The 72,089-nt window shown below is 41.0% G+C and overlaps 1 long non-coding RNA gene across 2 annotated transcripts; it reads right to left on the reverse strand.

Annotated features, from left to right (window-relative positions):
* Nucleotides 1-16,619: 16,619 nt before the first annotated feature.
* Nucleotides 16,620-45,420, reverse strand: LOC138853741 (uncharacterized). Of its 2 annotated transcripts, XR_011392900.1 has the most exons (4): nucleotides 45,382-45,420; nucleotides 44,994-45,273; nucleotides 31,555-31,693; nucleotides 16,620-17,334 (listed from the first exon to the last, which is right to left on the reverse strand). It is a non-coding gene; the product is annotated as an uncharacterized lncRNA (long non-coding RNA). The 2 variants fall into 2 exon arrangements; XR_011392899.1 differs by lacking the exon at nucleotides 45,382-45,420 and having other exon boundaries at nucleotides 44,994-45,343.
* Nucleotides 45,421-72,089: the final 26,669 nt, after the last annotated feature.

The following is a 72,089-nucleotide window of genomic DNA, read 5'->3' on the forward strand; positions in this document are numbered from 1 at the left end:
CCCTTCACTAAATATTACCCTGCTCACACTCCAACAGATCGTCAGGTCCCAAGTATCATTCGTCTCCATTCACTCCTATCTAACACGCTCACGCACGCTTGCTGGAAGTCCAAGCCCCTTACCCACAAAACCTCCTTTACCCCCTCTCTCCAACCCTTTCGAGGACGACCCCTACCCCGCCTTCCTTCCCCTATAGATTTATATGCTTTCCATGTCATTCTACTTTGATCCATTCTCTCTAAATGACCAAACCACCTCAACAACCCCTCTTCTGCCCTCTGACTAATACTTTTATTAACTCCACACCTTCTCCTAATTTCCACACTCCGAATTTTCTGCATAATATTTACACCACACATTGCCCTTAAACAGGACATCTCCACTGCCTCCAACCGTCTCCTCGCTGCTGCATTTACCACCCAAGCTTCACACCCATATAAGAGTGTTGGTACTACTATACTTTCATACATTCCCTTCTTTGCCTCCATAGATAACATTTTTTGACTCCACATATACCTCAACGCACCACTCACCTTTTTTCCCTCATCAATTCTATGATTAACCTCATCCTTCATAAATCCATCCGCCGACACGTCAACTCCCAAGTATCTGAAAACATTCACTTCTTCCATACTCCTCCTCCCCAATTTGATATCCAATTTTTCTTTATCTAAATCATTTGACACTCTCATCACCTTACTCTTTTCTATGTTCACTTTCAACTTTCTACCTTTACACACATTCCCAAACTCATCCACTAACCTTTGCAATTTTTCTTTAGAATCTCCCATAAGCACAGTATCATCAGCAAAAAGTAACTGTGTCAATTCCCATTTTGAATTTGATTCCCCATAATTTAATCCCACCCCTCTCCCAAACACCCTAGCATTTACTTCCTTAACAACCCCATCTATAAATATATTAAACAACCATGGTGACATTACACATCCCTGTCTAAGACCTACTTTTACCGGGAAGTATTCTCCCTCTCTTCTACACACCCTAACCTGAGCCTCACTATCCTCATAAAAACTCTTTACAGCATTTAATAACTTACCACCTATTCCATATACTTGCAACATCTGCCACATTGCTCCTCTATCCACTCTATCATATGCCTTTTCTAAATCCATAAATGCAATAAAAACTTCCCTATCTTTATCTAAATACTGTTCACATATATGCTTCAATGTAAACACCTGATCTACACATCCCCTACCCACTCTAAAACCTCCTTGCTCGTCCGCAATCCTACATTCTGTCTTACCTCTAATTCTTTCAATTATAACCCTACCGTACACTTTTCCTGGTATACTCAGTAAGCTTATTCCTCTATAATTTTTACAGTCTCTTTTGTCCCCTTTCCCTTTATATAAAGGGACTATACATGCTCTCTGCCAATCCCTAGGTACCTTCCCCTCTTTCATACATTTATTAAACAAAAGTACCAACCACTCCAACACTATATCCCCCCCTGCTTTTAACATTTCTGTCATGATCCCATCAGTTCCAGCTGCTTTACCCCCTTTCATTTTACGTAATGCCTCACGTACCTCCCCCACACTTACATTCTGCTCTTCTTCATTCCTAAAAGATGGTATACCTCCCTGACCAGTGCATGAAATTACTGCGTCTGTTTCTTCCTTAACATTTAAAAGTTCCTCAAAATATTCTCGCCATCTACCCAATACCCCCATCTCCCCATCTACTAACTCCCCTACTCTGTTTTTAACTGACAAATCCATATTTTCCCTAGGCTTTCTTAACTTGTTTAACTCACTCCAAAATTTTTTCTTATTTTCATTAAAATTTCTTGACAGTGCCTCTCCCACTCTATCATCTGCTCTCCTTTTGCACTCTCTCACCACTCTCTTTACCTTTCTTTTACTCTCCATATACTCTGCTCTTCTTATAACACTTCTGCTTTGTAAAAACCTCTCATAAGCTACCTTTTTCTCTTTTATCACACCCTTTACTTCATCATTCCACCAATCACTCCTCTTTCCTCCTGCCCCCACCCTCCTATAACCACAAACTTCTGCCCCACATTCTAATACTGCATTTTTAAAACTATTCCAACCCTCTTCAACCCCCCCACTACTCATCTTTGCACTAGCCCACCTTTCTGCCAATAGTCGCTTATATCTCACCCGAACTTCCTCCTCCCTTAGTTTATACACTTTCACCTCCCTCTTACTTGTTGTTTCCACCTTCCTCTTTTCCCATCTACCTCTTACTCTAACTGTAGCTACAACTAAATAATGATCCGATATATCAGTTGCCCCTCTATAAACATGTACATCCTGGAGCCTACCCATCAACCTTTTATCCACCAATACATAATCTAATAAACTACTTTCATTACGTGCTACATCATACCTTGTATATTTATTTATCCTCTTTTTCATAAAATATGTATTACTTATTACCAAATTTCTTTCTACACATAGCTCAATTAAAGGCTCCCCATTTACATTTACCCCTGGCACCCCAAATTTACCTACTACTCCTTCCATAACATTTTTACCCACTTTAGCATTGAAATCCCCAACCACCAATACTCTCACACTTGATTCAAAACTCCCCACGCATTCACTCAACATTTCCCAAAATCTCTCTCTCTCCTCTACACTTCTCTCTTCTCCAGGTGCATACACGCTTATTATAACCCACTTTTCACATCCAATCTTTATTTTACTCCACATAATCCTTGAATTAATACATTTATAGTCCCTCTTTTCCTGCCATAGCTTATCCTTCAACATTATTGCTACTCCTTCTTTAGCTCTAACTCTATTTGAAACCCCTGACCTAATCCCATTTATTCCTCTCCACTGAAACTCTCCCACCCCCTTCAGCTTTGTTTCACTTAAAGCCAGGACATCCAGCTTCTTCTCATTCATAACATCCACAATCATCTCTTTCTTATCATCTGCACAACATCCACGCACATTCAGACTTCCCACTTTGACAATTTTCTTCTTCTTATTCTTTTTAGTAATCTTTACAGGAAAAGGGGTTACTAGCCCATTGTTCCCGGCATTTTAGTTGACTTTTACAACACGCATGGCTTACGGAGGAAAGATTCTTATTCCACTTCCCCATGGATATAAAAGGAAAATTAATAAGACCAAGAACTATTAAGATAAAATCAAAGAAAACTCAGATGAGTGTGTATAAATAAATGTGTACATGTATGTGTAGTGTGACCTAAGTGTAAGTAGAAGTAGCAAGACATGCCTGTAATCCTGCATATTTATGAGACAGACAAAAGACATCAGCAATCCTACCATCATGTAAAACAATCACAGGCTTTCGTTTTACACTCACTTGGCAGGACGGTAGTACCTCCCTGGGTGGTTGCTGTCTACCAACCTACTACCTACAAATAAATATATAAATAAATAAATATATAAATATATAAATATATAAATAAATATATAAATAAATATATATATAAATATATATATATATATATATATATATATATATATATATATATATATATATATATATATATATATATATATATATATATATATATATATATATATATAAATAAATATAGATATAAATATAGATATAAATATAGATATATATATATATATATATATATATATCTATATATATATATATGCAATAAGATCACAGTAAACAGGTGATTTCAGAATATGCAAAACAACCACTCTGAAAGAATAGAGAAATTCCAAGCGCTTTCATGACTACTCACATTATCAAGGAACTATGAAAGTAAAGCATCCAAGGAAGCTATATAAGGGGTCTGGCCAGCACCTCACTATCAGATCCCACAACGGTTAAACACCTGACGCACGCCGACCCAACTTGGATAGGTCCTTTGCACAACTCACCCACAAACTATTCTACCCAAGAAAATTTAAAAATTATTATTTGTCCAGTGTATTAAATTCTTCCCAAATTCTATTAATTATAAATGGATCTAATTTATATAAACCAAAGGAAATATTCATATTATTGTCAAAACTGCTTTTTATGAAACAAGATTCAATTATATTCCTGTCGACCATGGACTTGCTTGATGCTACTTTCTCAACTTTTTGAAAATCAATTGGATGGTTAAAATCTCTTACATGAATAAATAGAGCATTGGAATCTTGTCCAGTTCTAATGCTATATTTATGTTGTTTAATCTTAGTTCGAGATTTTTACCAGTTTGACCGTAATAAACTTTATCGCAAATTTTACAAGGAATCTTATAGACACATCCATCAGCATTTTGGGGGGAATTCTTTATCAAAAGTTTTTTTTACTGTATCAAGATTTTTGAATACAACTTTAATATTAAAAGTCTTAAGAAGAGAAGGCATATCAACCAAGTTTTCATGGTAAGGGAGAACCAACATATTTTTATTTGAATAAAGCTGGTTGTCCCTTTTTGGATTGTAAAAAGTATTTCTAGCAATTTTAAAAGATTTATCAATTACATTTCTTGGGTATTTTAAATCATTACCTATTTCATAAATTTTGGATATTTCCTCATCTATGAACTCAGGACTACAAATTCGTAAAGCTCTCAAAAACATTGATGAGAAAACAGACAGTTTGACTCTATCTTGATGCGAGGAATAATAGTGGACATAGGAACAGTTATTTGTAGGTTTTCTGTAAATTTTAAATTTGAATTCATTATTACTCTTAATAATTAAAACATCTAGAAAAGGCAATGAGTTATTTTCTTCAAACTCAACAGTAAAGTTTATAGAATGGGCTAAGCTATTTAATTTGCCAAGGAAATGGTGTATATCTACATTCTTGGGCATAAGACATTTCCTAGGAAAATTAAATAGCATAGCCCATTCTATAAACTTTACTGTTGAGTTTGAAGAAAATAACTCATTGCCTTTTCTAGATGTTTTAATTATTAAGAGTAATAATGAATTCAAATTTAAAATTTACAGAAAACCTACAAATAACTGTTCCTATGTCCACTATTATTCCTCGCATCAAGATAGAGTCAAACTGTCTGTTTTCTCATCAATGTTTTTGAGAGCTTTACGAATTTGCAGTCCTGAGTTCATAGATGAGTAAATATCCAAAATTTATGAAATAGGTAATGATTTAAAATACCCAAGAAATGTAATTGATAAATCTTTTAAAATTGCTAGAAATACTTTTTACAATCCAAAAAGGGACAACCAGCCTTATTCAACTAAAAATATGTTGGTTCTCCCTTACCATGAAAACTTGGTTGATATGCCTTCTCTTCTTAAGACTTTTAATATTAAAGTTGTATTCAAAAATCTTGATACAGTAAAAAAACTTTTGATAAAGAATTCCCCCCAAAATGCTGATGGATGTGTCTATAAGATTCCTTGTAAAATTTGCGATAAAGTTTATTACGGTCAAACTGGTAAAATCTCGAACTAAGATTAAAACAACATAAATATAGCATTAGAACTGGACAAGATTCCAATGCTCTATTTATTCATGTAAGAGATTTTAACCATCCAATTGATTTTCAAAAAGTTGAGAAAGTAGTATCAAGCAAGTCCATGGTCGACAGGAATATAATTGAATTTTGTTTCATAAAAAGCAGTTTTGACAATAATATGAATATTTCCTTTGGTTTATATAAATTAGATCCATTTATAATTAATAGAATTTGGGAAGAATTTAATACACTGGACAAATAATAATTTTTAAATTTTCTTGGGTAGAATAGTTTGTGGGTGAGTTGTGCAAAGGACCTATCCAAGTTGGGTCGGCGTGCGTCAGGTGTTTAACCATTGTGGGATCTGATAGTGAGGTGCTGGCCAGACCCCTTATACAGTGGACCCCCGGTTAACGATTTTAATCCGTGCAAGAGGGATAATTGTTATGCGAAATAATCGTTATGCGAATGAATTTTCCCCATAAGAAATAATGGAAATAAAATTAATCCGTGCAAGACGCCCAAAAGTATGAAAAAAAATTTTTTTTACCACATGAAATGTTAATTTTAATACACACAAACTGAAAAAGGCATGCACAATTAAATGACACTTACTTTTATTGAAGATCTGGTGATGATTGATGGGATGGGAGGAGGGGAGAGCATTATCTTCTTACTGTTTAGAAGGGGAATCCCCTTCCATTAGGACTTGAGGTAGTAAGTCCTTTTCTGGGGTTACTTCCCTTCTTTTTTTAATGCCACTAGGGCCAGCTTCAGAGTCACTGGACTTCTTTCGCACAAGATATCTGTCCATAGTGGCCTGTACCTCTCGTTCCTTTATGACTTGCCTAAAGTGTTTCACAACATTGTCAGTGTAATAATCACCAGCACGGCTTGCAATAGCTGTGTGAGGGTGATTTTCATCCATGAAGGTTTGCACTTCAAGCCACTTAGCACAGATTTCCTTTATCTTTGTAGTAGGCAACTTCTTCAATTTCTCTCTCCCCTCCTCTGAACCAGTTTCCCCAGGTCTGGCCTCTTGCTCTTGAAGTTGATCTATCAGCTCATCAGTGGTTAGTTCTTCATTGTCCTCCTCCACCAACTCTTCCACATCCTCCCCACTAACCTCCAACCCCAAGGACTTTCCCAATGCCACAATGGATTCCTCAACTGGCACAGGATTCTCAGGGTTAGCCTCAAACCCTTCAAAATCCCTTTTGTCTACACATTCTGGCCACAGTTTCTTCCAAGCAGAGTTCAAGGTCCTCTTAGTCACTTCCTCCCAAGCCTTACCTATAAGGTTTACACAATTGAGGATATTAAAGTGATCTCTCCAAAACTCTCTTAGAGTCAGTTGAGTTTCTGAGGTCATTACAAAGCACCTTTCAAACAGAGCTTTTGTGTACAGTTTCTTGAAGTTGGAAATAACCTGCTGGTCCATGGGCTGCAGGAGAGGAGTGGTATTAGGAGGCAAAAACTTCACCTTAATGAAGCTCATGTCCCCATAAAGTCGCTCTGCCACGTCTGTAGGATGACCAGGGGCATTGTCTAACACCAGGAGGCACTTAAGTTCTAATTTCTTTTCAGTTAGGTAATTTTTCACATTGGGGGCAAATGCATGGTGTAACCAGTTATAGAAAAATTCCCTAGTGACCCATGCCTTACTGTTTGCCCTCCACAGCACACACAAATTATCCTTGAGGACATTCTTTTGCCTGAACGCTCTGGGAGTTTCAGAGTGATACACTAATAAAGGCTTCACTTTGCAATCACCAGTAGCATTGGCACACATCAACAAAGTAAGCCTGTCTTTCATAGGCTTATGTCCTGGGAGTGCCTTTTCCTCCTGAGTAATGTAGGTCCTGCTTGGCATTTTCTTCCAGAACAGGCCTGTTTCATCACAATTAAACACTTGTTCAGGTTTCAGTCCTTCAGTTTCTATGTACTCCTTGAATTCCTGCACATATTTTTCAGCCGCTTTGTGGTCCGAACTGGCAGCCTCACCATGCCTTATCACACTATGGATGCCACTACGCTTCTTAAATCTCTCAAACCAACCTTTGCTGGCCTTAAATTCACTCACATCATCACTAGTTGCAGGCATTTTTTTAATTAAATCCTCATGCAACTTCCTAGCCTTTTCACATATGATCGCTTGAGAGATGCTATCTCCTGCTAGCTGTTTTTCATTTATCCACACCAATAAGAGTCTCTCAACATCTTCCATCACTTGCGATCTTTGTTTCGAAAACACAGTTGAACCTTTGGCAAGAACAGCTTCCTTGATTGTCTTTCTGGTGCCCACAATAGTAGCGATGGTTGATTGGGGTTTCTTGTACAGCTTGACTAGGTCGGCTATACGCACTCCACTTTCATACTTATCAATTATCTCTTTCTTCATTTCTATAGTAATTCTTACCCTTTGAGGTGTAGGGTTGGCACTAGAAGCTTTCTTGGGGCCCATGGTCACTTATTTTCCAGAAACAGCACCGAAAATACTGTAATAATACGAAATATTCCGAGTGTATGCTTGGATGTTACCGTGGAGGCTGGCTGGTAAACAATGGGACGGCCGGCACATGTGAGGCTGGCTGAGGGCACATTGGACGCGTCTCGGACGAAAATCGGTAAGCGGGTTTTTAATCGGTATGCGCGGCAAAAATTTTGCGATAAAAGTAATCGTTATGCGGAAAAATCGCTATGTGATGCCATCGTTATGCGGGGGTCCACTGTATAGCTTCCTTGGATGCTTTACTTTCATAGTTCCTTGATAATGTGAGTAGTCACGAAAGCGCTTGGAATTTCTCTATTCTTTCAGAGTGGTTGTTTTGCATATATATATATATATATATATATATATATATATATATATATATATATATATATATATATATATATATATATATATATATATATGTGCGTGTGTGTGTGTGTATGTACTCACCTAATTGTGGTTGCAGGGGTAGAGACTCAGCTCCTGGCCCCGCCTCTTCATTGACCGCTACTACGTCCTCTCTCTCTCTGCTTCCTGAGCTTTATCATACCTCTTCTTAAAACTATGTATGGTTCCTGCCTCCACTACTTCACGTGCTGTGTGTGTGTGTGTGTGTGTGTGTGCTCACCTATTTGTACTCACCTATTTGTGGTTGCAGGGGTCGAGTCATAGCTCCTGTGTGTGTGTGTGTGTGTGTGTGTGTGTGTGTGTGTATATATATAGGTGAAACATCAAGAGACCTCCATGGACTAATTTCTGCACACAAGTATATCAGCAGAATGGACTACTTGAATACCACCTGTTTCACACAGAAAACTACAACCACCACTTGTAATGATGTTGGTAAAATTACCGACAATATGTTAGGTAAAAGAACACAAGTGAAACTAATGTGATATTTTATTGTGGCAATGAACATTAGTTGCACTTGTGTCCTTTTACCTAACAACCACTTGATCAGCTACTCTGGCACACTATTCACTGTCAAAGAGAAGACACAGACACCTAGGGCAGTGGTTCCCAAACTGGGGGTAAATTACCCCCTGGGGGTAATTTAACCATTTTTGGGGGGTAATGGAGGGGTGACAGAAAAAAGTTATGAATTCTGAAAATCAAGAAAACAATGCGGTACCCGGTATGAGGATTATTGTTAACTTTGTCTTAGTATATAAAGTTGTAAAGTAAACCTATTATAAGTAAGTAATAAAGTTAAACCAAATAACAATAAACATCAAAAACTAATATACAGTATTAGAAAAGAAGAAATATATAGCTAAGTGTGTGGAAACCCAAAAGTATTTTGACAAGTATGCTTCAGGACAAAAGTCACTCAGTAGCCCAGATCGAGCTGTCCAGTATGCGTCACTCACTTCCTGAGGCTGCCTCTATTTCACACTGTCAGTTTATCTGTGAGCATCAGCCGAGGTAGACATAAGCTGGTATGTATGTGTACTGCCCTGTGCAGTATATAGTTAGTATTTACCCACTGTTACTGTGAATTTGTAGCTATTATTAATTTTATATATAATGTATGTGTGGTTCTTACGTTTTCAATGGTTTTGCTAGGATTAGCAGAGTATGCGAGGCTGTATACGTTCACGTTTAGCCATATATATCAATAATAACAACATTTTGTGAAAGGGGTAACATGCTTTATGTGGCATGTTAAATTGGGTAACAAGCTGAAAAAGTTTGGGAACCACTGACCTAGGGTCTTGGAGTCATCACTCATCAAATAATTTTAACCAGAACAACAGCTTCTTCAACATAGCCAAACCTCTGCCAAGAAACTTATAAAATGGTTTCTCAAATAGCAACAAAATGGAGCACTGCAGTAGGCCTACTGGTCCATGCTAAACAGGTCCTTCTCAAATCCAACCCTGCCCCATCATGTTTATTTAACTGTTTGTCAAGGTTACTCAAGATATAAGCTTCAACATACCTAACCTGACACCATCTCACTTTGCTCCCTATATAATTATGTTAATGGCATATAATACCAACAAGTAAATAAGTAAGACGCATGCAACAGAAAAGTATCTTCATTGTTAGTTACTCGCTATATGTCAGCTAATCCAGGTTTCTGTGTGATTTGAAAAAGTCCATTGCATGAGTGAAACACTGTTAATAAAGGATCTTAATGCAATGCATCTTGTCTCTGATTCCAGCTAACAGATAATGGGGTGTCCAATTAAAAACCATGAAGTACATCAAATCTGCTATATCACACAGCTGTGCAGTCCAGTCATACCCTCAATAAAATAAACACACACTGCTTAATTGCAAGCTTGTTCAGTACAGGTTTCATCCTGGAACATAAGAACATAAGAAAGAAGGAACACTGCAACAGGCCTACTGATCCATGCGGAGCAGGTCCATGTCCCCCCACCCCCGGATTAGACCAATGACCTACCCAGTCTGGTCATCCCCACTCAAGGATGGAGCACTGTACCAGACCCAGCAGCACAAGCTAGTCAGGTCCAACTCACACCCACTCATGTATTTATCTAACCAATTTTTAAAACTACGCAACGTTTTAGCCTCAATAACTGCACTCGGGAGCTTGTTCCACTCATCTACAACTCTATTACCAAACCAGTGCTTTCCTATATCCTTCCTGAATCTGAATTTTTCCAGCTTGAAACCATTGCTGCGAGTCCTGTCTTGGCTGGAAATTTTCAGCACACTATTTACATCCCCTTTATTTATTCCTGTTTTCCATTTATACACCTCGATCATATCCCCCCTACTTCTACGCCTTTCGAGAGAGTGCAGATTCAGGGCCCTCAGTCTATCCTCATAGGGAAGATTTCTGATACATGGGATCATCTTTGTCATCCTCCTTTGTACGTTTTCCAGAGCATTTATATCTATTCTGTAATACGGTGACCAGAACTGAGCAGCATAGTCTAAATGAGGCCTAACCAAGGATATATAGAGTTGAAGAACAACCTAAGGACTATTATTTATACTTCTAGATATGAAGCCAAGAATTCTGTTAGCTTTATTGCGAACACTAATGCACTGTTGTCTTGGTTTTAGGTTACTGCTAACCAAAACTCCTAAATCCTTTTCGCAGTTGGTAGTATTAAGATCTACATTATTTAATTTATATGTGGCATGGTTATTTAACTGTCCAACATTTAGAACTTTGCATTTGTCAATATTAAACTGCATCTGCCACTTCTCCGACCATTGCATCAGTCTATTCAAATCATCCTGGAGTGCTCTAATGTCCTCATTAGAATGAATTGGACGGCCTATTTTGGTGTCATCAGTAAATTTGCTTATGTCACTATTTATTCCCTCATCTATGTCATTTATGTAAATTGTGAACAACGGGCCCAACACTGACCCCTGAGGAACACCGCTTGTGACGTGCCCCCATTCTGATTTCTCCCCATTTATGCAAACTCTCTGCTGTCTATTTGTCAGCCATGCCTCTACCCAGGAAAAAATTTTTCCTCCTATTCCGTGTGCCCTAAGTTTCCTCAATAGCCTCTGGTGTGGAACTCTATCAAAAGCCTTACTGAAGTCTATATACACAATATCATATTCATTACCATGATCTACCTCCTCAAACACCTTAGTGAAAAAAGTTAGTAAATTCGTAAGACAGGAACGCCCCTTTGTAAAATCGTGTTGAGAATCATTAATCAATCTGTGCCTGTCAAGATGGCTACGAATTGCATCGGCAATTATTGATTCCATAAATTTTCCCACTATGGAGGTAAGGCTTATTGGTCTATAGTTCGAAGCCAAGGACCTGTCACCTGCCTTGTAAATAGGTATTACATTTGCCATTTTCCACTTATCAGGCACTATGCCAGTTTGTAGTAATATGTTAAAAAGATTAGCCAAAGGTATGCTAAGTTCCTCTTTACATTCCTTTAACACCCTTGCAAACAGTTCATCAGGACCTGGGGATTTGTTAGGTTTTAGTTTCTCTATTTGTCTGAGGACCATGTCTCTAGTTACCGCAATCGTACATAGTTTATTATCATCCTGTTCTACGTAATCTATTATTTCAGGAATATCGCTAGTATTTTCCTGGGTGAAAACTGAAAGGAAGTAGGTATTTAGAATTTCACACATATCCTTATCACTGTCAGTGATCTGACCAGTGTTACTCTTAAGTGGGCCAATCTTGTCTCTAATCTTACTTCCGTATACCTGAAAGAACCCTTTTGGGTTAGTCTTTGAATCCCTTGCAACCTTAGCCTCATAATCTCTTTTTTCTTTTCTTATTCTTTTCTTTATTTCTCTCTTTAAATGAATATATTGATTTCTTAACTGCCCTTCCCCTCTTTTGATACGCCTGTATATGCCTCTCTTTTGACCAATGAGATATTTTAATCTATTGTTCATCCATTTGGGATCATTTTTGTTAGATCGAATTTCCCTACTCGGAACAAAAGTTGTCTGGGCAGCTAGAACTATGCTCTGAAAAACGTCATATTGGCAACCAAGATCACCTACCTGACCCAAAGTCAGGACATCCCAATTTAGCCCACCCAAGTAATTTTTCAGTCCCTATGAAGTCGGCCAAGCGAAAATCTGGGACAGAGATTTGATTGCAGTTATCTGGGTAATTCCATGATATATTGAAACTAAGTGATTTATGATCACTTTCCCCAAGCTCATCATTAACCTCAAGATTATTAATTAGTGAATCTTTGTTGGCAAGAACCAAGTCAAGCAGATTGTTTCCTCTACTTGGTTCTGTCACAACCTGTTCTAAAAAGCAATCCTGAACTGTATCAAGAAAGTCACTAGACTCAAGATTTCCTGTCATATTGCTCCAATCAATTTGTCTAAAGTTAAAATCTCCCATTATCACAACATTTTCATATCTAGATGCCTTATGAATTTCGTCCCATAACAGCTTACTGCACTCCCTATCAAGGTTTGGGTGGCCTATAAATCACACCCAAAATTAATTTGTCACGACCCTCGAGAAACTGAACTGTACATGTTAATTTTCCTTGTTTCTGGGAAGCAGGGCCAGGAACTCAGCCTGCATCAGTTTATTATTGTCTGTGTGTGCACTCACATTCCATCATTGTTTCATCTCCAAGTTTCTTTGGATTTACAAGTTTTTGTAGTACAGTGGACCCCCGCATAACGATTACCTCCGAATGTGACCAATTATGTAAGTGTATTTATGTAAGTGCGTTTGTACGTGTATGTTTGGGGGTCTGAAATGGACTAATCTACTTCACAATATTTCTTATGGGAACAAATTCGGTCAGTACTGGCACCTGAACATACTTCTGGAGTGAAAAAATATCGTTAACCGGGGGTCCACTGTACTTTATAAAGTACAATGTTCAGTGTTATCAACAATATCCTCAAAAGCAAGTGATTATGCTGTTAAGTAGAAACTTGAATTTAACTTTATCCACCAGAAGAGGTAAGAAAAATTACTGTACAGTAATCTACATACAGTATTTTGTACTGTACTTTTAACTATCCAGGTATAGGTACAGCTGTACTGCACAGTACTTCATTATAATATTGTATTCTGCTTCCTTTTTGGTATGTCCAGTACTCCATCAATACAGCAGACTAGGTCCACTTCATTGGGCATTTGTCCATGTTTGGTAGTCAATTAAATGAATGTAGTCTGCTTAATTAAAACTGTCAGTACAGTATAACAGATTTTAGATGAAACAGATGCTGCTTTCCCCAATTTATCCATTTTATGGAGGTTTCACTGTATATAACACACATTAAGAGAAACTTTCGTTTTTCTTTTTGGGCCACCCTGCCTTGGTGGGATATGGCTGGTTTGTTGAAAAAAAAAAAAAAAAAAAAACATTAATACTGTACTAGGTAGTAGGATGGTAGACAGCAACCGCCCAGGGAGGTACTACCGTCCTGCCAGGTGAGTGTAAAACGAAAACCTGTAATTGTTTTACATGATGGTAGGATTGCTGGTGTCTTTTTTCTGTCTCATAAACATGCAAGATTTCAGGTACATCTTGCTACTTCTACTTACACTTAGGTTACACTACACATGCATGTATGTACAAGAATATGCATACACACACCCCTCTGGGTTTTCTTCTATTTCTTTTTGTTCTTGTTGTTTATTTCCTCTTTTCTCCATGGGGAAGTGGAAGAGAATTCTTACTCTGTAAGCCATGTGTGTTGTAAGAGGCAATTAAAATGCCGGTAACAAGGGGCTAGTAACACCTTCTCCTGTATTACTGAAGTTAAAAACTTATTTTTTTTTTTTTTTGGGGGGGGGGGGGCTGCCTCGGTGGGATATGGCAGGTTTGTTGGAAGAAGAAGAACACATATTAATAATATATACACTATTATTTTTATTACTACATAACAGTTAAAGAATTTAAGTCCACTGTCCAGAATACTAAAGTTAGGTTTTCAACTTGCTTATAATACTTCTCTTTTAACCCGTAAACGGTCCAAACGTATATATACGTTTTTTCAACATTTGAAAGTATGTAAAAAAAGTAGACCTTCTTTTTGTTTTTTTTACATTTGAAAATGTGTAAAAAAAACTTTTAATTTACTTTTTTTTGTTATAATTGAAAATATGTAAAAAAAACGTAGATCTACTTTTGTAGCACTACACATGTGAACGTATATCTGCTTGGACCGTTTACGGGTTAATTAATATTCTCAATAAATGTAATCAATGTGAGGGTCTTGGCAAGAGGTGTGGAGTTAAAAGATAAAGAATCAAACACAAAGTGGGAGTTGTCACAGTTGCTCTTTGCTGATGACGCTGCTTTTGGAAGATTCTGAAGAGAAGCGGCAGAGGTTGGTGGATGAATTTGGTAGGGTATGTATGAGAAGAAAATTAAAAGTGAATATAGGAAAGAGTAACGTTATGAGGATAACAAAAAGATTAGGTGGTGAAAGATTGGATATTAAATTGGAGGGAGAGAGTATGGAGAAGGTGAATGTATTCAGATATTTAGGAGTGGACGTGTCAGCAGATGGGTCTATGAAAGAGGAGGTGAATCATAGAATTGATGAGGGGAAAAGGGTGAGTGGTGCACATAGGCAGGGCCGTATTACCGCATAGGCAAACTAGGCATTTGCCTAGGGCCCCGCGCATTTGGGGGCCCCGCGGTCCAAGGGGTTCAGGGGCTCATCCAAGACTGCGCACATGGTGCAAGTGCAAAGGGGTCCCTACCTAAAAAGTTCAAGTGTTTGGAGAGTAAAACTGATTTTTAAAAATTAATCAAAACAAAAATAAATAATGAAATAAAATAAAATAAAAATAAATAAACCTAACCATAGATGGCAACACTCAACACGCCTTTGTTTACATCAGAACAGCTGTGTTTTCCTGCTAATGGGTGAGTATGGGAGATTCCTCTCCAATTTTCTGTAGTTTATATGATTTGATAGTCTTATGCATGATGAAATGATAACAATAATGGTCAGTGATTTATAAAGGGAATAATAGTGCTGTAGTGGTTATGCTGAATATAATAGGTACATGATGTCACTACTTTAATAGCCTAATCTAGTAATACTATGCTGTCTTGAGTTTATTCTCTTTAAAATGCATGATTTAACAAGATAGTTATAATGGCTGTTGGTAAATGGTTTTGGTTGTCTTGATGTACTTTCCCTATTAAATTTAATCTAAATAGCCAGAATGTATTTAATTAGACCTTAAAAAGGCTCACACCGACCCCCCCCCCCAAGCTGGAAGGGGTCGCTTCGCTTACCCGTAACTCAAAGGGGCCCTGCCAATCTGAATAGCCTAGGGCCCGGAGACTTCTTAATCCGGCTGCACATAGGAGTCTGTGGAGACAAAGAACGTTGTCTGTGGAAGCAAAGAGGGAAATGTATGGGAGTATAGTTGTACCAACACTCTTGTATGGGTGTGAAGCATGGGTGACGAATGTTGCAACGAAGAGTAGGCTGGAGACAGTGGAGATGTCATGTCTGAGGGCAATGTGTGGTGTGAATATAATGCAGAGAATTCGTAGTTTGGAAATTAGGAGAAGGTGTGGGATTACCAAAACTATTGTCCAGAGGGCTGAGGAGGGGTTGTTGAGGTGGTTCGGAAATGTAGAGAGAGTGGATAATGACTTCAAGAGTGTATAAATCTGTAGTGGAGGGAAGGCAGGGTAGGGGTCGGCCTACAAAGGGTTGGAGGGAGGGGGTAATGGAGGTTTTGTGTGCGAGGGGCTTGGACTTCCAGCAAGCGTGCGTGAGCGTATTTGATACGAGTGAATGGAGACGAATGGTTTTTAATACTAGACGTGCTGTTGGAGTGTGAGCAAAGTAACATTTATGAAGGGATTCAGGGAAACCGGCAGGCCGGACTTGAGTCCTGGAGATGGGAAGTACAGTGTCTACACTCTGAAGGAGGGGTATTAATGTTGCAGTTTTATAACTGTAGCGTAAACCACCCCTCTGGCAAGACAGTGATGGAGTGAATGATGATGAAAGTTTTTCTTTTTCGGGCCACCCTGCCTTGGTGGGAATCGGCCGATGTGTTAATAAAAAAAATAAATGTTAATGCTGCAGTTTAAAAACTGTAGTGTAAAGCACCCTTCTGGCAAGAGAGTGATGGAGTGAATGATGGTGAAAGTTTTTCTTTTTCGGGCCACCCTGCCTTGGTGGGAATCAGCCAGTGTGATAATAATAATAAAAAAAAATAATTAGTATGAACATTTATGGAAGTACTGGTTGAAAAATTTCATTGTGTAATTGAAAAACAAATTACTTATTACTTTATTAATCTTATATACATTAATTATCTTTATAATTAAACAGCTAAACTCAACAAATAGTGAACTTAATGAATGGTAAATAGTTACACGTATTTATTTCCATTACCATGAAATATGATTAACTTTTGGATGTCAGCAACAATGCGAAACATCTTAATATACAACATACTGTTTATTTATTGAAACTAATAAGGCCACTTGAATAATTCAAGACTTTACTAGTTTTTCAAGTGATTGTGATATTAAGCACTTTCCTTTGAATAACAGACCTCCTTCTATACATATACAGAATAATACTATATTCAATTTTCAGATAAAAAGTGCACTGTTAAATGAAATTTTGAAGGGTTTAAATAAAATATAAATATTAAAAATTTAGCACAATTACATTAGCTGCTAAAATTATTCTGCTGCTCCTTTACATTCGATTCTGCATGAATTTATACTAAGCATATGCACTATATAACTTATATATTATAATTTCCTTTCCAGTTTTATCTACTCTGGCTATCTTAAGTCTTTTTTTTATGTGCTGGCCAGAATAGGCATCAAAGTGAAGCTTGCCTTATGAAAGCCCAAAACATTGACGGTGCTGAGATGTGTCCACAACTTCTTAAACAGAATACTGATTCAGTATATTGAAAAGTTTTTTCAAGTGAATCTGGGTTGGCGAGGTGGTATTAGATGGGGAATTCAACACGACCCTGAAACAAAACGTAAATACATTTTAATAATACAAGATATGAATTTTTTCTACGTATCATTGAAGGATTTCAAAAATGCATACCTTCCAACCACTTCATTAACATCCCCTGCACCATATTCTAACTGCCCCCAAGTTGTATACTACACTTTATTACTTTATCTTATTCCTTTTATTCTGCATGACCAAACCATCTCGGTACACCCGTTCATCCTGTTGTATGTTCTTTATTATCTTGTCTTAGTCCTTTCATTCTGCATGGCAAAAATATCTCAGTAAACCTCCTCTTTCTGTTGTATCTTCTTTATTACTTTGTCTTAGTGCTTTTATTCTGCATGACCAAACCATCTCAGTAAACCCCTTCTTCCTGTTGTATGTTCTTAGAAAAATGCTTATTGAACAATTTTAAAACAACTATTGACTCCATTATAATGATCTTGCTCAATCCATTTTCTGGATGTGTAGCTTCTGTTACTGTACATCTTTCAATAAGAAATTATCATCAATAAACATACTGTACCTTTGTTTTTCTTTTTGGGCCACCCTGCCTCAGTGGGATATGGCCAGTTTGTTGAAAGAAGAGAATCTATAAACATGTTACTTTGTCCTTACAACTGCTAAGCTTACAAAAAAAATAAGAAATACTGTAACTCTGCACAAATTACAGTCCCAAATACACTGCAATACAAATAAAATATTGACAAATCTATTATTAAAGAATTTTTCAGAAAACTGCAACACAGTTGAAATCAAAAGAAAGGTCTTTAGTTCTTTGAGAATTCAATGTTTAAGCAGAGAGCAGTTCCTCTAATGCACTGAGTAAGAACCACAATACTTCCTCTGGAATACTGATAATAGTCCTCATATTTGAATACCAGATAGATATGTATAATGCTTGTTAGGAAACAGGAAAAGTGTTTCCTGACATATGTCCTAGTTGGAGCTTTTGGTCATCTGACCAAAGACTCCTGCTGGCTTACTGGTCCACCTCTTGAAAAATCATGCTAATGATTATAACCATTAAATTATTATTATTATTATAATCAAAAAGAAGTGTTAAACCCACTAGAGTCATACAGCACTGCAATATAACCATTAGAAAACAAGAGTGGTTTCTGAATTCCAAAACAAGACTACCTAAAACAGAGATCATTTTTGCACAACCATTATGATCTTATGTATAAGTTATTATTATAATTATTATTATTATTATAATTATCATTATTACAACTAAATATTCACAAGAAAAAGCTAAACACACATGATACTAACTATGGAAAACATTCACTCACTCACTCTCTCAATGGTTGCTTATGACAACTGTATCACTTTTTAATATGACCATATATTTATGAATTTCTCCATGGGGAAGTGGAAGAGAATTCTTCCTCCGTAAACCATGCATGTCGTAAGAGGCGTCCCATAGCTCGATTGCTAGCGCACTCAGCTCACACACTTAGGTCCGGAGTTCAAATTTCCTACGGTACAGCTGGAAAACATTAGGTACATGTTTCCATAAGACACCTGCTGTCCCTGTTCACCCATCAGTGTAAAGTGGGTACCTGGGTGTTAGTCGACTGGTGTGGGTCACATCCTGGGACAAAACTGACCTAATTTGCCCGAAATGCTCAGCATAACAAGGGGCTTTCTACACAGTAGTAGTATTTCATTGATGTCAACTAGGCCTGTATACTATGTATGTACATGTACTTGTAGTAAATAAAGATCAAATTTTTTTTCAACAAGTAGGCCATCTCCCACCAAAGCAGGGTGACCCAAAAAGAAAGAAAATCCCCAAAATGAAAATGCTTTCATCATTCAACACTTTCACCTCACTCATAAATAATCACTGTCTTTGCAGAGGCATTCAGATACGACAGTTTAGAAGTCCCTCCAAACTGCCAATATCCCAAACCCCTCCTTAACCCTTTCAGGGTCCGTCCCGTAGATCTATGGCTTTACGTTCAGGGTCCAAACCGTAGATCTACGCCATGAGCTCAGCTCACTCTGATAAACTGTGAGTGGTAAATTTGGGCCTAGATATGAGAGAATACATCTATGTGGTATGTGTGCACCACATAAAACAAATCCTGCAACACACTGTGTATAATGAGAGAAAAAACCCAGACCGTGAATTCAATTAAAACAGCGACTTTGCAGTGTTTTTTCGTATGTTTTTTATAGTTGTATTTGCGATTTTTTGGTCTCATTTGATAGAATTGAAGACATATTACAGAAATAGAGATGGTTTTGATTGGTTTTAGCACTGGAAATGGCTTGAAACTGAGCTCAAAGTAGCAGAAATGTTAAATTTTTGCCGATGTTCAAGAGTAAACAAATGACCTTACACGTCTAATACACGCCAGCTGGTGGGTCTAATATACATTCACAAATGTGGTGATGATATTTATACAATTATTACAATATTGCATAACAGTAAATCTTCCATTTTTTGGTGTGAATAAAAATTCATTATGTGAATAAAAAATCAAAATGGAATTTATTTGTAAAGCCTCAAAATGTAACTAATTAACAGAGGAAATGTTAGTTTAGTGCCAGGAATACCTACATTGTTTATTCTGGACCCTATTTTGAAATTGAAATATTTTGAACTTTGTGTTAAATTGGCCAAATTACCAATTTCCAATCACTTCATTTTGTAGTTGAAACAGTTGACTTGGTGATTTCTTGTGCTCAATCGATAGAACAGAAGTAATACTAGTGAAATAGCTAAGAATTTGGTCGACTGGAATAATGTAATTGGCTTAAAATGGGAGTCAAAGTCGGCAAAATCGCCGATTCGTAAATATCGCTGACATATCAAATTTCGTACTTTTTGTTTTCTTACCTTCACAAAGAGATTCTCTACCATTTCATAAGAAAAAATAATTTTTTTTTTTTTTAAATTCTTGGACACTGGGGCACCACTTCAGATTTCGGCCTTGGACCCTGAATGGGTTAAAAGTGCAGGCACTGTACTTCCCATTTCCAGGACTCAAGTCCGGCTAACCGGTTTCCCTGAATCCCTTCACTAAATATTACCCTGCTCACACTCCAATAGCTTGTCAGGTCCCAAAAACCATTCATCTCCATTCACTCCTATCTAACATGCTCATGCACACTTTCTAGAAGTCAATCCCTTCGCCCACAAAACCTGCTTTACCCCATCCTTCCAACCTTTTCGAGGATGACCCCTACCCTGTCTTCCTACCCCTACAGATTTATATCCTCTCCAAGTCATTGTTCTTTGATCCATTCTCTCTAAATGACCAAACCACCTCAACAACCCCTCTTCAGCCCTCTGACTAATACTTTTAGTAACTCCACACTTACTAATTTCCACATTCCAAATTCTCTGCATAATATTCACACCACACATTGCCCTTAGACAGGACATCTCCAATGCCTCCAGCCGCCTCCTCGCTGCAGCATTTACAACCCAAGCTTCACACCCATATAAGAGTGTTGGTACCACTATACTTTCATACATTCCCTTCTTTGCCTCCATGGATAATGTTTTTTGTCTCCAGAGATACCTCAATGCACCACTCACCCTTTTTCCTTCATCAATTCTATGGTTAACCTCATCCTTCATAAACCCATCTGCTAACAAGTCAACTCCCAGAAAGTTCCTGAAAACATTCACTTCTTCCATACTTCCTCTCTCCAATGTGATATCCAATTTTTCTTTATCTAAATTGTTTGATACCCTCATCACCTTACTCTTATCTAAGTTCACTTTCAACTTTCTACCTTTACACACCCTCCCAAACTTGTCCACTAACCTTTGCAACTTTTCTTTAGAATCTCCCATAAGCACAATCTCATCAGCAAAAAAGTAACTGTGTCAACTCCCATTTTGTACTTGATTCCCCATACTATAATCCCACCCCTCTCCCCAACACCCTCGCATTTACTTATTTTACAACCCCATCTATAAATATATTAAACAACCATGGTGACATTACACATCCTTATTATTATTATTATGATTATTATTATTAAAATGCCAGGAGCAAGGGGCCAGTAACCCCTTCTCCTGTATATATTACTAAATGTAAAAGGAGAAACTTTTGCTTTTTCTTTTTGGCCACCCTGCCTTGGTGGGATATGGCCAGCGCATTGAAAGAAGAATACAGTGGAACCTCTGATTACAAGTTTAATCCATTCCATGACCTAGCTCGTAACCTGATCTGCTCATATGCTGAATCAGTTTTCCTCATTTAACCCTTTGAGGGTTTTGGTCGTACTAGTATGTCTTACGCGTAGGGGTTTTTGACGTACTAGTACGCATAAATTCTAGCGGCCTCAAATCTCGCGCGAAAAGGCTGGTAGGCCTAGGTGTGAGAGAATGGGTCTACGTGGTCGGTGTGCGCGTTAGAAAAAAAATCTGGGACCCAGTGGTGCATTGTGGGAATGCCCTCTTAGTAAACAATGTCCACCATGCCTCGCGGTAAGAAGGTCCTCACTCCTCGGCGAATTGGGACACTTTTGTTCCCCAGTGACAGTTCTAATAGTGATGGAAGTGCCAGTGAAGATGAGTTTCGTGGTTTTAGTGAGGTTTTGACCGAAACTAATGACCATAATATCGGTAATAGTGAGGAAAACCCAGACGACCCTCAGCCTTCCACCTCTGGTGCTGGGCCCTCTTGTCCATGTTCAGTTGTTCCAGAACCCAAGAGGAAACTTCTATTTTCCCAAATCCCAGACTCAGATGAGAGCATGGGTGATGATAGTGATAGTGAATATGAACTACAAGCTCTTCAAACTAGTTCCAGTAGTGATAGTGAAGTGCAATATTCCCCAGTGAAGCGTCAGTATATACGACGATATATGCGCTCTGGTAGTGTGCCATATGTTATACCAAGGGGAAGGAGTGTATCTCGGAGTACATCCCGTGGCTGTACAACAGGAACAGACAGTGAAAATGACGAAGATACTGTTGCAATTGGGATGGAAAATGTGCGTGGTGGTAGTGGTGCCGGCGGTGAGGCACCAGCAGTGGGCCATGCTGCCACCCACGCTGCCACCCACGCCGCTGCCTCAGCTGATCTAGAACAAAGGCCACCATCCCCCACTCACCCACCACACCAGCCTCCACAACCACAACCTCCACAACCACAACCACCTGTCATTGTCCAGTACCCACCAGCAGACCGCACCTGGGATTGGCAGGAAGCTGTCAATTTTGTTCCAAATCCCCACCAGTTTGATGACAGCCAAAGTGGAATACGGCCATCTTGTGCACTTGGGAACAATGCCACTGAACTGGAATGTTTCGAGTTATTCTTTGACGAACCACTGATGAAAAGTATTGTCATGGAAAGCAACACATACTACGAGTACACCATGGCAAACACATTACTTTCACCAAAATCACGTCTACACCAGTGGAAGGAGGCAACTGTGGCTGAGATGTATCTTTTCTTTGCCACAATAATGCTTATGCCACATGTGTATAAGCACAAAGTGAAATCATACTGGTCAACAGACCCCCTGATTGCAACACCAGGTTTCAGTGATATAATGCCAGTGAATCGATTTGTGCTAATGTTACGTATGCTTCACTTCTCAGATAAAACCAGGCCTGACAGAACTAACAGGTTGTATAAGATTAGGAATGTGTTTGTGTATCTGAAACAGAAATTCAGTACGCATTTTTATCCCTTCAGGAAGCTTGTAATTGACGAGTCTTTGATTCTGTTCAAAGGAAGACTCTCTTTCAAGCAGTACATACCAAGCAAGAGGAAACGCTTTGGTATAAAGTTGTTTGTGCTTTGTGATTGTTACAGTGGTCTGGTATTGGATATTATTGTGTACACTGGAAGTTATACATTGCAAAATACCAGGAAGTTATTGGGCATCTCAGGTGATGTGGTTCGAACAATGATAGAACCATACCTTGGTAAGGGGCATATATTATATACAGATAACTGGTACACAAGCCCCTCACTCAGTGATTTTTTGCGAGTGAACATGACAGATGTGTGTGGCACAGTGCATGCAAATCGGAAACATATGCCCAGGTTTGACGCTGGCACTAGTAGAGGTGAGGTGCAGGCGTTTGCTGCCAATGACATCATGGCATTTCGGTGGCATGACAAACGAGATGTCACACTGTTGTCATCAATTCACCCTAATGAAATGGCAGACAGTGGCAGGCAGCATAGAGAGAGAAATGAACCCATTCTAAAACCTGCAGCTGTGATTGATTACACCTTCAACATGCGTTCAGTGGACAAATGTGACATGCAGATTGGGTTTGCTGATTGTGTTCGCAAGAGTTATAAGTGGTACATCAAACTGTTTTTCCATCTTCTGGACATTTCCATGCTCAATGCTTATAATATGTATAAGATGAGCACCAGAAACAAACCACAGTACGGCGAATTCTGTTTGTCTGTCATCAGACAAATAGTATTCAAGTACCAAGGAACAGCACCTGCAATTGACCGCCCACCAAATTTTCAACAACTACCTGCTCGTCTGAAGCATGGTGATCACTTCTGGTAAAACTGCCTGCTACTGCTTTGAAGAAAAAGGCTCAGAAGAGGTGTTACGTCTGTGCACATACAAAAAAACGCCCACAACAACGCAGAGACACTCGTTTTATGTGTGAGGAGTGCAAAACTCCACTGTGCATGACACCATGTTTCAAAGAGTTCCACAGGCTTCAGAACTTCTAGAAACATTCCCTGTGACTGTATATGTGTATATAAAATATAGAAAAATAGTAATAAACAACATTTCATATCGTTTGTGTAAATATTTTCTGTAAACAAAATAATGACAACAGTGTTTATGCCCTTATTGTGTAGTATTGAAAAAGAAATAACTTACAAAATACTGATCATGTTGGCCTCAGAGGCCATAAAAGTTACTAAGAAAAAGAAAAATTGAAAAATAATTGAAAATAGTACATAAAAAAGTAAATAGAAAAATACCGGGTGACGGCAGTCGGCGATGTTACCATATGTTGTTCAATTTTGGCAAATTTCACGCCTCCATATCTCGGTAAGTATTGACGTTAAGATTTTTTTGTTTAGCCTATAATGTTTAGAAAAAAAAACTATTTTTTCATAAGAAAAATAATTTTTTTTTTTTTTAAATTTGGCCGACCCTGAGAACGAGTTTCGGAGAGGGCCTGTCGACCCTCAAAGGGTTAAATTAACTGAAATGCCATTAATATATTCCAGTGAAATTCCTGCTCATAGGAGGCAGGACAAAATACACTTCAGTATAATGCTAATATCAAATCTGTGGCTTATTTACCTATCACGATTTATCTAATAAGACATAATAAACAATATAAACATAGAAACTTGATATATACTCTAGAACGAATAAAAGATGTCGTTATGTAACAAGCGGTGGTGGCCATTCTTGCTCCTGCGTTGTTGTGGTATTCACTGTGCCATCAAGTGGCGGCGTTCTGAAACTCACTTGTTATTATAGTAGTATTATTATTACAATTATTATAGTATGTATTATTATATTATTTTTTTTTATTATTATTATCACACTGGCCAATTCCCACCAAGGCAGGGTGGCCCGAAAAAGAAAAACTTTCACCATCATTCACTCCATCACTGTCTTGCCAGAAGGGGGCTTTACACTACAGTTTTTAAACTGCAACATTAACACCCCTCCTTCAGAGTGCAGGCACTGTACTTCCCATCTCCAGGACTCAAGTCCGGCCTGCCGGTTTCCCTGAATCCCTTCATAAATGTTACTTTGCTCACACTCCAACAGCACGTCAAGTATTAAAAACCATTTGTCTCCATTCACTCCTATCAAACACGCTCATGCATGCCTGCTGGAAGTCCAAGCCCCTCGCACACAAAACCTCCTTTACCCCCTCCCTCCAACCTTTCCTAGGCCGACCCCTACCCCGCCTTCCTTCCACTACAGACTGATACACTCTTGAAGTCATTCTGTTTCGCTCCATTCTCTCTACATGTCCGAACCACCTCAACAACCCTTCCTCAGCCCTCTGGACAACAGTTTTGGTAATCCCGCACCTCCTCCTAACTTCCAAACTACGAATTCTCTGCATTATATTCACACCACACATTGCCCTCAGACATGACATCTCCACTGCCTCCAGCCTTCTCCTCGCTGCAACATTCATCACCCACGCTTCACACCCATATAAGAGCGTTGGTAAAACTATACTCTCATACATCCCTCTTTGCCTCCAAGGACAAAGTTCTTTGTCTCCACAGACTCCTAAGTGCACCACTCACTCTTTTTCCCTCATCAATTCTATGATTCACCTCATCTTTCATAGACCCATCCGCTGACACGTCCACTCCCAAATATCTGAATACGTTCACCTCCTCCATACTCTCTCCCTCCAATCTGATATCCAATCTTTCATCACCTAATCTTTTTGTTATCCTCATAACCTTACTCTTTCCTGTATTCACCTTTAATTTTCTTCTTTTGCACACCCTACCAAATTCATCCACCAATCTCTGCAACTTCTCTTCAGAATCTCCCAAGAGCACAGTGTCATCAGCAAAGAGCAGCTGTGACAACTCTCACTTTGTGTGTGATTCTTTATCTTTTAACTCCACGCCTCTTGCCAAGACCCTCGCATTTACTTCTCTTACAACCCCATCTATAAATATATTAAACAACCACGGTGACATCACACATCCTTGTCTAAGGCCTACTTTTACTGGGAAAAAATTTCCCTCTTTCCTACATACTCTAACTTGAGCCTCACTATCCTCGTAAAAACTCTTCACTGCTTTCAGTAACCTACCTCCTACACCATACACTTGCAACATCTGCCACATTGCCCCCCTATCCACCCTGTCATATGCCTTTTCCAAATCCATAAATGCCACAAAGACCTCTTTAGCCTTATCTAAATACTGTTCACTTATATGTTTCACTGTAAACACCTGGTCCACACACCCCCTACCTTTCCTAAAGCCTCCTTGTTCATCTGCTATCCTATTCTCCGTCTTACTCTTAATTCTTTCAATTATAACTCTACCATACACTTTACCAGGTATACTCTACCAGGTATACTCAACAGACTTATCCCCCTATAATTTTTGCACTCTCTTTTATCCCCTTTGCCTTTATACAAAGGAACTATGCATGCTCTCTGCCAATCCCTAGGTACCTTACCCTCTTCCATACATTTATTAAATAATTGCACCAACCACTCCAAAACTATATCCCCACCTGCTTTTAACATTTCTATCTTTATCCCATCAATCCCAGCTGCCTTACCCCCTTTCATTTTACCTACTGCCTCACGAACTTCCCCCACACTCACAACTGGCTCTTCCTCACTCCTACAAGATGTTATTCCTCCTTGTCCTATACACGAAATCACAGCTTCCCTATCTTCATCAACATTTAACAATTCCTCAAAATATTCCCTCCATCTTCCCAATACCTCTAACTCTCCATTTAATAACTCTCCTCTCCTATTTTTAACTGACAAATCCATTTGTTCTCTAGGCTTTCTTAACTTGTTAATCTCACTCCAAAACTTTTTCTTATTTTCAACAAAATTTGTTGATAACATCTCACCCACTCTCTCATTTGCTCTCTTTTTACATTGCTTCACCACTCTCTTAACCTCTCTCTTTTTCTCCATATACTCTTCCCTCCTTGCATCACTTCCACTTTGTAAAAACTTCTCATATGCTAACTTTTTCTCCCTTACTACTCTCTTTACATCATCATTCCACCAATCGCTCCTCTTCCCTCCTGCACCCACTTTCCTGTAACCACAAACTTCTGCTGAACACACTAACACTACATTTTTAAACCTACCCCATACCTCTTCGACCCCATTGCCTATGCTCTCATTAGCCCATCTATCCTCAAATAGCTGTTTATATCTTACCCTAACTGCCTCCTCTTTTAGTTTATAAACCTTCACCTCTCTCTTCCCTGATGCTTCTATTCTCCTTGTATCCCATCTACCTTTTACTCTCAGTGTAGCTACAACTAGAAAGTGATCTGATATATCTGTGGCCCCTCTATAAACATGTACATCCTGAAGTCTACTCAACAGTCTTTTATCTACCAATACATAATCCAACAAACTACTGTCATTTCGCCCTACATCATATCTTGTATACTTATTTATCCTCTTTTTCTTAAAATATGTATTACCTATAACTAAACCCCTTTCTATACAAAGTTCAATCAAAGGGCTCCCATTATCATTTACACCTGGCACCCCAAACTTACCTACCACACCCTCTCTAAAAGTTTCTCCTACTTTAGCATTCAGGTCCCCTACCACAATTACTCTCTCACTTGGTTCAAAGGCTCCTATACATTCACTTAACATCTCCCAAAATCTCTCTCTCTCCTCTGCATTCCTCTCTTCTCCAGGTGCATACACGCTTATTATGACCCACTTCTCGCATCCAACCTTTACTTTAATCCACATAATTCTTGAATTTACACATTCATCTTCTCTTTTCTCCTTCCATAACTGATCATTTAACATTACTGCTACCCCTTCCTTTGCTCTAACTCTCTCAGATACTCCAGATTTAATCCCATTTATTTCCCCCCACTGAAACTCTCCTACCCCCTTCAGCTTTGTTTCGCTTAGGGCCAGGACATCCAACTTCTTTTCATTCATAATATCAGCAATCATCTGTTTCTTGTCATCCGCACTACATCCACGCACATTTAAGCATCCCAGTTTTATAAAGTTTTTCTTCTCTTTTTTAGTAAATGTCTACAGGAGAAGGGGTTACTAGCCCATTGCTCCCGGCATTTTAGTCGCCTCATACGACACGCATGGCTTATGGAGGAAAGATTCTTTTCCACTTCCCCATGGACAATAGAAGAAATAAAGAAGAACAAGAGCTATTTAGAAAAAGGAGAAAAACCTAGATGTATGTATATATATATGCATGTGCGTGTCTGTGAAGTGTGACCAAAGTGTAAGTAGGAGTAGCAAGATATCCCTGTTATCTAGCGTATTTATGAGACAGAAAAAGAAACCAGCAATCCTACCATCATGCAAAACAGTTACAGGTTTTTGTTTCACAGTCATCTGGCAGGACGGTAGTACTTCCCTGGGTGGTTGCTGTCTACCAACCTACTACCTAATTATATTATTAAACATATTATTATAGAGTGGATCCCTGGTTTTTTGTAATTAATCCATTCCAGAGAGAGTGACTAAACCTGAATCTGATGATTTCTGAATTAATTTTCCCCATAAGAAATAATGTAAATCCAATTAATCCATTCCAAACACCCAAAAATATTAAAAAAATATTTTTTTTATATGAAATATACATTTCCCTAAACAGAAAACAACGAGACATGCAGAATAACACAATAATAAAATGACACTTTCCTTTAATGAAGACTTGTTGATGAGTGATGAGATGGGAGGAGGGAAGAGGATGGAGGTGTACTATTGTTTGGAAGGGGAATCCCCCTCCATAAGGAGTTCAGGTACCAAGTCCTTTTCTGGGGTTACTTCCCTTCCTTGTTTTTTAATGCCAATAGGACCAGCTTGAGAGTCACTGGATCCCTGTCACTCAAAAATATGTAACAGAGAGGTCTATATCTGGCATCTCTTTAACTTCCCTAAAATGGGACACAACATTGTCATTGTACATGTTGCCAACATGGCCTGCAACAGGGTGAAGCTTATCCATAAATGTTTGCACCTTTGTCCACATCGCACAAATCTTCTTAATCTTTGAAGAAGGCACCTTCCTCCATCTCTCCTCCTCCTCTGAAGCAATTTCCTGAGCTGTGGTCTGTTGCTGTTGCAGATGAAGCTCTTGCAGCTCTATAGTGGTTAGCAATTCATCGTGGTTCTCCACCAACTCTTTCACATCCTCAAAACTCACATCCAATCCCACTGAATTCCTCAATGATACAATACTTTCCACAACTGACATAGGCTCCTCAGGGTCAGCCCCAAACTCTTCAAAATCCCTCTTTTGGACACATTCTGGCCACAATTTTTTCCAAGCAGAGTTCAAAGTCCTGAAAGTCACTCCCTCCCAAGCCTTACCTATAAAGTTTATGCAATGGAGGATATTGAAGTGATCTTTCCAGAACTCTCTTAGGGTCAATTCAATGTATGAGGTCACTTCAAAGCACTTCTGAAACACTGCTTTGGTGTACAGTTTTTTGAAATTTGAAATGACCTGCTGGTCCATGGGCTGGAGGAGAGGAGTGGTATTAGGGGGCAAGAAATTCACTTTGATGAAATGAAACTCCTCCACTATTTACTCTTCCAAGTCTGGAGGATGAGCAGGAGTACTGTCCATTACCAGGAGGCACTTGAGTTCCAATTTATTTTCCAGGAGGTATTTCTTTACACTGGGGCCAAACACTTCATTGAACCAATCAAGGAAAATGTCCCTCATGACTCAAGCTTTACTGTTTGCCTTCCACATCACACACAATTTACCCTTGGCGACACTGTTTTCTTGAGCACTCTGAGATTTTCAGAGTGATACACCAGTAAAGGCTTCACTTTGAAATTCCCACTAGCATTACTACAGGACATGAGAGTTAGCCTGTCTTTCATAGGCTTGTGTCCTGGTAGTGCCTTTTCCTCCTGCGTGATGTAGGTCCTCTTTGGCACTTTCTTCCAAAAGAGGCCTGTTTCATCACAACTGAAGCTGTATAGTCCTTGTGGCTTAGCGCTTCTTTTTGATTATAATAATAATCATCACAACTGAACACTTGTTGTGGGATGAATCCTTCAGCCTCTCTGTACTCCTTAAATTCATGCACAAATTTTTCAGCCCCATGTTTATCATGAACTTGCTGCCTCACCATGCCTTACAACACTCTGTATGCCACTTTGCTTCTTAAATCTCTGAAACCAGCCTTTGCTGGCCTTAAATTCACTTACATTTGCACTCATTGCAGGCATTTTCTTTACGAGATCGCCTTACCTTTTCACAAATTATCGACTGCATAACGCTACCTCCTGATAACTGTTTCTCATTGATCCACACCAACAACAACCCCTCCACATCTTCGAGTATGTATCTGCGATCTCATTTTTTTAGCATATTTACCCCTTTCGCAACAACAGCTTCCTTAATTTTCTTTCTTTTGGCCACGATGGAAGCAATGGTTGTATGGGGCTTCCCATACATCCTGGCAAGCTCTGCCACACGCACTCCAGTTTCGTATTTTTCTACAATCTCCTTCTTGAATTCTATCGTGTTTCTCACCTTCTTTGCCAAAAGGCTGGCACTAGGAGCTTTCTTTGGGCCCATGGTGGCTTATTTAGCAGTTGCAAGTATTAAAACGAGTGGAATATTATGAAATGTATCATATGAATGCTTGGGATCGTGGTCACTCGCTGATAAACAATGGCACACTGGCTGTGAATGGAGTGTGGGATCCGCTTGGGCCACGTGTATGCATTCGGGACGAACGACTATTTTCGAGTCAAATTTTTGACAAAAAGAGTTATGATTTGCGAAAATTATGAATTCCGATGATTACAAAAAACGAGGGTCCACTGTAGTATCCTATGTGAATAGCATGTAAAAAAGAAAGTGTGGATGTTTTGTAAGTCAAGTAAATTTTGACTTTTCAAAAGTGGGGGTATTTGGCCTGGAATTTGATTGGGCAAACATTTTGAAAGGATATTTTTATTGAATTACAAGGGATTTTAAGTGATTTGCTGTTGAAGATCCCCATGCACATATACCATAAGAGAGGTAAGGACATCAGAGAGAAGTACAGAGTAAGTAATGTTTGAGATGCGTAGTACAAACTCATTCTTTTTTTTTAATGAATGCCCACTCTGCCCACTTAGGTATGTGCTGAATGCGAATGTTGAATTTAAACAAACCACAAAATGGGTAGTGTTTGAACCTCTGGCAAGAGAGTCCTCACTTGCCAAGGGTTCAAACTCCACCCACTCCATACTATGTTTGCAATTGTGTTATTACAATTTTGTGAGTCATACTGAATTTAAGTCAAGGTATATATATATCTAAGAATTTTATCTCGTCTTTCAGTTTCTGAGTAATAAGTTCAGTTTTTCCTGCCTCTTAGATGTTTACAGTAGTACTGCACTCTAACTTTTTGCTATTATGTTGTCCATTTGTATTTTCTTGAACTTGACTGTTTCTCTTTCATATTTGTACTACTCTGAAGATCTTTTTCTTCTTCTTCATAGACAAGAAGTAAGTTTTCTAAGAAATTAAATCTGTTTTCTAAGAAAAATAATTACCTTGTCCATACTGTTTTAGCTTCCATGCAAATCCATTTGCAATGATTATCTCGAGCTGCATATCTTCTCCCACCAACATGGAATCTTTCTCTGCATATTCCACAAGGTTGGTTCTTGCAATTTACAGCCATATTTATGTCTGTAATGAAATATTATAGTTAATGTCACAGCATTTTAGTTCAATGCTTAATGCTCATAATGGTAGTTTGTAGCAAAATGAAAGCCAATCTTTGATTACAGCACCTACCTTTGTTTAATATTATCTAGTATTGCATACTAGCTGCACTCATGGCTGTGACATGGAAACCTCCATGTGGACCATGGCCTGGTGGCTAAGGCTCTCGCTTCACACAGCAAGGGACTGGGTTCAATTCCTGGCGGGGTTAGAAACACTGGGCATGTTTCTTTACACTGGTTGTCTATGTTCCCCATCAGTAAAATGGGTACCTGGGTGTCAGTCGACTGGTGTGGGTCGCATCCTGGGACAGAACTGACCTAATTTGCCCGAAATGCTTTGCATAACAAGCGGCATTCTATATAGTAGTATGTCATTCATGTCAGCTAGACCTGTATACCTTGTACATGTACTTGTAGAAATAAAGATATTCCATGTATTATTATTATGTTATTATTAGACATTGTGGTTTCTAAGATATCTTTTTCTACAATGAGGCTGTTTCAGCAAAGCTGTTTAGGGGACATTGTTGCAGCTTGTTTTGGTGCTTTAGCTATCTCTTCATTCAGCAGTGCCTCTAGTAACTCTATGGTGTACATTCCTATTGAATCACCCAGTGTGTCCAATACTGCAGTATTTATTATACTGGTTCTCGGGATTCAACTGAAAAGAACATCATGGCTGGCAAGTCAATTTAGGAGGTTGTACATATGCTCAGTGCATTTAGTCTGACTGCCAGCGAGATTTGAATCCATTATTTGTTATTAAAGGAAAGGTTCAGGTTTAACATAGACTTTATAAGTGTTTGTCATATTTCTCTATTCTGAAGCTAATGATGGCTGGGGAGTATCAGAATAATGTAATATGAGCTTCAGGAGAAATAAGACACTTAGTAACTAGGAAGAAGACATCATGCACATCAACATCAAAATCCAATCTTCCATTTACTTCTAATCAGTTTTTTCTTCCCTTACAATAGTCAATGGTGAAATATTTACTTCATTCCCAGGTACATCAACAATAATTTATAAACTAAACTATCCCAAATTAACCCTTAAACGGTCCAAACAGATCGATGTTCAAATTCGTAGTGCTACAAAAGTAGATCTACTTTTTTTTTACATATTTTCAAATATAACAAAAAAAAAAATGCAGATAAAAGTTTTTTTTACACGTTTTCACATGTAAAACAAAAAAAAAAAAGATCTACATTTTTTTACATACTTTCAGATGTTGAAAAAATGTATATATACGTTTGGACCATTTAAGGGTTAACAAGGTATGTTACAGAGTTTAATTCTGTACTCGACCTTGATTAATGTAATACAACCTAATCTAACCTAGCCCAAATATAGAAGGGCCCCACTTATACAGAAGGTGAGGTTCTGGGCTACTGCTTTAAAGTGAGACATAGCCCTTTTTCACTTTCAAATGCATATAAAAGCCTGAAAACATATATATTAAGTGAACAATAAAGCCAGGCCTAAAAAATACATATACACCACACATATTCCTTACCTTAACCCTTTCAGGGTCGAGAGGCCCTCTCCTAAACTCATTCTCAGGGTCGAAAAATTTTCGGAAAAAAAAAAAATTATTTTTTATTATGAAAAGATAGAGAATCTTTTCCCAATCATAATGACACCAAAATTATGAAATTTGATGGAAAACTTATGGAATTATGCTCTCGTGAAGTTAGCGGTCTCGACGATGTTTATGCATTGGCGATCTCGCCCACTCTGAGCCCTATTGTCGGCCAATTCCCGTGTACTAGTCGACAAAAATCATAACTATTTTGCTAGAACTCCATTTTTTCTATTGAATGATTACAAGAAACCACCCATTTACCGATTTCAACTATCCAATAAAGCGGTCAGAAATTAGCAATTTTGTCAATTTCACACAAATTTCAAAAAATGCCAATTTCCAAATGGGGTCCAGAATAAACAACAGACATTCCTGGCACTAAAATAACATTTCCTCTGTTCATTAGTCACGTCCCCAGGCCCCTCTTACATTTCTTTTGCTTTCCACTTTGAATTTTTATTCTCATAAAAAATAGAAGATTTACTGTTATGCAGACTACTGCATTAGTGTAGAAATGGCATAAATAATATCAGCTCACTTGTGAAAGAATATTAGACTCACCAGTTGATGTGTATTGGACGCATAGCATGATTTGCTTACTTTTGAACTTTGGCAAAAATCAAACATTTCTACTACTTTGAGCTCAATTTCAAGGTACTTTTCACTGTAAAACCAATCAAAATCATCTCAATTTCTGTAACATGTTTTCCATTCTATAAAATGAGACCAGGAAAACTAGAATACAAGCATAAATACCATACGAAAACATAGTGCAAAGTCGCTGTTTTAAACCAAAAACACAAAGTTTTTTTTCTCATTATGTACTGTGTGCTGCAGGATTTTTTTATACTGCGCACACTGACCACATAGACCCATTCTTTCATATGTAGGCCTACCAGCTTTCTCTCACTAGATTTGAAGGCGCTAGAATTTAGGCATACTAGTACGTCAATAACCCTGGTGCATAAGCCGTACTAGTACGTCGGAAACCCTGAAAGGGTCAAAGCATTTTCATCCTTAGCTTACAGAGTGGTGAATATATTTATTGTAGGAAATTTGAATAAATGAAGAATGGGTATAATTAAAAACCAGTGCATTAGTGAAATGCTGTAAAGTGGGGGCTTTCTATAAATTTAAATTAACCCAATACATATAAGCATAAGGAAGTGTTAAAAGACTGTGCAGTGGAGTTGAGAGAGAGGGAGAGAGTGTGAGTTACCAATCTGCCTGTTGCGCTCCTAAAATGGGCATATTTTAAGTTAAATACTGTACACATGGTTTCCTATTCATGGAACAGTTTCTGGCTGCAAGAAGTACCCTATGTTATAGAATAATTGTAATGAATGTTCATCTTCACAAAATGTTCTAGCTGCAGCCTCTCCTTACTTAGCGATGCACTCGTTTACCGACGACTCTGACTTACAGTGGGCTCTCTGGCCAGTATGCATACCTAAATAATACATATTAGAGCTGAAGTACAGTGCTGACACTCTGTAGGAGGGGTGTTAATGGTGCAATTTTATAACTGTAGTGTAAGCATGCCTCTAGCAAAACAGCGATGGAGTGAATGATGAAAGCTTTTCTTTTTCGGGCCACCCTGCCTTGGTGGAAAATGGCTGACATGTTAATAAAAAAAAAATAGAGGTGATTTCCTCTATTCTGTTTATTGCAATATACAGTACACTACCATATAAACTTTTAAAAATACAATAAAAATGTTATAAATGGTGCAAGGTGCATTGACTGACCAGTGCAAGGTGGACTGACTGACTGGTGTGAGGTGAATTAACCGACCAGTGAGAGATGCATATACTTTTTTTAGTAGAAACCACTGGCAGAGATCTGAACCAGGAATTGGGTAAATATTGACACACTTGAGAATATCCTAGGTGACTATTTAATGAAACAGCCTACTACCTAAAACAGGGGCAGTTTTAGGTAGTAGGCTGGTAGACAGCAACTGCCCCGGGAGGTACTACCATCCTGCCAAGCGAGTGTAAAACGGAAGCCTGTAATTGTTTTACATGATGGTAGGATTGCCGGTGTCTTTTTCCGTCTCATAAACATGTAAGATTTCAGGTGCAGTAAAACCCTGGTTGTCATTTTTAATCAGTTCCAGAAGGTCGGCCGAAAACTGATTTGTACAAAAATTGAAGTAATATTTCCCATAAGAAATAATGTAAATCCAATTAATCTGTGTCTGACGTCCAAAAATATTGACAAAAAATACATTTGATAGAGAATAAATATAGTTTTATGTACGGAAAACAATGAAAAATAAATGCGACTACTGAAATGGATAAATGAACATTTAAATCACTAATACAGTGGACCCCCGCATAACGATGGCATCACATAGCGATTTTTCCGCATAACGATTACTTTTATCGCAAAATTTTTGCCGCGCATACCGATTAAAAACCCGCATACCGATTTTCGTCCGAGACGCGTCCAATGTGCCCTCAGCCAGCCTCACATGTGCCGCCCCGTCCCATTGTTTACCAGCCAGCCTCCGCGGTAACATCCAAGCATACACTCGGAATATTTCGTATTATTACAGTATTTTCGGTGCTGTTTCTGGAAAATAAGTGACCATGGGCCCCAAGAAAGCTTCTAGTGCCAACCCTACACCTCAAAGGGTAAGAATTACTATAGAGATGAAGAAAGAGATAATTGATAAGTATGAAAGTGGAGTGCGTATAGCCGACCTAGTCAAGCTGTACAAGAAACCCCAATCAACCATCGCTACTATTGTGGGCACCAGAAAGACAATCAAGGAAGCTGTTCTTGCCAAAGGTTCAACTGTGTTTTCGAAACAAAGATCGCAAGTGATGGAAGATGTTGAGAGACTCTTATTGGTGTGGATAAATGAAAAACAGATAGCAGGAGATAGCGTCTCTCAAGCGATCATATGTGAAAAGGCTAGGAAGTTGCATGAGGATTTAATTAAAAAAATGCCTGCAACTAGTGATGATGTGAGTGAATTTAAGGCCAGCAAAGGTTGGTTTGAGAGATTTAAGAAGCGTAGTGGCATCCATAGTGTGATAAGGCATGGTGAGGCTGCCAGTTCGGACCACAAAGCGGCTGAAAAATATGTGCAGGAATTCAAGGAGTACATAGAAACTGAAGGACTGAAACCTGAACAAGTGTTTAATTGTGATGAAACAGGCCTGTTCTGGAAGAAAATGCCAAGCAGGACCTACATTACTCAGGAGGAAAAGGCACTCCCAGGACATAAGCCTATGAAAGACAGGCTTACTTTGTTGATGTGTGCCAATGCTACTGGTGATTGCAAAGTGAAGCCTTTATTAGTGTATCACTCTGAAACTCCCAGAGCGTTCAGGCAAAAGAATGTCCTCAAGGATAATTTGTGTGTGCTGTGGAGGGCAAACAGTAAGGCATGGGTCACTAGGGAATTTTTCTATAACTGGTTACACCATGCATTTGCCCCCAATGTGAAAAATTACCTAACTGAAAAGAAATTAGAACTTAAGTGCCTCCTGGTGTTAGACAATGCCCCTGGTCATCCTACAGACGTGGCAGAGCGACTTTATGGGGACATGAGCTTCATTAAGGTGAAGTTTTTGCCTCCTAATACCACTCCTCTCCTGCAGCCCATGGACCAGCAGGTTATTTCCAACTTCAAGAAACTGTACACAAAAGCTCTGTTTGAAAGGTGCTTTGTAATGACCTCAGAAACTCAACTGACTCTAAGAGAGCTTTGGAGAGATCACTTTAATATCCTCAATTGTGTAAACCTTATAGGTAAGGCTTGGGAGGAAGTGACAAAGAGGACCTTGAACTCTGCTTGGAAGAAACTGTGGCCAGAATGTGTAGACAAAAGGGATTTTGAAGGGTTTGAGGCTAACCCTGAGAATCCTGTGCCAGTTGAGGAATCCATTGTGGCATTGGGAAAGTCCTTGGGGTTGGAGGTTAGTGGGGAGGATGTGGAAGAGTTGGTGGAGGAGGACAATGAAGAACTAACCACTGATGAGCTGATAGATCAACTTCAAGAGCAAGAGGCCAGACCTGAGGAAACTGGTTCAGAGGAGGGGAGAGAGAAATTGAAGAAGTTGCCTACTACAAAGATAAAGGAAATCTGTGCTAAGTGGCTTGAAGTGCAAACCTTCATGGATGAAAATCACCCTCACACAGCTATTGCAAGCCGTGCTGGTGATTATTACACTGACAATGTTGTGAAACACTTTAGGCAAGTCATAAAGGAACGAGAGGTACAGGCCACTATGGACAGATATCTTGTGCGAAAGAAGTCCAGTGACTCTGAAGCTGGCCCTAGTGGCATTAAAAGAAGAAGGGAAGTAACCCCAGAAAAGGACTTACTACCTCAAGTCCTAATGGAAGGGGATTCCCCTTCTAAACACTAACACACTCTCTCCCCTCCTCCCATCCCATCAATCATCACCAGATCTTCAATAAAAGTAAGTGTCATTTAATTGTGCATGCCTTTTTCAGTTTGTGTGTATTAAAATTAACATTTCATGTGGTAAAAAAAATTTTTTTTCATACTTTTGGGCGTCTTGCACGGATTAATTTTATTTCCATTATTTCTTATGGGGAAAATTCATTCGCATAACGATTATTTCGCATAACGATGAGCCCTCTTGCACGGATTAAAATCGTTAACCGGGCGTCCACTGTACATACCTTTATTGAAGAGTCTTGTTGGCGTATGGAAGAAGGCGAAGAGGGGAGAGGGAAGAGAGATTACTGTTTGGAAGGGAAATCCCTCTCCATCAGGACTTCAGGTATCAAAGCCCTATCCGGGGTTACTCCCCTTCTCTGTCTTTTACTGGCACTAGGACCAGCTTGAGAGTCACTGGACCCCTGTCGCACAAAAAATCTGTCCAGAGAGCTCTGTTTCTGGTGTTTCTTTAATATATACCTAAAATGGGACAAGGCATTGTCATTGAACATGTTGCAGACATGACTTGCACCAATTTTGTTAGGGTGATAATTCTCCACAATACTTTGCACCTCACTCCACTTTGCACAAATGTCTTTAATTACTGAAGAAGGCACATCCTCCCCTTTCTCTTTCTCCTCCTCTGAAGCAATTTCCTCAGCTGTGATCTGTTGCTGTTCCAGTTGAAGGTTTTGCAGCTCTTCAGTGGTTAGTTAGCTCTTCCCTGTGGTCCTCCAACTCCATGAACTTCCCCAATGCCACAATAGATTCCACAACAGGCGTAGGGTTGTCAGGGTCAGCCTCAAACCCTTTAAAATCCTTCTCTTGAACACATTATGGCCACAATTTTCACCAAGCAGAGTTCATCGTTCTGGAAGTCACTTCCTGCCAAGCCTTATCTATAAGGCTTATGCAGTTGAGGATATTGAAATGATTCCTCCAGAACTCTCTTAGGATAAATTCAGTGTCCGAGGTCACTTCAAAGCACCTTTGAAACATTGCTCTGGCGTAGAGTTTTTTAAAGCTTAAAATGACCTGCTGGTCCATAGGCAGATGAGAAGAGTGGTATTAGGGGGCAAGAACTTCACTGTGATAAAACTAAACTCCTCAAACAATTGGTCTTCCAAGTCTGGAAGATGAGCAGGAGCATTGTCCATTACCAGGAGGCACTTGAGGTATTTCTTCACACTTGAGCCAAACACTTCATTGACCCACTCAATGAAAATTAGCCTCGAGACACATGCCTTATTGTTAGCCTTCCACATCACACACAATTTACTCTTCATGATGTAGTTTTTTCTTGAACACTTGAGAATTTTCAGAGTGATGCACCAGTAAAGGCTTCACTTTAAAATTCCCACTAGTGTTACCACAGAACAAGACAGTTAGTCTATCCTTCATGGGTTTGTGTCCTGGCAGTGCCTCTGCCTCCTGCATGATGCAGGTCCTCTTTGGCATTTTCTTCCAAAAGAGGCCTGTTTCGTCACAACTGAACACTTGTTGAGGGAGGAATCCTTCAGCTTCTACATACCCTTTGAATTCATCAATGAATTCTTCGGCCGCATGTTTGTCTGAACTTGCAGCCTCACCCTGCCTTACTACACTGTGTATGCCACATTGCTTCTTGAATCCGTCGAGCCAGCCTTTGCTGGGTTTAAATTCACTAACAGCAGCACTCATCCCAGGCATTTTGTTTACAAGTTCAGCATGCAGTTGCCTTGCCTTTTCACAAATTATCGACTCCACAACACTATCTCCCGCTAACTGTTTTTCGTTGATCCACACCAACAACTTCTCAAAATCTTTGATTGTTTGCAATCTCTGTTTCGTTAGCGCATTTATTCCTTTTGCAACATCAGCTTCCTTGATTTCTTTTTTCTTCGCCAGGATGGAACTGATTGTTGATTTGGACTTCTCCTACATCCTGATGAGCTCGGCCACATGTACGCCACTTTCGAACTTTTCTACGAGTTCTTCTTGAATTCTATCTTGTTTCTCACCTTCTTTACCAAAGGGCTGGCACTCGCAACTTTCTTTGGCCCAAGGTGGCTTATTAGCAGTTGCAAGCACGAAAAACAATAAATTATAATGTAATGTTTTGGAAGAACAAGCAGAATAATGCTCACTGCATGAGTAACAAAGACTGAGTCACAAACATACAAGCAGCCATGTCCTGCCAGTAGGCAAACGCGTCTGGTATGGATGATTTCAGTGCGGATGTACGAAAACGGGAAAAATTTCGCCGAAAAAATTGAACGAAAACTTAATTGTACGATAACCGAACCGGATGAAAACCAGGGTTTTACTGTATGTCTTGCTACTTCTACTTGCACTTAGGTCACATTACACATGCATATACTGTACAAGCATATATATACACACCCCTCTGGGTTTTCTTTTATTTTCTTACTAGTTTTTGTTCTTGTTTATTTCCTCTTATCTCCATGGAGAAGTGGAACAGAATTCTTCCTCTGTAACCCATATGTGTCATGAGAGGCAACTAAAATGCTGGGAGCATGGGGCTAGTAACCCCTTCTCTTTTGGTTTTAAGCCAGACATAGTAGTCATCACTCTAGGAGGTATTGTCATATTTACTGAGGGGTCGTACAGTGCTTGGGAAATGGGAGGCAAGCAGGGGGATCTGAGGGAACAGATGGTAACTGCAATTCCTTGGAATAAAATCCCTTCACTAGTACAGTGGACCCCCGGTTATCGGCCGGTTCTGTTATTGGCCAATTCGGTTATCAGCCGGTTTTTCAGTGCCCCGTTATCGGCCGTTAATTCAGTGATCAGCCATTTGGGATGTATCCATCTACCGGCTGGGGCCACTTGCGCGTCAGTTTGGCTTTGTCTCTTGGTGGCTGAGGAAGCTTCTGCTCATACATCCAAACATTTCACTTGTTTTCCATTGTTTTTAGTGGGGTTTTTTGCAATGCAACTGTGAAATAAGTAACCATGGCTCCAAAGAAAGTTCCTGTGGTAAAGAAAGTGAGAAACACCACAGAATTTAAGCGTGAAGTGATAGAAAAGTTTGAGAGTGGTATGAAGGTGGTGGAACTTGTCAGGATGTACAGCAAGAATAAATCAACAATTACGTCCATCCTGGCAAAGAAAGAACAAATCAAAGATGCTAATGTTGCAAAAGGAGTAACTTTTCTAACTAAACAAAGGCAACCATAATGGAAGAGATGGAAAAGTTATTATTATTGTGGATTAAGGAAAAAGAATTAGTGAGAGACAGTGTTGTGGAGTCTATTATTTGTGAGAAGGCAAGGCAGTTGCATGAGGATCTTGCAAAGAAAATGCCTGGAACAAATGCTGCAGTTTGTGAATTTATGGCCAGCAAAGGATGGTTTGATAGATTTAAGAAACGTAGTGGCATACACAGTGTTGTAAGGCATGGTGAGGCAGCAAGTTCTGACAAATGTGCGGCTGAAAAATTCGTGCAGGAATTCCACGGGTACATAGAGGCTGAAGGATTCAAACCCCAACAGGCCTATTTTGGAAGAAAATGCCAAACAGGACCTACATTACCCATGAGGAAAAGGCACTGCCAGGACACAAGCCTATGAAAGACAGGCTTACTTTTTTGTTGTGTGGTAATGCTAGTGGGGATTTCAAAGTGAAGCCTTTATTCGTGTATCACTCAGAAAATCCCAGAGTGTTCAAGAAAAACAATGTCATGAAGAATAGATTGTGTGTGATGTGGAAAGCTAATCATAAGGCATGGGTCACAAGGCAAATTTTCAAAGAGTGGGTTAATGATGTGTTTGGCCCAAGTGTGAAAAAAATACCCCCTGGAAACGAAATTGCCACTCAAGTGCCTCCTGTTACTGGACAATGCTCCTGCACATCCTCCAGACTTGCAAGACCAAGTGTTTAGGGACTTCAGTTTCATCACAGTGAAGTTCTTGCCTCCTAACACCACTCCTCTCCTCCAGCCCATGGACCAGCAGGTCATTTCTAACTTCAAAAAACTTTACACAAAAGCAGCGTTTCAAAATAGCTTTGAAGTGACGTCGGACACTCAGTTGACCCTAAGAGAGTTCTGGAGGAATCACTTCATTATCCTCAACTGCATAAGCCTTATAGGTAAGGTTTGGGAGGGAGTGATTTCCAGGACTTTGAACTCTGCTTGGAGAAAACTGTGGCCAGATTGTGTCCAAGAGAGGGATTTTGAAGGGTATGAGGCTGACCCCTGACCCTGACCCTGCCGACCCTGTGGACTATTATGTCACTGGGGAAGTCCCTGGGGTTGGAGGTGAGTGGTAAGGATGTGGAAGAGTTGGTGGAAGACCACAGGGAAGAGATAACCACTGAAGAGCTGCAAGAGCTTCAACTTGAATAGCAACAGACTGCCGCTGAGGAACTTGTTTCAGAGGAGGAGGAAGAGGGAGTGAAGGAGGTGCCTAATTCAGAGATTAAAGAGTTGTGTGCAATGTGGACTAGGGTGCAAGCTTTTGAAGAGAAACACCACCCTGACAAAGCTGAAACAAGCCATATCTGCAACATGTTTAGTGACAAAACCCTGTCCCAGTTCAGAGAAATCTTAAAGAGACACCAGAAACAGAGCACTCTGGACAGTTATTTTGCGAGACAGAGGTCCAGCGACTCTCAAGCTGGTCCTAGTGGCATTAAAAGACAAAGAAGGGAAGTAACCCCAGAGAAGGCTTTGCTACCTAAAGTCTTTATGGAGGGGGATTTCCCTTCCAAACACTAACTCCTCCCTCATTCCTCTTCCCTATCTCCCAGAAGCCAGCATTAGTCTTCAATAAAGGTATGTAATATTTAAATAATTCTTAAAAAAATTATTTTTTTTTTTGTGAATATTTTTGTCTGGAATGGATTAACTGTATTTCCATTTATTCTTATGGGAAATATTAATTAAGTTCTCGGCCATTTCGGTTATCGGCTGACCTTCTGGAACAGATTACGGCCGATAACTGGGGGTCCACTGTATCTAGATACCCTCTTGAAGGGACCAAGTCAATAATAATTACTGATTGTACTGATCAAGCTGAAAATTATGAATTGCTAATTGATAATTATTGAATATAGTTATTTAGATTTTTCTTAACATTATTCTTAATTAAATGACAATTGTACAATACCCCCCTTAGCCCAAATCTATTCTAAACTAACCTGAAATAACTGAGAATGAAACCAAAACTAACACAACTTAACCTAACCTGACTCCAACTAAATTAACTCAGCCTAACCTAATAAAGCCAATCCTAAAACAGCCTAAAATAACCCAACCACTCACAATTAGTAACTGAGACTGGCTTCTCACAATTACTGAAAAGGAAGGAAGACAGGAGATATGACTTTTAAGTAGTGAATGAGAGTGCAGTGGTCAGGTTGAGTGGGTGAATCAGTATTGACTGAGTTTCTGCAAGAGTTTTTGGATAAATCACTATGTATTTGAAAAACCTGTAGCCAATGCTCATTCATCTTGTCCCCTGAAGTCACTAATTATGTCATGACTAAATTCACATGATTCACACTAAGAAACCATGCCCATAAAAGGCCCTAAAATCTGGAATTCATTACCTGTAAATATAAAAGAAACACTACCTGTTTATAAATTCAAGTCTCTTCTCAAAGATCACTTACTCACCCAAAACCAAATAAATACTGAATAACTGAACCTTATAAATTGTATATCTTAAATGTTTCTCACAATTATATCATATAAATGTTAAACCTAAAACCCAATCTAACTTTATTATTTTTTAAATACACTACCTAACAGAATACTCCATACGGCTGAATGTACAACAATGCATGCAACCATATGACCTGTCTTTGTAATACTCATTTGTGCTTTATAGTTATCTGTTTACAATAATGTATTATCACTGATTTCATCATTGCTTAGTTAATTTTAAGCCAGCCCGTAATGCTATGCATAGTATAAGTGGCTTTGGCATGCTGCTCTTATCTGTATTTTTTTGTACCTCTGTATGTATGCTCAAATTGTTAATAAATAAATAAATAAAAAATAAAATAAATACTAGTGAAGATACACATGCTTTATTTTGAAATGGATCATAGTCTATGTACGAGGGCTATGTTTGGTGTGGCTTGTCATGCGACTCACTGTAAGGGTGTCAGGTTACTGAATAAAAATAATTGGCCCTTTCTGGGTTTCTCACATGACTGATTACCTAATGTTGATTGACTGTTCCAAGGTAAACTGTAGGTTACATAAATCATTTATTTTTAGTAATATCTCCCAAAATAACAATTTGCAAATGAATTATCTTCAATTATAAACCAACGGCCAAGTCTACAGAGATGGAATAGTAAATACATGTATAGAGTTTAAGGGCTCCATTGAGATCTGCAAAAAATTATAATGGGAAGTGTGTAATACTGACTGATTTGTACAATGGACATAATTTGATTTTGTGCAAATTGCAAAATAATGACTTTGGATGGCAAATATTAAAAAATTCATTTAACTACTGGAACCGACCTGACCTAACCTAACCCTACCCAACCTGACGAAATTATGTAAACAAGACAGGTCTTGCAGCAATGGACACAAGTTGCACAAAATTAGAAAGGATATGCTCAAGTACTGGTTTGACAAAAAAATTGTAAATGAGTGGTACAAACTCCCAGGTGGCATTACTGGCACAAGAACTTTGGCTAGATTAAAATACAGATTGAATGGGCATATGATTAGGTATGGTTGGGTGTGAGGAGTTGCCTAGCATAACCAATAGGCCTACTGCAGTGTTCCTTCATTCTAATGTACTTAACAAAATCCAATGTATACTCCAGACATTGCTCATGTGTTGGCATTATTAGTATTGTTTACATCGCTGGGACAGCGAAGTATTCCACCTGACTGGCAGGATGTATAAATATACCTGATACATTCAATCTATCATCTTAAAAAACTGTTGCTTATCTCTCCCCCTCCCTCCTTCAAAAAAGCACAAGAAATAACTATTTTTCCCCATTATCAACAAATAATAAATAAATTTTATTTCTTTGCAGAAGTTACAAAATGTGATTTACATTTTACAAAGTATTAAGTACAATGAAAGCCACTGACATCCCGGGGCATGTCGGGCTATGGATTGATTATTTGTGTTACATTATTATTATAATCAAAAAGAAGAGCTAAACCATAAGGGCCATACAGCGCTGCTATTTGTGTTACAGAAATGAAACTAAAAATTTAATTCGCTGGAGATTCTAAACTAACTATTAGCCGATACAATTGTCCTATATACTTACAACTACACTTGAAACAGAGTATGTACTAAGATTTCTGTATCATGTCAAGTTCTGCTTGCGTCTGTATGATCTTCCTTTGTAGCCTCTCCCGACGTCTCTTGAGCCACTCAATCCTCCAGCTCTTGAATTTGTAGCCACAGAAGACACCAAGAGTGAATGTAGCTCCTAGAGCCACCAACAGTGTGGTTGTGGTTAGTGTTAACTCTTTCTTCATGATATTTAGGAATACTTAAAATGGCAACGTGTTGATGGTCTACCATCACCTGCTGACTCGGCCGCCCTAAGAACAAAGTAACTTTTCCAATTATTGTACCAAGATATTATACTCTTGTAATACTGTGCTTCATAAGTGTTATTTATAACAATAATTATACTCTCGAATAGTTACATGTAATATTGTAAAATCTTTTAAATATGTGTTGTTATTGTGGTTGTTAAGGGCAGCCAAAACGTACAATATTAAATCCTGGCACCAGGGCGTCCGGGCGTCCAGGAAAAATACATTCTCAAAATAAGTAAGTTTATTCAGGTTAACACAAATACAGTTACATAGATTATCATACATAGCAGCATATGTGTAAACAACCTAGGATAACCCAAAAAAGTCAGACAGAGTGACTTATTTCCATTGGGGTCCTTTAATAGATGATTTTCTTCGGATTTTTAAACCCGGAAGGTTAGCCACCCAGGATATCCCAAGAAAGTCAGTGCGTCATCGAGGACTGTCCAACTTATTTCCATTGGGGTCCTCAATCTTGCCCCCCAGGATGCCACCCACACCAGTCGGCTAACACCCAGGTACCTATTTGCTGCTAGGTGCTGTTATGGATCCTGGCCAAACCCCTCCCACCCACACTTTCCCTCATCACCTCCCTCTTAATGAAGACACATTTGACCCTCTGCTTTAAGTCCAACAATCCCAGCCCCCCCTTACTTACAGGTAACATTACCACATCCCTTTTAATCTAATCACAACTCGAACCCCACAAGAATTTAAAAACCTTCCTAAGTATGTTCGTTATTGCTGGCCCAGTTAATGGGAACACGGCTGCCACGTGCCATACTTTGCTATACAGTAAGATATTAATAACAATGGCACGCTGCACAAGGGTCAAATGATATGGTCGCAATGCACCCAAACGTCCCTGAATCCTTTCTACCATCCTAATCGAGTTTTCCGTGCGTGCCACAGTTAGATCGTCTGCATAAATCAGACCGCAAATTTTTAACGAATTCACCTGCCTCCTCACAACTGCACTACTCCAATCAACTCTACCGGCCCAAGCCCCTAACCCCATAACCATGGATTTATCTGAATTTACCCTCATACCAGTTGCCCCTGCGAACATTTTTACTACCCCGTCTAATGTGTCCATTGACATCCCCTCCCTGATCAGAACAGTTGTATCATCCACATACCCAATTAAAACTGGCCAAACCCTCGCAACCTCACACCCTGGTCCCTCTACGTGACACATACGCTGCTCCACCAATCTATAAAAGGGGTCCTGTACGCATGCAAACAATAATTGTGACATAGGACACCCCTGCCTAATTCCCCTACCCATTACAATCTTCTCACCCAATCGACCATTAATCTGTACCCTCGCCATTGCACCTCCATACAACGCCTCAACCCAACCCACTATTTCTTCCCCAAACCCCTGACCCCTGAGGATGGCTTTCAATGCTTTCCGATCCACTCTATCGTATGCCCCTTGCCAATCGAGCGCCACCAAACCTCCCGCCCTCCCCCCCCCCCCCTTTTGCCTCCACGAAATCCCTAAGTAACCCATGCCCCTCCACCATGGACCTCCCTGGCAAACCAAACTGAGTTTTTGATACTACCCGCCCCACCACACACATGACCCGATTTCCCAAAATCTTCGCAAACAATTTATAATCTGCGCATAACAACGAGATCGCCCGGTAATCCCGAAGCGTATGCTGCCCCTTACCCTTCGGTACCAATACAACGACAGCCGTTGCCTGCTTCTCACCCAGCTCACCTCTCTCCTTCATGCAATTTAATAACCTAACCAAAAAATGCCTCATTAATTCCCAATGCTGCTGATAAAACTCTGCCGGGAGTCCATCAATTCCAGGTGCTTTGCCCTTTCGCATTCCACTTAAAGCCCTCCATATTTCTCCCTCAGTTATTTCCCCACCCAGTGCTTCCCTATCACTGTTACGCAACTGACATACCACACTCCCACACACCTGTTCTAAAACCCCATCCTCTACCCCTTCTCGTTGCCAGTACTTCTCATACCACTTGTCAGCAAACGCCCCCATTCCTTCCGTAGCTTGTATGACCTGCCCCTCCCGGTCCGTCCCGGCCCGGTGGTCTGGTGGCTAAAACTCCCGCTTCACACACGGAGGGCCCGGGATCGATTCCCGGCGGGTGGAAATTCCGACACGTTTCCTTACACCTATTGTCCTGTTCACCTAGCAGCAAATAGGTACCTGGGTGTTAGTCGACTGGTGTGGGTCGCATCCTGGGGGACAAGATTAAGGACCCCAATGGAAATAAGTTAGACAGTCCTCGATGACGCACTGACTTTCTTGGGTTATCCTGGGTGGCTAACCCTCCGGGGTTAAAAATCCGAACGAAATCTTATCTTATCTTATCTTACCCTCCTATCGACTCATGAACCTCCAACCATGGAATAGTCATTGCCTGCTGTCTTTGTTTCTGCCTACGCAATACGCACGATGAAGGTCTATCGCCCCATAACACCTCTTCCACCCCCGCCTGTACCAGCACCGCTTGGAACCTCTCATCCTGTACCTCACGCAGTCTCCCTTTAATTGCCATAATATCATCCATGGGATAATTGCCCGCCACCGCCCCCCTCGCATAGCAACCCCGTAATCTATCCTCCGAATAGTTAGCAAGCCCATATTTTAAAGAATTGATACGTTTCCCTTCATTTACGTAATATTGCTTAATCCGTTCTTTAGCCACACCATCCCACCACATCCTCTACCCCATTTATCTCTGCACTTAACCCCTCCCACAGCGTTGCAAATCCCTCTATCCCCTCCTCATCACCTAACACACTTGTATTTAATTTCCAATAACCCCTAGATATACCTGCTAGTGACTCCCACGCCACCTCTGCTACTACCACCCGATGATCCGAATAAGCTACTTCTATTGTACGGAAAAATGTCAACCCAACCCCTTGAGATATATACAGCCTATCCAACCTAGCAGCGTAACCCCGTCTTACAAAAGTGTGTTCTACCTCCCACGCCCCTCCTCCAACCGCATCCCGCAACTGAATATCCCTCAAAAGATCTCGCAAGGCCGCCGACACGTGCCCCGCACCTTTTGGTTCCACGTCAGCCCTCCTAATAACGCAGTTCCAGTCCCCACCAACGACGGCCACTGTAGGTAACCCACGTAAGAAGAAAACTAGTTCTTCACATACAAAATCCCTTTTTACCCTCACATCATTTTCTAAACACCTATTAGGCACTATAGCTTCGGAAAATTAAAATAGTTTCCACAATATATATATATATATATATATATATATATATATATATATATATATATATATATATATATATATATATATATATATATATATATATATATATATATGTGTGTGTGTGTGTGTGTGTATATATATATGTGAGTATGTATATGTATATATATGTGTGGATGATGTGTGTGTGTATATGTCCTACCTATCTATGTATTTTATATATACCTGTTGATGGTTTGTTTTCTGTGTTAATTATTATTCCATGTACTGAAATGTTTTAATAAAATATATACGGGGATACTAAGACGGGTGTACAAATTTTTATGGGGTTCACGTTGTGATTGGTTACGGAGGGAGGTTGTAATGTTACCTGTAAGTCAGGGTGGGTTGGGGTTGTTGGATTTGAGACGGAGGGCTAAATGTGTGTTTATTAAATGGGAAGTGTTGCGTGAAGGTGTGAACGCGGGGCGTTTGGGAAGGATACACGACAGGCTGGGTATGTGGTATCGAGGAATGGAGTTGAGGGAATGTGAAATAGTTTTGAGGGCTGTGATGTTGGTTAGGGAACTGAGAAAGGTTCGTATAAGGGTTTTGTAGAGGTTACTTGTAGGTAGGTGCGTTGTCCCAGTTGAGGGTTCGTTCCCCATGTATGAGTGGAAGAGTATTTGGTTTAGATTTAGTAAATTGAAGTTAAAACCTCGGGCGCGTGAGGTGATGTTTCGTTTTCTGCATGGGATCCTTCCGTCTGGTGAGATATTACGAAACAGACAGGTTGTAGAGGGTGGGGGGTGTGGTATCTGTGGAGGGGATGAGACTGCGTTCCAGTTAGTTTAATATGTTTATTATGCACCCCATACCCATCCTGTGGGCTGCGTTCCATGTAGTTTACTTTTGTGAAGGGCTAGAGGAGGTTAGGTGCTGGTTAAGTAGGTTGGTACAGAGGGTGGGGGGCCGTGGGGTGTCGGTTTTGCGTGCTCTATATGGGTGGGTTAGACGAGGGTGTCATAAGAGCTTTAGATTATATCATGGTAGATTATATATATATGTCGTGGGTGATGAGGGGGAGAGGGGATAGTGAGGAGAGAAGAAAGGTTCTTGCGGTAACGTTCTATAGTACTAGGTGTCGTAACAGAGATTTGTATGGGAGGAGGTGGGATCAGGCTTTCTCAGAGGGGTATAGAATGCTAACGTTAGGGATTCTCGTAAATCTGTGATTGGAAATGAGTGAGTGAAGGGGTTTTCATAGGTTGGAGGGAGTCAGGGGGTAACAGCGGGCTCGCCTCCCTGGGGGGGGGTCGTGAGAGTGTTGTGAATGTGGGTTTGGAATGGTTTCCTGGTTTTCATTGGGACTTTATGGCATCCAAGTGTGGATGTAGAGCTCAAGGTCTCGTTATGGTAGATATAACACTTTTCAGAATGTAGGTATAATATAGTAGATTTTTTATGTATAATTATGATGTGTATCAGTCTTGTATAACATGATTCTTGAGAAATAAGTTATTTGCGACATGAAGTGTGTTTTAGTTTGTTTTTATGTTACGTGCTGGGTTTTTGCACGATGAGATATACTTATATACTGTTTTGCATTGTGCATACAGTGCATCTGATTAATGTGATTTTGTGAAAATTTTTGTGTGTACGTGTGGGTGTGTGTGTGGATGTGGGTGTGGGTGTGTGGGTGTGTATGTGTGTATATATATAAATATATATCTCTTTCTATTGTATTGAGCCTTTGTCATGGGTCAGACGTTATGTAATACTTTATATATGCATGATTGATTCTTTTTAAAGTTTATAATTATGGTCTGTACCCTGATACCGGTTTGGTGTTCATGCAAGTTCTTGATGTTAAGTTTTAGTCTGTATGGTATACAGACATATCTAGACAGTTTAGTGACGTAGTCCATTTGTCTGAGATTTGTATATGGGTGTATTGTAACAGTATAGAGCTTGTTATTGTGTTCTAAGCTGTATTCTTTTTCTGTTTATTTGTATGTTGGGATATGTTCAGCTGTATTGTTAGGGATAAGTATGTAGATTATCTAGTCAGATTATGATGTTAGGTTTTGGTTTTTTGATTAATGTGAAGGATGGGATTTAACTGATATAACTTCTTGAGCATGTAGGTACAATCCGTTTGTCAGTTAATTTGATTAGGTTCCATACTGTTTCTTTATTTTTATGTTAAACGGTATTGGTTTTAAATAAAATATAAAAAAAAAAATATTAAAAAAAAAAACTCATTTTTCGATTTTTTTTCCGCGCGACGCGGCGTCACACACCCATTTATATTGGAGAATTTACATAAAAGTAACAACTTGACGTACAGTAAACATTGCCCCTTACTAAGCTTCACTGACTTTCTTGAGTTTTCTGTTATCAACTCTTAAAAAAGTTTGCAATAGAAAAAAAACCGAGTAATATGCAGGATAATGCAATTTACATTAGATACCCCTTATATTAAACAGGTTTTCTAATTTGAAAAGAAAAATTATATTGAACAGTTCAACATAAAATTTAACTCACTCCTAATTTAATTTAATAACATTTGGAGGAAGTTAGATTCATATTGTTTGTGAAAGTTTTTAGTAACGTTTACATAAAAGTAACAACTTGACATACAGTAAACATTGCCCCTTACTAAAGGACCCCAATGGAAATAAGTCACTCTGTCTGACTTTTTGGGTTATCCTAGGTGTTTTAAACATATGCTGCTATATATGATAATTCTATGTAACTGTATTTGTGTATACCTGAATAAACTTACTTACTTACTTATTGTTGTTATTGACTTCTATGCCCTCTGACCTCTGGACAACATTTTGGAACCGTATTCTTCATTTACGTCTAAGTAAAATCAGTGTTTCTCTTTTTTTATTACTAACTTTGGTAATTTTTATACTGTAATTATTTTTCAAATTCATGAAGTAAATTATATTCAGATGCGTTTTAAATTTATTTTAACATAGAATGTTGAGGCAATAAAAATCAATAAATATAATTTTTTCGTCTTCACTTTTCACAATTTTCTTTTTGTCCATATATCTATATACCTGAGAGTCCCAACTATTAGGATTCTCTTACATTTTTTGTTGTCCCTGCGGGGATTAATAATAACCAAACATTTTCAGTGGAACGAAGTTACTTCACAATTTGTTAAATCTTAAGACAAGTGCAGCTTACTGCATGCTGTTTCACTGGTAGTATTTAATCAAAACAGAAAGCATTTCGATTGTTGTGTCTGGCATCAAGGGAAAAAATGACATTAGCCTCTATACTGATGTGTATAATTTTTTTTTTTTATATTTTATTTAAATTTTTTACAGCTTAATATTAAATAAGAAGATATAAAATGGGTACAGTAGGATCCTCAATCCTACAGAACATACACTAACAAGTTTTAACAACACATTGTAATTGACATAAAAGAGGTTACCCATATACACTCACAAATTTATTTATTTATTATTGAAGAATTGAGACACTTATGCAACACAGGGAATGTTTATTGAAGAAACGTTTCGCCACACAGTGGCTTCATCAGTCCAATACAAACTAGAAGTGGGTAAGGAGAGTAGAAGTTTGAGGTAATCAGTCCCTCAACCTGGAATCTATGTGTTCAGTCCATCACTCTTGTAGGAAGTGCAGCATAGGGCCAGAGAAAAAAAGGCCTGAGCTTGCTACCATCTGCAGCTCATAAGGCTGCCATCCCCACGAGCCCCTTTGAGGCGGGGTAGATGGCAGACCAAAGGCCTAGCTTCTCCCTACGAGCCCCGTGAGGGCGGGGAATGTGGCTAGGTCTGGGGACACTTGGTCCCAAAGATGAGGAGGTACTTGTGCCTCCTCCCATGGGAGACTTAGGTCTCGAGACACTCCCCAGATAGGGAGCCAAGGCCGGGTCACCACTACTTGGAAAAGACCCGGGCCGGGAGAATACCGGCGAATAAAAAAAAAAAAAAAAAGGGGCCAGAGAGGTGGCTTATATACTGCGGTGAGATGAGTTGAAGCAGGAGGAGGCGGGATCACAGTGGGACCTGCCACTAGTGTAAGTAGGTCGTCGTCCAAAGGTTGGGCAAGCGTTGAAGTCTTTGTACCAAGATCCCATGATGTTGCAGTCTTGGTACAAGAAGTCTTGGTACAAGAAGTCTTGGTACAAAGACTTCAACGCTTGCCCAACCTTTGGACGACGACCTACTTACACTAGTGGCAGGTCCCACTGTGATCCCGCCTCCTGCTTCAACTCATCTCACCGCAGTATATAAGCCACCTCTCTGGCCCTATGCTGCACTTCCTACAAGAGTGATGGACTGAACACATCGATTCCAGGTTGAGGGACTGATTACCTCAAACTTCTACTCTCCTTACCCACTTCTAGTTTGTATTGGACTGATGAAGCCACTGTGTGGCGAAACGTTTCTTCAATAAAGATTCCCTGTGTTGCATAAGTGTCTCAATTCTTCAACTTGTCGGTTTTCAAAACCATTTATCATATTATTTATTATTATTAAAGTTTTTTTTTATTTTATTTAAAACTTCATGTACAAATATTTATAGGTACATATATTAATATGCAACACTGACACTGATGATGAGTAATAACATTCACTACACAATCTACTGAATAAGCACGTACATAAGGCCCTTAAAATAAACTTAACACAACCTACAGACTGCCGTACTTACATTGTTTCACAAGTACACAAGGGTTCATAGATATAATGGTACCTACCCATTATTACTTACAGTCCCCCCTCCCCACCAATGAATACAGTCCACATTCCCTTGTTCACTTAAAAAAAAAAAAAAAAAAAAAAAAAAAAAAAAAAAAAAAAACTTGAACAAGGACATCAATAAAACAATATATAAACACAAAACAATCCAGGCAACATCTGATAGTCTACTATATACAAGTTTTTATAAAATCACAATTTAAGAAGGAATAAAGGTATAATAACAAAGGCCACAAAATGGCTATAAATAAAACTCCTAGAATTACAACCTCAACACAATAATGCACCAAGCTTAATGACAATCACCCGTAATACAACTCGCAACAAATTACACCAGACCTACAATATGCCTTATTAAGAAACCTGTGCTGCAACACAGGTGACCCATCATCCCTCCCCCCCATTCACACACACACATTGAAAACTAACCCCGTCACCAACCTGAATAATCATGACATTAATTATCCTCAATTTAGGATTATTATGACACATGTCACTTGAGGAAACATTATTTACAACCACGAATGGTACAGGACTACCAAAATTACAATACCTTAAATAAGAATAACAATAATAGGTAATTACGTCAAAACTGATGCTGGACCACGTTACAAAAAAGGCAAAAATAACTCAGTGCTTCAAGGAACATAGTGAAAGGAAAACCCTCTCAAGAAAAATTCAAATTCAATTGCAATACCAGTGCAAGTGGAACATAATACGCTACCAAAGAAATATACAAGTTATATAATTTATAGGTTATACATTAATACATGTTATATATTTAATCTGCTCCTTACACCTTCCCCATCAAGGGAACTAAGCAAAACTAATCTTGCACAACCTCTCATCTGGTCACACACTAGTACCTCCAATCACACCCAACCACATCACTGCATACCCAAGGAGGTGAGCACGTTGAAATCCCCTGAACCCCCCCCCTTTTACCAACCTACTCACCCTGGCAGTTAAAGCCCCTTATAACGCCAATAAATTCCCTATTGTTAGTCCTCTATAACCCTCAGAAAAATACTCTTCCCACCTTTTCCCAAAAATGTCTCTATTGCGACACAAAGTTCGATAAAATGTCGCCGCCAAAGTCCTTCTCATCACATCCCCACCCACCTTCCCCCTCATACCCCATAAAACATATATGTAGTCCACGATGATATATGCTAAACTTCTTACCACACTCTCATCCACACCACTCATATCAAGACTCAACGCTCACAATACCGACACACCTTGACCCCCCACCCTCACCACTACCTTACTCATCCATACCCTGATGCACTCCAAACCTTCACAAAAATAGACGACATGATAGGCAATCTCTTCCCCACTGCATCTCCCACACCCACACCCTCAATAACCCTCCTATCTCGGAGCATCGCTCCCGTTGGCAAAATCCCATGCAGGAAACGGTACATAACCTCACGCACCCTAGGTCGTATCCTTAATTTACTAAATCGTCGCCATATTACATCCCATGCATACATGGGGTAGATCCCTTCAACTGGCGCCACTACATATCCCCCTAACGATTTACACAAAGTTCCCACCTTTACTTTTCCTGGTTCCCTGGCTAACATTAAGGCACGTAACACTGTTTCACATTCCTTCATTTCCCCCCCTCCATACCATTTCCGCATGTGAGCATGTACCTTATCTAGCTAACCGCCCCTCCATCCACCTGCACTCACCACTTCCCTCATAATAAACACACATTTCATGCGCTTTCTCAAGTCCAACAAACTCAACCCTCCCCTACATACTGGCAATGTCACTACCTCCATTCACAACCAGTTGCACCCTGAACCCCACAAAAATTTGAACACCATTCTAAGAATACTCGTGATCGCCGTTCCTGTTAACGGCATCACAGCCGAAACAAACCAGACTTTACTATATAGTAATACATTGATGACAATTGCACGTTGCCTAAGGGTTAAATGGTGAGGTCACAGCATTCCCAACCGTTGCTGCACCTGTTCCACCATCCTATTCAAATTGCTAACCCTTGCAGCACTCAGGTCAGCCTCATACATGACACCGCAGATTTTCAGACTCCCAGTCCTCGGCTGCACAACATCACATCCCCAATCTAATCTCTCTGCCCACTCTCCCAGCCCCATGATCATTGACTTTTCCAGATTTACCTTCATCCCTGTAGCTCTCCCAAAAGTGTGTACAACTTCCCCCAAAAGTCCTAACCGTGTCTCCTCACTTACCAAAATAGTGGTATCATCAACATAGCCCACCAAACCAGGCCACGGCTTCAGCTCACCATCCCTCCCCCCGTCCTTAGACGATCCTCCACCATCCTATAAAAGGGATCCTGAACACATGCAAACAATGTTTGTGATAAAGGACATCCCTGCCGAAGACCCCGCTCCATGTTGACTCCCCCCCCACACACCCATTGATTTGCACCCTTACCTTCGCGTTTGAGGACAACGTATCCACCCACCTCACTATTTCTTTGCCAAACCCCTGTCGTAGGAGAATATCCCTCAAAGCCTTTCTTTCCACCCTATCATAAGCCCCTTGCCAATCCAACGCCACCAACGCCCCTCTTCCCCTTTCCATGTCCTCCAGGAACCCCTTGATAATCCCGTGGCCCTCGCCCATTGACCTACCAGGTAACCCAAACTGAGACTCAAACACGACCCTCCCCACAACACATTTAAGCCGATTCCCAGGAATTTTCGCAAATAATTTATAATCAGCACAAAGCAACGAAATGGCTCGGTAATCCCGAAGGGTACTCTGCTGTTTACCCTTTGGGACCAACACCACCACCGCCGTTGCCTGATATTCTCCCATCTTACCTCCGTCTTTCATGGCATTCATTAACCTTACTAGGAAACCCCTAAGCAGACCCCAGTGCTGTACATAAAATTCGCTTGGTAAACCATCGATCCCGGGTGCCTTACCCTTCCTCATGTCCATAAGGGCTCTCCATATTTCCCCCTCCTAAATGACCCCACCCAGTGCCTCCCGATCACTCCTCCCCAGTTTGCACGGCACATACTCACATACCTTCCCAAGAACCTCGCCATCTACCCCACTACTTTTCCCATATTCCTCAAACCATCTATCTACATATGCACTCATCCCCTTGGTGTCCCTTAATACCTGACCCTCTCTAAAACCCCCCACAGAAGATATGACTTGCAAACCCGGTATTGTAGTTGTTTGCTGTCGTACCTTCTGTCCTCGCAGCACACAAGCTGATGGCTTGTCGCCCCAGAGTACTTCGTCCAACCCCGCCTGTACCCGTACAGCTGCAAAACGTTCTTCTTGCAAATCCTGTATCCTGTCCTTCAACATGTGTATATCCTCCACTGGGTACACCCCGGCCACCGCCCCCCCCTCGTAACAATCCCGTAATCTAGATTCTAAATAATTTGACAAACCATACTGCAATTGATTGATGCGTTTGCCCTCCCTCACATAAAATTGACATATTCTTAACTTAGCCACACTATCCCACCATCCTACCACATCTTCCTCAGTCCTTCTGTCGGCACAGAGCTGTTCCCAAAATATTGCAAACGCTTCCACTCCCTCCCTATCCCCCAAAACCATCGTGTTCAGTTTCCAATAACTTCCCTGCCTACGACCCAACGCATCCCATCCCACCTCCACTAATACCGCCCTATGATTGGAAGACACCATCTCAATAGTTTTAAAAGACTCTACCAAAACCCTCTGAGATAAATATAACCTGTCCAAACGAGCCGCATATCCCCTTCTTATAAACGTATGTTCCACCTCCCACAGACCTCCCCCGAAAGCATCACGTAACTGAAGATCTCTAAGCAGGCCCCCCAAGACTGAGGAAAAATATCCCGCTCCTCTGGGTTCCATGTCTGTCCTCTTAATTACACAATTCCAATCCCCCCCGACAATTGCCACAGACGGTAACGTGCGTAGGTAGTACACGATCTCCTCCCGCACAAAATCCATCTTCACTTTCACGTCACTTTCTGCTGGGGCATACACACACACAAACGCTACTCTCTCTCCCATCCACCATCCTTCCACACGTAATACTCTCCCCCCTCCCCCCCTCTTTCCTATGCAATACAAATGGGCTCGCCTCCCTGATCAACACACCCACTCCTCCTTTTAAACGCTCAGACGGCAACACATAAGCCTGATACCCAGGCACCACTAATTCACGACCAAGCTTAAAATTGTGCTCCTGCACAAAAGCTACGTCAACCTTGTACCTATTCAAAAACATCCTGAAGCACTCCCGTTTAACACAATCACACAGACCATTAATATTTATTGTTACACACCTGAGGCCAGTTTAAGGTTTCCTTCCCCGCCTCATGTCAAGATTCTTCCCTTTCAGACTGTTCCCCTGGACTGTGCCTTTGCCACAGACTCCCCCCTCCTTCCCAACCATCCCCCCCCTTCTGTTGTGGCCCTCTCGCAGAGTCACTCTGGGTACCATAACCCCATGTCTTTTTCCCCGGCCTTTGTGCCGGCGTCAGAACATCGTCCGAATCTGACGCTGCTGCCCTTTTCCTTGTAGCTCCCTCAGTTTCCATATCTGAGTCCTGGGAGCCAGCACAATGGACTTCCACCTCTACCACCCTTAATCCGCCTCCATGTCCTTCCATGGCACTCGCACTGTCCACCACAGGTGCCACCTGATCCTCCCCTTCCCCACACACACCTTCTGCCCTGATCCCAGGTTCTTGTTCGCTGTAACTCTCCACCTCTGTAGACTGTAACATAGCCTGTATCACCGTCTCCAACTCCTCCTCAATAGCCTTCACTGCTGCGCCCTCCTGCACCTCCTCACTTGACAACTGTACTGTTGATGGGCCAGGTGATTCATGGATCACCACTCCTTCTGATTCCACAGGAGGAGCCACCACCTCTTCACTCCACATGCGACCACGCCCTCCTCCTTGCACCCGTTCTTCCTTAGGCATCGGGTGCTCATGCGCAGGTGCTCCGCCCCTTGCCGGCCCAGGAGCCACTGTTGATGGGCCAGGTGATTCATGGATCACCCCTTCTTCCGATTCCACAGGAGGAGCCACTACCTCTTCACTCCACATGCGACCACGCCCTCCTCCTTGCCCCCGTTCTTCCTTAGGCATCGGGTGCTCATGCGCAGGTGCTCCGCCCCTTGCCGGCCCAGGAGCCATACTCCACTTGCCACAGTCTGCCGCCATATGGTCATATTCGCCACACAGTCGGCACATACGTCTCTGCCCTGCATACACTACCATTACCTGGGTTCTAAACTCTTCGAGATATACATACGAGGGTATAGGATGCCTTTGCATCATCTTGAGATTAAAAGAACCCTCAGGATATCCTGTGTAAGCACCTTTTACCCATTTGCCAGGTTGGGCCAGATGTACAGTTCCATAACGTTCGAATACATTTCGAATATCTACCTCATCAGCCTCAAAAGGCACGTTGTGGAGCTTAATGACAATCACCCGTAATACAACTCGCAACAAATTACACCAGACCTACAATATGAATTATTAAGAAAGCTGTGCTGCAACACAGGTGACCCATCATCCCTCCCCCCCCCATTCACACACACACATTGAAAACTAACCCCATCACCAACCTGAATAATCATGACATTAATTATCTTCAATTTAGGATTATTATGACACATGTCACTTGAGGAAACATTATTTACAACCATGAATGGTACAGGACTACCAAAATTACAATACCTTAAATAAGAATAACAATAATAGGTAATAATTACGTCAAAACTGATGCTGGACCACGTTACAAAAAAGGCAAAAATAACTCAGTGCTTCAAGGAAATAGTGAAAGGAAAACCCTCTCAAGAAAATTCAAATTCAATTGCAATACCAGAGCAAGTGGAACATAATACGCTACCAAAGAAATATACATGTTATATAATTTATAGGTTATACATTAATACATGTTATATATTTAATCTGCTCCTTACACCTTCCCCATCAAGGGAACTAAGCAAAACTTATCTTGCACAGCCTCTCATCTGGTCACACACTAGTACCTCCAATCACACCCAACCACATCACTGCATACCCAAGGAGGTGAGCCCGTTGAAATCCCCTGAACCCCCCCCCCCTTTTACCAACCTACTCACCCCGGCAGTTAAAGCCCCTTATAACACCAATAAATTCCCTATTGTTAGTCCTCTATAACCCTCAGAAAAATACTCTTCCCACCTTTTCCCAAAAATGTCTCTATTGCGACACAAAGTTCGATAAAACGTCGCCGCCAAAGTCCTTCTCATCACATCCCCACCCACCTTCCCCCTCATACCCCATAAAACATATATGTAGTCCATATATGTAGTCGCAATACCGACACACCTTGACCCCCCACCCTCACCACTACCTTACTCATCCATACCCTGATGCACTCCAAACCTTCACAAAAATAGACGACATGATACGCAGTCTCATCCCCACTGCATCTGCCACACCCCCCACCCTCAATAACCCTCCTATCTCGGAGCATCGCTCCCGTTGGCAAAATCCCATGCAGGAAACAGTACATAACCTCACGCGCCCTAGGTCATATCCTTAATTTGCTAAATCTTCGCCATATTACATCCCATGCATACATGGGGTAGATCCCTTCAACTGGCACCACTATATATCCCCCTAATGATTTACACAAAGTTCCCACCTTTACTTTTCCCGGTTCCCTGGCTAACATTAAGGCACGTAACACTGTTTCACATTCCTTCATTTCTGCCCCTCCATACCATTTCCTCATGTGAGCATGTACCTTATCTAGCTGACCCTCCCTCCATCCACCTGCACTCATCACTTCCCTCTTAATAAACACACATTTCACGCGCTTTCTCAAGTCCAACAAACCCAACCCTCCCCTATATACCGGCAATGTCGCTAACTCCCTTCACAACCAGTTGCACCCTGAACCCCACAAAAAATTGAACACCATTCTAAGAATACTCGTGATTGCCGTTCCTGTTAACAGCATCACAGCCGAAACAAACCAGACTTTACTATATAGTAATACATTGATGACAATTGCACGTTGCCTAAGGGTTAAATGGTGAGGTTGCAGCATTCCCAACCATCGCTGCACCTGTTCCACCATCCTATTCGAATTGCTAACCCTTGCAGCACTCAGGTCAGCCTCATACATGACACCGCAGATTTTCAGACTCCCAGTCCTCCGCTGCACAACATCACATCCCCAATCTAATCTCTCTGCCCAGTCTCCCAGCCCCATGATTATTGACTTTTCCAGATTTACCTTCATCCCAGTAGCTCTCCCAAAAGTGTGTACAACTTCCCCCAAAAGTCCCAACCGTGTCTCCTCACTTACCAAAATAGTGGTATCATCAACATAGCCCACCAAACCAGGCCACGGCTTCAGCTCACCATCCCTCCTCCCCGTCCTTAGACGATCCTCCACCATCCTATAAAAGGGATCCTGAACACATGCAAACAATATTTGTGATAAAGGACATCCCTGCCGAAGACCCCGCTCCATGTTGACTCCTCCCCCCACACACCCATTGATTTGCACCCTTACCTTCGCGTTTGAGTAAAACGTATCCACCCACCTCACTATTTCTTCGCCAAACCCCTGTCGTAGAATATCCCTCAAAGCCTTTCTTTCCACCCTATCATAAGCCCCTTGCCAATCCAACGCCACCAATGCCCCTCTTCCCCTTTCCATGTCCTCCAGGAACCCCTTGATAATCCCGTGGCCCTCGCCCATTGACCTACCAGGTAACCCAAACTGAGACTCAAACACAACCCTCCCCACAACACATTTAAGCCGATTCCCAAGAATTTTCGCAAATAATTTATAATCAGCACAAAGCAACGAAATGGCTCGGTAATCCTGAAGGGTACTCTGCTGTTTACCCTTTGGGACCAACACCACCACCGCCGTTGCCTGAGATTCTCCCATCTTACCTCCTTCTTTCATGGCATTCATTAACCTTACTAGGAAACCCCTAAGCAGACCCCAGTGCTGTACATAAAATTCGCTTGGTAAACCATCGATACCGGGTGCCTTACCCTTCCTCATGTCCATAAGGGCTCTCCATATTTCCCCCTCCTCAATGACCCCACCCAGTGCCTCCCGATCACTCCTCCCCAGTTTGCACGGCACATACTCACATACCTTCCCAAGAACCTCGCCATCTACCCCACTACTTTTCCCGTATTCCTCAAACCATCTATCTGCATATGCACTCATCCCCTTGGTGTCCCTTAATACCTGACCCTCTCTAAAACCCCCCACAGAAGATATGACTTGCAAACGCGGTATTGTAGTCATTCGCTGTCATACCTTCTGTCCTCGCAGCACACAAGCTGATGGCTTGTCGCCCCAGAGTACTTCGTCCAACCCCGCCTGTTCCCGTACAGCTGCAAAGCGTTCTTCTTGCAAATCCCATATCCTGTCCTTCAACATGTGTATATCCTCCACTGGGTACACCCCGGCCACCGCCCCCCTTCGTAACAATCCCGTAATCTAGATTCTAAATAATTTGACAAACCATACCGCAATTGATTAATGCGTTTGCCCTCCCTCACATAAAATTGACGTATTCTTAACTTAGCCACACTATCCCACCATCCTACCACATCTTCCTCAGTCCTTCTGTCGGCACAGAGCTGTTCCCAAAATATTGCAAACGCTTTCACTCCCTCCCTATCCCCCAAAACCATAACTTCCCTGCCTACGAGCCAAAGCATCCCATCCCACCTCCACTAATACCGCCCTATGATCGGAAGACACCATCTCAATAGTTTTAAAAGACTCTACCAAAACCCTCTGAGATAAATATAACCTGTCCAAACGAGCCGCATATCCCCTTCTTATAAACGTATGTTCCACCTCCCACAGACCTCCCCCGAAAGCATCACGTAACTGAAGATCTCTAAGCAGGCCCCCCAAGACTGAGGAAAAATATCCCGCTCCCCTGGGTTCCACGTCTGTCCTGTTAATTACACAATTCCAATCCCCCCCCACAATCGCCACAGACGGTAACGTGCGTAGGTAGTACACGAGCTCCTCCCGCACAAAATCCATCTTCACTTTCACGTCACTTTCTGCTGGGGCATACACACACACAAACGCCACTCTCTCTCCCATCCACCATCCTTCCACACGTAATACTCTCCCCCCTCCCCCCCTCTTTCCTATGCAATACAAACGGGCTCGCCTCCCTGATCAACACACCCACTCCTCCTTTTAAATGCTCAGACGGCAACACATAAGCCTGATACCCAGGCACCACTAATTCACGACCAAGCTTAAAATTGTGCTCCTGCACAAAAGCTACGTCAACCTTGTACCTATTCAAAAACATTCTGAAGCACTCTCGTTTAACACCATCACACAGACCATTAATATTTGTTATTACACACCTGAGGCCAGTTTAAGGTTTCCTTCCCCGCCTCATGTCAAGATTCTTCCCTTTCAGACCGTTCCCCTGGACTGTGCCTTTGCCACAGACTCCCCCCTCCTTCCCAACCATCCCCCTCCCTTCTGTTGTGGCCCTCTCGCAGAGTCACTCTGGGTACCATAACCCCATGTCTTTTTCCCTGGCCTTTGCGCTGGCATCAGAACATCGTCCGAATCTGACGCTGCTGCCCTTTTCCTTGTAGCTCCCTCAGTTTCCATATCTGAGTCCTGGGAGCCAGCACAATGGACTTCCACCTCTACCACCCTTAATCCGCCTCCATGTCCTTCCATGGCACTCGCACTGTCCACCACAGGTGCCACCTGATCCTCCACTTCCCCACATACACCTTCTGCCCTGATCCCAGGTCCTTGTTCGCTGTAACTCTCCACCTCCATAGACTGTAACATAGCCTGTATCACCGTCTCCAACTCCTCCTCAATAGCCTTCACTGCTGCGCCCTCCTGCACCTCCTCACTTGACAACTGTACTATTGATGGGCCAGGTGATTCATGGATCACCACTTCTTCCGATTCCACAGGAGGAGCCACCACCTCTTCACTCCACATGCGACCAAACCCTCCTCCTTGCACCCATTCTTCCTTAGGCATTGGGTGCTCATGTGCAGTTGCTCCGCCCCTTGCCGGCCCAGGAGCCACTGTTGATGGGCCAGGTGATTCATGGATCACCCCTTCTTCCGATTCCACAGGATGAGCCACTACCTCTTCATTCCACATGCGACCACGCCCTCCTCCTTGCCCCCGTTCTTCCTTAGGCATCGGGTGCTCATGCGAAGGTGCTCCGCCCCTTGCCGGCGCAGGAGCCATACTCCGCTTGCCACAGTCTGCCGCCATATGGTCATATTCGCCACAGTCGGCACGTACGTCTCTGCCCCGCATACGCTACCATTACCTGGGTTCTAAACTCTTCGAGATATACATACGAGGGTATAGGATGCCTTAGCGTCATCTTGAGATTAAAAGAACCCTCAGGAAATCCTGTGTAAGCACCTTTTACCCATTTGCTAGGTTGGGCCAGATGTACAGTTCCATAACGTTCGAATACATTTCGAATATCTACCTCATCAGCCTCAAAAGGCACGTTGCGGAGCTTAACCCACGAATAATGTCGTGATACATCCGTCAACTTGACCCTCACTGCCGGTGTTACGTTAATGCTGACATCTTGGTAACGATCAACCAAAGCCTCGTATACTTGAGCAGTTAGCACTTTCACGAAAATTCTATATACAGCGTTCAGTGCCACTCCATATAAATCCTCGTCTCTGATGCCGTATGTCTCTCTTATAATTTTGGGCAATAACACATCGACTGACGTAGGCGTTAAAGCCCCACTAATGAGTTCAATGCCCACAGTATTCACTCTCCTGCGCACACCTGGCGCCATGTTGTTGACTGAGTAGCTCGTCTGGGAAACAGTAGAGGGGTGCAAAGCATGACCGCACTCTACCTCATCCAGGCAGTGAATGCACAACACCTCCTCGTACCACTGCTGTCAGGTTACTGAGGAGCGTCAGGCAAGGGGGTCTACATGGCCCAAGAGCGATGCAGACAATGAATATGAGGTAGTAATATGGACAGAGAAAGTATCAATTCAGCTAATGTTTAAGCAAACAATAGTAAATAAGAAAATTACATAAGGTGACTTATGCTTACTAGTAAAATCACAAAATGAGGTAGTTGATTATTTAATTACTAAGAGATTGTACAATGAAATTTGAACAATAATGGAGCATAACATACACTACACTATGTAGGCTTTTAAGTTGGACATTGTTTAGTTATTCTCTGTAAGATTAGTATCCCTGAGAAATCTTGATAGATCATTCTCGTTCGTGATTGTGTACAGTTGACCTACATTTGTTTTCCTAACAAGAATTTTCCCATCCCGTGTGAAGCATTGGTGTATTGTGTCGTTATTCTCCCGCTTAAGTTTTCTGACTCTATACAGGAGGGAAGTTGTAATGTTACCTGTAAGTCAGGGTGGGTTGGGGTTGATGGATTTGAGACGGAGGGCTAAATGTGTGTTTATTAAATGGGAAGTGTTGCGTGAGGGTGTGAACGTGGGGCAGTTGTTAATGATACACGACAGGATGGGTGTGTGGTATTAAGGAATGGAGTTGAGGGAATGCGAAATCATTTTGAGGGCTGTGATGTTGGTTAAGGAACTGAGAAAGGTTCGTATAAGGGTTTTGTGTAGGTTACTTGTAGGTAGGTGCGTTATCCCAGTTGAGGGTTTGTTCCCCATGTATGCATGGAAGAGTATTTGGTTTAGATTTAGTAAAATGAAGTTAAACCCTCGGGCGCGTGAGGTGATGTTTCGTTTCCTGCATGGGATCCTGCCGTCTGGTGAGATACTACGAAACAGACAGGTTGTAGAGGGTGGGGGGTGTAGTATCTGTGGAGGGGATGAGACTGCGTTCCATGTAGTTTACTTTTGTGAAGGGCTAGAGGAGGTTAGGTGCTGGTTAAGTAGGTTGGTACAGAGAGTGGGGGGCCGTGGGGTGTCGGTTCTGCGTGCTTTAAGTCTAGATACGGGTGGGTTAGACGAGGGTGTCATAAGAGCTTTAGATTATATCATGGTAGATTATATATATATGTCGTGGGTGATGAGGGGGAGAGGGGATAGTGAGGAGAGAAGAAAGGTTCTTGCGGTAACGTTCTCTCGTACGATGTGTTGTAACAGAGATTTGTATGGGAGGAGGTGGGATCAGGCTTTCTCAGAGGGGTATAGAATGCTAACGTTAGGGATTCTCGTAAATCTGTGATTGATAATGAGTGAGTGAAGGGGTTTTCATAGGTTGGAGGGAGTCAGGGGGTCACAACGGGCTCGCCTCCTTGGGGGGTGGTGGGTCGTGAGAGTGTTGTGAATGTGGGTTTGGAAAGGTTTCCTGGTTTTCATTCAGACTTTATGGCAGCCAAGTGTGGATGTAGAGCTCAAGGTCTCATTATGTTAGATATAACACTTTTCAGAATGTAGGTATAATATAGTAGATTTTTTTTATGTATAATTTGATGTGTATCAGTCTTGTATGACACGATTCTTGAGTAGTAAGTTATTTGCGACATGAAGTGTGTTTTAGTTTGTATGTATGTTACGTGCTGAGTTTTTGCACGATGAGATATACTTAGATACTGTTTTGCTTTGTGCATACAGTGCATCTGATTAATGTGATTTTGTGAAACTTTTTGTGTGTACGTGTGTGTGTGGATGTGTGTGTGTGTGTGTGTGGGTGTGTGTATATATATATCCCTTTCTATTGTATTGAGCCTTTGTCATGGGTCAGACGTTATGTAATACTTTATATATGTATGACTCGATTCTTTTTAAAGTTTATAATTATGGTCTGTACCCTGATACCGGTTTGGTGTCAATGCTAAGTTCTTGATGTTAAGTTTTAGTCTGTATGGTAAACAGACAGTAAGGCCTGGGTGGTTGAGGGGAGAGGACGTGTGTGTTGAGGTCCTAGGCCTTCTATATCAGAACTGCTTATCTCACCCGACTGATAACTCATCATGCAACAAATATCGTTGGAGCGCAGCTGATTTGCTGCTGGAACTCTTATGTGTGAACTGTGACCAGTGATATACCTAGTGAAACACAAATGTTGATTTGAAGTGGCTGTAGGAGGCCTTCCTTCACTCCACCTCGCCTGTCTCCCCTCCTTCCTCGATTTGGAACTCAGCCATTCGCCTCTATTTACTTATGGTCTAGAGGCGGTTTTTGCCAGACCACGTAAATGCTTGAGTGCCCGTGTCAGTCCTCTGTGCCGCACTCCATTCATCATACGAATATGTCTCCTGTGTGCCTACCTGCCTGCTGCAATCAAATATCCAAGTGGTTGACACGGGCTTAGCAAGCACATTCAAGCAAGCTTGAAAGCAGCACTCCAAGCTAGCCAGGAAAAGCTAAGGCAGCCTGCAGTTACAGCTCCTGACCCAAGCATGTCTACGTATAGGTTCTACAGTGCTGCTGGCGTACCAGTGTTTCCTGTAGTGGCTTAGTTAAGAACAATTTAACGAGCATTGCAGTACTTTTTAAGTGGGACATGCCAGAGGTTCACCTATAAACATAGTAAGTTTGTGCTAAGTGCATTCACCACAGAGTGAACATTCTTCTGTCATACGTGTGCTAGAAGTGTTAAGTGCTGCAGGTTTGTTGTAACTATTTGCACGAGTGGATTTCACTGACTTAGGACATTGTGCTACCATCAGTACCTACATAGGCTTAAAATGAGTGAGGAATGTCTGGCCTGCTGGGTGACCTTGAAAATGGCACTATAAGACCCGCATGCCACTTACACCCATACTGCGTGTGTCTAGTGAGGTGAATGTCCCTTCCTCGACTTTCCTATTCACCGGTATCCCTTAGCTCGTCGCCATTATCTACATATGGGATAAGGGCGAGTTTAGCCGATCCAGGATAAACAGCACTCCAAGCCAGCCAGTGAAGGCCAAGTTACATGCAGTTACATCTGTTCTGAATCCCAGAATGCCTTTGTGAACATTCTACAGTGTTCTGGCCGTACCTTCGGTGTTGTGAGAACTCTTGTGTGTGAGTTGTGACTAGGGATATACCTAGTGAAACACTGGAATTAGTTTTCCATTTTGAAAGGCTAGTACCTGGTAACTCCTTTGGAGATGGCTTTTTAACTGTAACAAGCCAGAGGTTCATCTATAAACATATTAAGTTTGTGCTGATTTGTTTGTCCACAGTGAAAATTTGTCTGTCATTCCTAGACACGTGTGCTAGCTGTGTTAAGTGCTGTGGGTTTGGAGTAATTAACGAGTAGTGCAATATTGATAACTCTCGAGACGACTGTGGCCCCGTGAATGACCTTGAAAATCGCACTGCGACCCGCAGGCCACTACACCCATATTGCCTGTGTCTAGCGAGGTGAATATCCCTTCCTTGTCCCTTCTATTCACCGGTATCCTTTAGCCCATCGCCAGTGTGAAACTCCTGTCAGCTATGAGTATAGCTGATGGTGTTGACATAGATGATGGTGAAGGCAGATTTGAAACATATTTTAGTAAACAGGCTCGGAAAAAAGAACGAGGCTTCCAGAGAAAGCTTGCTGAAAGCAATACAGTGGGCGCACACCCTCCCAAAGCTGTCAGGTTAGATTTCCCTAACAACACTGATCAAGAGACCAAGTGTAACTGGTTTTTCGAAGCTAGTACAGACAACCTAGAGAAAACGATCAAGTTTGTCCACGATGAGGATAACTACATCTTTGTGCCTAATGAATCAACATTTATAGACAAACTTCTCACTCGCGAATATGCCAACATCAAACTCCGAGCAGCCCCACCAAGGGCACATAAAGTGCTTATTATCATCTATAACGTCAACAAGCACTTGAATCCTCAATATCTGGTGTCAGAGCATGTTGCAAGCCCTCGTTGACTTTCCAACGGTCTGATATTAGCTGAGTGGACTGGCCAGGGGACTCTGCCACGCTATATTCACTCCCGCGCAGCCCTCAACAGACTCTATTACATTGCATTGTACAGACCTCCTCAACGTCGATGTTATAAGTGTCAACGCTGGGGCCACATTGCCAGGAAATGCCCATCTAAGTCACACTGGTGTGCAGTGTGTGCCAATGCTCATCCTTCTGAACGGTGTTATGATATGATCAAACAGCAACAGACTGTTGCTAAACAATGTATCAATTGTAAGACCTCAGGAGTCACAGCAGCTCATACTGACTGCAGTGTGAGGGCTGATCGCATCGCAGCCAACCGCACTTCACCCTGTACCCCTCATTATGACCCCCCAGGACTACCAGGTACCTCGAGTCTGAATACTGGCTCATGCCTGCCCTCAGACAATGGGGTTGAGCACCTCACCTGGGGAGCACGTCAACAGACCCCCATCACGTCGGCTGTCAATACCAGCCTAGCTGAGTCAGCTGACAGTCAGCCAACGAGCTCAGCTGACCGGGACTTCACGTCTCCAGATGTTCCATGTCTTGCTCCTGTGGTATACAACCTGATGTCGCGTATAAAAGTACTGGAAACACAACAATTTCTCCTGAAACAACAACTTGAACAACACAAGGAAAGATGTGTAGAGTGTACCAATAACAAGATTGTCACAATCTGTGAAAGCAAGTATAAGGTTACTGAACAAGGTGGTGGTGGTGCTCTTAATTACAGTAATGACGAATATAATACTTGTGTTGATAACTATAGTGAGCATCATAATGAAGGCTATGGTGTCAATGATGTTAGTAATAGTGATGACCATAATATAAGTGGTGGTGAAGAGTGTGATGAGGGCAATGGTGTCTATAATGTTAGTAATAGTGATGAGCGTAATATAAGTGGTGGTGAAGAGTGTGATGAGAGCGGTGGTGTCTATAATGTTAGTAATAGTGATGAGCGTAATATAAGTGGTGGTGAAGAGTGTGATGAGAGCGGTGGTGTCTATAATGTTAGTAATAGTGATGAGCGTAATATAAGTGGTGGTGAAGAGTGTGATGAGAGCGGTGGTGTCTATAATGTTAGTAATAGTGATGAGCGTAATATAAGTGGTGGGGCAGAGTGTGATGAGGTTAACCACATAGACATTAATGTTGAATACAATACTGTTGATAAATGTAATGAACACAATGTTGGTAGTGGCGCTGGTGATGACAGTTGTAGTGTTGCGTGTAATGTTAGTGGAGGAGGGAATGTGAGTGGTGGTGTCACCTATCATACATTCACACATAAACAACGTCATGCTCTGGGTTTACAAAGACTCCCACGAGGCCTTACAACTGGAAGTGCACTTAACAAACTCATGGACAAGGGTAGCACTGTTGACATTGATAAGGTCTGCTATTTATATGAACAATTTTTTCATTATGCTGAGAAACTCAAGATGATCCCACGACTACTATAATGGATCAAAACTCGTATAAACTTTCTATATTAAGCTGGAATATTGCATCACTTAGAAAAAGACTTCCTGACCTTCATCATAAAGTAACCACCGAACCCATTGATGTTGTGTGTCTACAAGAGTGCAGAGTCCCTGAAAAATCCCAACCCCCTAAATTACCATCATTTGTTGCATATAACCTCAAATCTACTAACTCTTGTGTTCTATATATTAAAAAATCGCTTCCCCATCAACTTCTTGCACACAAGAAAACAGAGGGGCTACAATATCACGGTGTTAGGATTTATATAGGGAACTCTGCTCTCAACATATTTAACTTGTATGCTCCTGCTGATAAATTTAATTACTTGGAGCTCCCAACTTGTGCTTATTCTGAGCCTACTCTTATTATTGGCGATTACAATGCGAGACACAAAAGAACTGGAAACTCACAATTTGGTAATCGTAATGGCAATCAACTGTTGTCACTCTTAAACAGTCATGATAATGTCCAAATTGTAGGTGACCTTGAACCCACACATATCTATGGAGGCGTCCTTGATCTGTGCCTGGGCTTCAACATTACTTCTGCCAGCTGTGAGTCTTCCATTGTAACAGATATAGCGTCTGATCATTTCCCTAGGCTAACCTCACTAGATATTGGTAATACTATCCTTCCTGGTGGGATATTCAAACGGAAACGTTTTAATGTTCCCACTGATCAGCATGATGACTTTGTTGCACATGTGACTGACTGGTATAATTCCTATGAGTGTTCCTCTGTAGAGACCTTTAACAATGATCTTGTGAGCAGTATTCAGAACTACTTAGAGCCGCCACTGAAACCTCTTGGTACTCTAAACCCAACAAACTTCCATAATAATCGTACCTCCTTCAAAAACCATACTTATTACAATGATTCTAAACTTCGTACACTGAAACGTACTGCTCGCAGACTAGGCCTAGCCTATAGAAAACATCGTACCCCTGGAATGCTGAGGCTCTTCCAAACTGCCCTTGCTGCTGCCAGAGAGCGTATGACAGAGCTGCGGCAAACAGACTGGGAAAAATTTGTCAACGGTCTTAATGCTCACACCCCACTTAACCGAGCATGGAGGGACATAAATAGAATTAAGGGTACCCGAACTGGACAGATCGCGCACCCTCATCCCTTACATAGGGCGAATGAGTTAGTCAGTGCTTGGGCTGCTACATCTAGCTATGATAATCTTCCCAGTACCACACAGGCAAAACTAAATGACAAATATGATGCAAGGGAGAGACTTGTTTGCTTTATGCTCAGCAAAGCAGATGATTGCAACATTCCTTTCACCAATTATGAACTTGATGCAGCACTAACTAAGGGCAACTCCACGTCGCCTGGTGAGGATGATATTACTTACAACATACTCAGATTGCTGTGTCGAGTACCAGGTAATCCATTACTTGAATTATATAACATGAGCTATGTAACTGGGGAGCTCCCTCAATCTTGGACCAACAGCCTCATCATTCCAATTCCTAAGCCCAATCAACAAAATGCATTTCGCCCAATATCTCTTACTAGCTGCTTGTGTAAAACATTTGAGAGAATGATTCTTAATCGTCTCATGTACAGAATCAAACAATTTTTGTCTCCCCGGTTACATGGTTTCATGCATGGAAGGAGCGTGCATCATTGCATAGCCACATTTCTCACTCTGCACACTGACAGCTCATACACTACCTTCCTTGACCTTAAATCCGCTTTCGATGTAGCCAACCGACATGTAATCATTAGTGAACTTGCCAGAATGGATGTTGGAGGATGGCTTCTCCGCTGGATTAAAGGCTACCTGTCAAACAGAAAATCGTCTGTGTTGTTCCAGGGACATAGAAGTGTAACTAAAGACTTTGAATTAGGAACCCCACAGGGAGGTGTGCTCAGTCCCACACTGTTCAATATTCTAATTAATGCATTACTTAATGCTATGCCTAGTCAGCCCCATCATTATGTGATCAGTTTTGCTGATGATATAATGATTCACACCACCGGATTCTCCAACACCCAAAACATTCTTAATCATGTACTAGCCTCGTGTCAGGACCTGGGAAGGTAATCTCTACTGATAAAACAAAGATACTCAATAGGCGTCCTCCTCGACAGAGAGGCACAGTTCGTCAGATCCAGTTGCATGATGGGTCTCTTCTAGAATATGTAAGCAGATACAGGTATCTAGGCTTTGAGGTTCCACTACTTGGACCTGTTGTAACAAGACTTTGTCGCCAATACAAAGAAAGACTAAGAGCACTTAGAGTTGTGGCAGGGCTTCACCCCAGGTATGGTGCTAATGTTAAAATTGTGAAAATGATGTATCTTGCTTATATTAGATCATTGGTTGATTATGCTGCGCCACTACTTGCTCTTGTGTCTGACTGGAAGCTTGGAGGGCTGGAAAAACTGCAGAACGAAGCAATGAGGATCATTTTAGGATGCCCTCGTACTGCCAAAATTTTAAATATGCAAAAAGAACTTGATATTCCAAGCATCAGAGATCGT

Source organism: Cherax quadricarinatus, chromosome 38, assembly GCF_038502225.1.
Source record: "Cherax quadricarinatus isolate ZL_2023a chromosome 38, ASM3850222v1, whole genome shotgun sequence".
Classification (NCBI taxonomy): domain Eukaryota; kingdom Metazoa; phylum Arthropoda; class Malacostraca; order Decapoda; family Parastacidae; genus Cherax; species Cherax quadricarinatus.